Here is a 72,089-nt window from a genome sequence, read left to right on the forward strand (position 1 = left end):
AAGTGGTGAGGCAAGGAGGGACATGTTCACTGTGCCCAACTCCTAGCACTGATGTCATTCAATTCTTTGATGGTCTTCCATTTCCACACCTTCCCTACTCCGCCTCGAGGTACAAGACTTGGATTGTACTACCATCATAGTACCACCTTGCTCCCCCTTGCCTCAGGTGCTCTCCTGGTACCTCAACCTGCTCCTCACCATCCTGGTCCTGCAAGTCCCTCACTGTGGGCCTCAACTTCATTGAGAGAAACAGGCAGCAGTCGCCATCTTGAGGAGGAATGGACAAAATGGAAGCCCTTCCTGGTGCTGTGGTGGCACAAGTGTCCTCTGCTCCTTTCATCCACCCACTTTGGGGTCTGACAGTGCTGCCTTGCCAGCCCATGGCTTATCACGGTTCCTTCCACAGTGCCACGCAGAACCCTGTTTTGTGTGCGGTTAAATGGCAGTGCCTGCTGTTCCTGAGGGCCATGTCCTGCTCTGCCCAGCCCACAAGGCAGCTGCAGCAGCTGACACGTTCTGGTTTGGTGATGAAAGGGAGACGAGTGGTTTGGGAGATATGTGCCTTCACCTCACCCATCCTCGGTTATTTGCGGATTTGTGGGGGTTTTCTGGGGTGAAAAAGAACTCGCAGCTTGGTCAGGAGGCAGAGAGAGCATGTATTGAGAGAACCATGATAAACAACCAAAACAAAACATAAGGTCAAGCAAATATGACAGAGGGAGCTCTCCAAGAAGATGATGCCTATTGCTCAACATGGTTTATAGTCCAAGCAACACGTAAATTCAGCAAAATAGGGCTCTCCTGGAGCTGGGAGTAGGGAGGCACACAAAGAGCAGAGCACAGAACAGGCAGCGTGTCTGGGGCAACAACAAGCATGCGGTGAGCTGGAAATACTCAGCTATGTGGCGGGTCTCATCCAGAGCAGCAGCAGAAGCTTTCAGAGATTTCTTGGTTAAAAGAAATAAATCAGATGATAGCCTTTAGTGTGAGATAGCAAATCAGTTACTGTTCCTCACACAAGCTGTATTGCAGCTGAAAATGACTGTGGGAAAATTTCCTAATTTATCCCGTTGCGTTTCTTTGTTTTTTTAAGACGTGAAAAGTAGTTGAACTTGGAATATCCTGTGGAAAAGAAGCTTACACAATCAGTGTTTGTTCCACACCTAATAATTTTTGTAACTCTCTGTCTGGCAGAACAGTTTTTGACCAAAGTTAAAGGAGAGAGAGTGTTAGACATAATTGTTTTTTCTTCCAACTTTTCATAAAACTTGGCAGCAGGACAAGGGAAAGGGAGCTGAGTTCCTGCCTGGACAAGGAAAAGGCAAGCGGATCCCAGCTGCCCGGCCAGCACCCACGTGCTGACAACAAGCAAATGTTTTTGTAGCTCCAGACTGTCCCAGTCTAACGTCTGGTGGTGGTGACAGTGCCACAGGAGGCACGAGGGGAGCTGGAATTCCTGTGGCGGAGGGGAGGGAGATGTGGGACAAAGGATGTGAATCCATAGGAAACCAGGCTTCCTTAGTTCTGCTGCTCAGGAAAAACATGTTTGTCTAAGAACTGTTTTCTGCCCCAGCACATGCATCAGAAACAGATTAGATTCCTATTTTCTTTTTACCTTGCTCAGAAATGCCTCTGGCATAAAACTTTTCTGTTTCTTTCTTCCTGAAGGCATGGCTCTCTCCTGGAGGCGAACTTGGAGAGGTCACGTCTTATTTCCTAATGGATTTATTTCTTTGTTTATTTAAAGTCAGATGAACTGGGCTTAGTAACAATAGTGAATGTTTGCTGCCTTTTTTAATCCTCTTGGCTCTTCAGAGGCAGCATAATGGAGGGAAAGCAAGTGAGCTGGATGTGATTCCACGTTGTGTATGCGCACTGAGAGCAGAACCTGAAGACAGTGCCGTTGTGCAATGTAAACAAGGCATACATCTGTCCTACAGAACCCTTGCAACCGGTGATCTGAGAGGGAAGGAATCTGATGGATTTCTGAAGCAGAGGATGAGCTACAGCACTGGCAGGAAGAACAAGATCTTTTTGTTTTCTCCTAAACTAAACATATTTTATATACACTTCTTGAAATAATAAGCATGGAAAGAAACAAACAAACAAAAGAAAACTTGTACAGTTGCTGTTCAAAGCAATGCTATCTGAGGGAGGTTTTAATCCCCAGGGAGAGAGAATAGGAGCAGTGTTCTGTTTTTGGTCTTATGGTCTATATTATGCTCATTACAATGATATCACTTAACATAGCAGTATCCAGATTCCACCAGGACATGTGTCACAGAAATGCACATGCTGATAATTAAAACAGATTTTTTCGAATGCTGCTTCAGGTGCAGACAAGAAGCTTTTTAGGCAGCTGCATAATGAAGAAAAAACAACAAAGGAAGCTGAAACCAAACTTGCAGGACAGCCTTAGTACACAGTCACTGATACAGCGCAGGGTGCAGCATTCTGCTCGTGCTCCATCTGTGCTGAGGATGCCAGCCAGCCTTTCCAAAACTGAACTTCTATGGAAATCTGCCCACTGCTTTATTATTTCCTGCCACTAGGCTACCCCACGTCCAGCCATTAGCACTGTGCCTTTCATGGGCAACCACTTGATGCTTCATGCAATGAAAGGCACAGAAAGCCCAACCAGTAGCTCTGTGCTTGGCAGGGCTAGGAAACATTACTGCCTGGCCCCTTCTAGACAGCAGATTTGTGACAAGGAATACAGAGCAATTACCCTAAGTGCAGTTTCATCAAATGCAATTAACTATCAGTTTTCCAACTTTTGGCCAAATCCCATCTTGGTGTTATTTGCCTTGAGCTCCTCCCATAGCAGCTAGTGCATGAGTTGAGGAAACACCCCAAAAAACCTCACATCTTTCCTGTCCCAGGGCTGCTGTGACTCGAGGACATCCAACCTCCTCTTTTGAAGCTGACCTAATTCCTTCCATTCTTGTAACTTCAGAACAAAGTTTTTCAGGCTCTTTGTCAACAGAATGTGTTAGTATTCCAAGGTGTCTTGGAAGGGAAAAAGAAAAAAAAAAAAAGAGTAATGAAAAATAACCTCTTGTTCATGGTACATAGTGTGTGTTTGGTGGAGGAAGAGAGGAACAGAGCCTAATTTTAAGGCTTTCTGACATAGTTCACCTTGTTTTTACGTGTTTTGAGACTACAGTAAAGCTTGTGTTGCACGTGCGCAGTGACTAATGAATTAGCTGCAGCCTTCAGCTCAACTGATAGGGCCAAACCACACACACTGTCATGCTTACAGCCTAGCAGTTCAGACCTGCTTTTCAAAACAAGCACTTCAAATGTGTCATCAGAGGGCTAAAATACACGTGATCGGCTGTGAGAGCCCCAGGCTGAGCCACAAAGGTCCTGCAGGAACCACTTCTCCCCGTGGGGCAGAGGGGATGGATGGGGTTTTGACTCAGTGCCATTTCTGCAGTAACTTGCTGTAGTCTGTCAGTGTTTGTTCAGTCGCACCTTGTCAAACTGGTTTACGTTGCTTCCTGCCTCACTGTTTGTAAGCAAACTTTTTTTTCTTTTCTTTCCTTATACTCTCCAGTGCTCAAAGGTGTGCTACCATTGCTTTTTTGAAAGCATCAAGTTGGAAAAAGTGATGCACTTCAGAGGCTTTGTCTGGAGCTCACGATGCTGGAAATCACTTGCTTTGGTTCATTTCAACTGCTAGAACATATGACTGAGCATAGCACCGTGCACTGGGGTCCTTGCACGCCTGCCCCATGCAGCTCGAGTGACTGCACTTCTCTGCCCTGGCACGCACCCAGCAAGCGGCCTGGAAGTGCTTCTGCAATGAGAGTCTCCAAGTGGACCCTGCTGAAACCTTTCCCCTTGCTCATGAGGACAGGAAGGCCAGCTTGGAGCGACTTTTAACCCGGAAATGCAAACTCCGGGAGACAAAGCCTCTCAAATAGCTATGACAGCAGCCCTAATTTAGGATAAAACACTCTTGGATGAAGCAAATGAGCACAGCAGAGGGAGAAAGAGGTCTGGTAGGAGGCTGCTGGAGCTGTGGATGAGTAACCAAGGTTATTGTGCTAATGAGATTATGTTTTGCTTTGAGATCTGCTCCTGTAGGGAGAGACTGAGTCACTTTGTCTTGGCTTCAAGTCATGGGGAGGAGGTGGCTTGGATTTATTTTTAATGCCTAAAATAGCTGTACAACCAGCAGCGAGCTGTGGTTCCCTGCCTTCCCCCCGTGCCCCCCCACCCCCACCCCCCCCATCAGCTTGATGCAGAAGTTACAGGAACTTTTCGCTTCATCTTTCCCCTTGCCACCCAGCAAGCCTCTTCAGACCTCCTTCACACCCAAGTAGCACCCAGACATTCCCCCAGATTTTTTGTTTTCTCCAGAGCTGCTTGGAAGCATCACTTTTTACTTAGGGGCCAGCCTGAGGAAGCAGCTGATAGAAATAAATACAGTATTGCCTATCTGTAAAAATGTGAATATATATCCTGTCATTCTGATATTACATACAGTGGAAACAGGCTGCTCTAAGTTCCGTTTATACTGATTTATCAGCCTTCCTAATAGGCAATTTGTGACTTTTTAACTGCATTGATGCAGCTAAAGCAAATACGTTGCTGTCCGTGTAAAAGCAAGATGACAAAGATCCCCTACCTATGAGAGATTTTTGTATCCAAAGTTGTATTCAGCCATACAATAGCTTTGAGCAGTAGGCAGAAGTGTCACTAGAGTTTTGGTGGTTATTTATCCTGGATATAAGCACTCATGGATTATAGTTGAGATGGCAGAGCTACAGCAAAAGAATGCCAAGCTCTGGGGCTCAGAATATGCAACATTTCTTTGTTTAGATTGGCATTAACAGAGTGACACACAACACCACGGTTCAGAGGATGAAGTCCTATATTAGAAAGTGCTAGGCAGAAATTCAGATGGACTATGGAATTGCTGGACTGAGCAAAAAAAGCTGTTAGCTCAGTCAATTCATCTCATCCACTTTTTTCTTTTCTGAGTACTGTGCAACCACAATTTCTTTCCCACACACTGACCTTAAAAATATTTTAATATTTGTTCCAGTGCACTCCAGGCAGTTGATGTACTCCTTCCTATATTTGTGATTTGTTGGCTTTCATCTGCTTCTGTTTATTTCTTCATTGCACTTCTTATTCTCATAGTGGGAATTAAAACTTTTTTTTTTTAATTTTATCAAATTATTTTGTAATTGGTGGTGGGCTATTTTTCTGTCTTTTCAGACTGCTGAATTAGGAATTAACTCCAGTTTCCCCGCTAGTTTCATCAAGTTTACCTAAAAGGAGCAGGGCAGAGGGGAAAGATAAGAGTGCCCACATTTCATTATTTGCAGTAAGCTTTTTGGGCAGAATGGAAAGGAGTGTCAAACAGACTTCACAAGGACTAATGTCTGCATCACTGATAAAGCAGAAGGAAACAAGTAGCACAATAAGAAGTAAAAGGAGAGGGTGTGGCTATGAAGAAGGAAGAAAATTAAAATTTGAAATCGTGGTAAGAAAAGGAGTGAGAGGGAGGATTTGAACAGGTAAGAAAATGGTAAATATGTTGACTTTTAATTTGTGTTAGAGTGGGAAGGGGAAAAGATGGATGTAAGGGAAATGAAAAGGGAAGGAATGAGCAAAAGGGCTGAGACTTCGAAAGAGAAGGCTGCAAAATTTGCACATGGTCCAGATGCATTGATAGGACTAAGCTTTGATCAGCACAGGCAACAAGACAACACAAAAGAAAAGACAATGCTTACAGAGTACTGGGACTGGAATAGCACTTCAGGAGGAAAATGTGAAGTTCTTTAGGAGCCATGGGAAAGATGAATGCATAAAAACTCTCCACAAAGACACTGGCTAAAATGTAAGACTGGACGAATGAAGTGGCTAAGATTAATGTACACATCATTGATGGAGAAAGCTGCCAGCATAACGGGGTATTGATCCACAGGAAAAGACAGAAAGAGTGAAAGGCTAGTTAGATTTCCATGGTGAATGAGAATGGAAAAAGAAGCTTCAGCTGTCAAAAGGCAGAAGTGAGGATGTAGTTGTGAAAGACAAGGAGAGAGCATTGAGAGGAGAGATGAATTTGGAAGAGAGATGGCAACAGTAAGAGATGGAGAGCAGGGAAGATATAAATAGAAACAACATCATTCCAGGAATCAGAAGTCACAAGAGTGATTTCTGTAGCACAAAGAAGTAGCTACCCAGAACATCAGACATGCAAAACAGAGTAGAACCGAGGCTTGGAAGTACCCGTATGTTAGTTGGCGTAAGAGTTTTGGAGAAAGATGAGCCAAGAAGATTAATAAATGTGCATATTAAGAACAAAGTGCACTTTAGAGGAACGTTATTGGAAGATCTAAAGGACAGAGGAAATGTGAAAAACTTAAAGAACCATTCAGGGTGAGAGGAGGAAAGGTGGTGCGAGTCTTAATGTCTCTCACAATTAGTTTATAGGGCCTCACACTGCACTGCAGATATGGTGTTGCTATAGGAGGAAAGCATGCCAAAAGAGATAGGGTAGAAGTCTTCAGAGACTTTTCTTTCCAGTTTTTGAAACTCAAAGAATGCACATCAAAACTGGTAGCAAACAAGATAGAAGGGAAAAATTAACTAAAAGGAGAGAGTTAAAGGAAGGGAGAGGGAGTTCTATATTATTCTACCAAAATCGCTCTCATTAGTGTAATTAGCATCATCGGTCCTTTCCTATGCTCCTGAAAGTCTGTATAATGAAAAGGAGGATTTGGGTCACTTGACATACAGGCAGATGTACCTGCTGACTTCTAAGCTTGTGCCTGTGTCTCTTATGTCACTGATCTCTTATGTCACTGATTTCTTCTTCCACTACAGTATTCATTAATAATCTGGGTGCTGGAGGGGAGAAGCTGTGTTCAATGGAAGATGCTTTTTTTTTTTTTAAATGAACTGTTGTCTAGTGAAATTTAAAGAAAAGCTCTTAGTTGGTAATTCTCACTTTCTTTCTAAATAGTGAAGCAGGTATCTAAGTTATCTATTACAATTTACAGGTGCTATCTGCCAGGTCTTTTCACAGAATCACAGCATTGTAGGGCTTGGAAGGGACTTCCAGAGATCATGGAGTCCAACCCCCTGCCAAAGCAGCTCCCCAGCCCAGGTTGCACAGGTAGGCGTCCAGGTGGGTCTGGAACGTCTCCAGAGAAGGAGACTTCACCACCTCTCTGTGCAGCTGTGCCACTGCTCCGTCACTGCACTGGGAAGAAGTTGGACTGGTTGTACCTTTATGGTTCTTCAATATTAGTCAATAGCAGCTACTTATAAGCTAAAGATTTCTGAATTGAAACAATGCAATTGTGCTGAAAATATCTCCAGAAGTAGCTTAGCCAACTTACAGTACCCATGGGTTATTACACAAAAGAGAAAACCTTAACCTTCAGATTGCAGAGTTTGCACTATTCCACAGAAAGAAAACTGATTGTTTAGTCAAGACAAGAGGTTACATTTAATAATATCCTGAAAGAATCCAATAACCAGCAAACACAGAGCCTTAGTCCAGAGCCAGCCTCTAGTCTAGATGTCCTAAAGCATCTACAGCTGGTAGAGGATGCAAGTAGGCAGGTCAGAGCTATGTTAAGGTAAGCAATTTCCTAAACGGTAACTACTATCAAATAGATTGGTTGTTGCCAGGAGGACAAAGAAAGGAAATATGATTACGTTCTTTCATGTCCGCTTTTGTAAACAAGATTGTACTTGAGTTTTTCTTCTGATTCGTGTTGGAGTTCCCTCCTCTCACCACAGCCTTACAAATCCATAAACACTGATTATCATTGCCAGAGAAAAACTGTGTTATCCACACTGTCAGATTTCTCTACAATGCAGATTCTGTTGGCAGCCATCTGGGGCTTCTGCATCTTTGTCTTGAAGTATACATATTATTTTCAGTCTGCAGCTTCTTCAGTCTTGGGGGTGTGTGGATAAGAAACAAACAGGAGTTCACATTAAGACTGTTAAACCAACAACATGAGAACAAATCCAACCAGACAGACTGCAAAGTTCTGATAGAAGAACACATTGAAGGCATTGGAAGCCCATTCTGACAGTAAACAGAGCCAGGGTTGTTTTCACAAGAAATCCATGCTAGGAGGCAAATAAATGATGCCAGTAACATTTTCATTACTGTATGCATGCCACATTTATGCCCTGCTCCCCAAAGCTGAGTTTCTGACTGAGATTGAGATGTAAATGTTGTGCAGAACAATGAAATCAGCACACACCGAAAAATCTTTCTTCCTGTCTCACAAAGAAAACACAGGTGTCAAAGCCTAGAGCTTTGTCAGTTATTAGGATATAAAAAAAGGAGCATCTGTGATCCTTATTCATACTCTGAGTTCAAACAGAAGCTGGAGACCTGCAGGGATGGAGGTCAGAAGACCTGGCAGTTCCAGCCCATATCCTCTGCGGGACTGAGCCATGCAGGTACTCAGCATGGCCATCTGAGGCAGGCTGAGGCACTCATGTGCCACGGGGAAACCAAGCTCTCTTCTCAAAGCCTGTCTTGTCCAGCTCAGCTGCTTCCTCCTTAGCAGGAAGGCAACTTGATTAAAAAAAAAAAAAAAAAAAAGAAAGAAAGACACAGGACTGAAATGGATGTGGGAACTTTTAAGAAAACCTAGTGGCCTGATAAACATATTGGAAATCACATATGCAGGTGCAATTTTCAGCATGTGTGAAATGCTTCTGTGAACATCTAGATAATATTGTTTTCAATCTCACATTTTTGGGGTACTAAAAAGCAGAAATGTTTAGTGACGATTGGCAGTTTGCCCCAACATAGCTCTCCAAAATGATAAAAAAAGTTTAAACTGTAGACTAATGCAATTGCAGTTGCACCTCCTACTTTTATCTCTGGAAATTTATCATATAGAAATGTTTACACACATATATAATTTTTATCTTCATTATTCCATCATTCATCTGCATAATGAGCATAGGTCCTCATAAAGGCAATGCTAATCTCGGCAGCCCTGATTTCAATGCAAGGACCTTGTTAGATCCCTTCTTATCTATGTGATAACATGGATCAACTGGGTGCAGTTAATACTGATTGCATGTACGAGGTTTGACTCTGACATGCTGCACTGTAATGATGATAGAAAGCCATACATACAAGTGAAAGTCAAGAACTGGAGATAAATTCTCCAATGCTGAGCAGAAATAAACTGGAATGGCATCCAACCACATTAACCTGCTCCTGCTTCAGAAGATCCCCTCTGCCCTTAAACTTGTTTTTTATGTCACATTTTTCTATTTCATATTTCTGATCTAAGCATTTTATCAACATTGTATAATGTTTTAAGAAATTGCTGTTCCTAATTTCACAAATACTTTTGCAAGAAACATATGAATAGTTATTACCATGTTTAAGTTGTTGCTGCATCTTAACTTTGCACTTCATTACTGACCAAAAACAATTCCAGTAGCCCAAACACTCTAATTTCAGAACATATTGTACTGTATTAATGTTATTCTCTTCCACTAATAAATAAGAACATGAAAATCTAGTTGGATAAGACAACAACTTCTACTTTTGAATTTACAGCTCCACTCATTTGTGTGAAACAAATGTTTTAGACTTGCATATTCTGTTCTTGCACTGAAGCATTAGCCATGGGGGAGGCTACATATTTGCTGGGGGTGTGAGGGAATAAGAGCAGTAAGAAGGAGATTTTGCAAGCCATCTCAAAAATCCAACAAGTGTCCAGACTAGTAACAGATAACACTTAAAAGACATCTAGCTCAGCATTGATTCTGGATTGAATCCTGTAGTCAAACCATTGTATATCAGAACAAGATGGAAGTGTTTTCTTGGCACACGGTTTGAGAAATTAGCTGGCTAAATTGGTTGTTATTTCAAGGATGTTACAGATTCTTTTCCCTCTTGTTCTGTTGTTGTTTTGGTTTTTAGCATGAAAAACACCAAAACAAACAAAAAAATTGTACAAGTTATCGTGTCCACTATATAGAAAAGTATATTTTGTTACTGCAGGAGTGAAGACTTGGAAACCTGTTCTTCGCCACCATGTGGTCTGTATTGCAATTCTATCTGTTTAAATTAGGGCAGCTGGCTCTTGAGTCAGTGCTCAAATTTGACACTACCAAAAAGTGTCATGTCCAAAAGGCTGGTTGTTTTTTCTCCAACTATAGCAGTAGAGAGAGGTGACAAAGCACACATTTCTTTGCTGATGTCAGACACTTATTTTGTAGAGATGGAAAGAAGCGTTTAGATGAGGTGCTAAGGGATTTGATTTAGTAGTTGGGTAGGGATAGTGATAGGAGGATGGTTGGACTAGATGATCTTGTAGGTCCTTTCAAACCTAATGAACCTATGAACCTATGAACATACTAAGCAGAGGAAAATCAAGCTGCCAGGCTTTTAGGTATAAAGTATGGCAAGATGTTCCTCCCTAAATAATCCTGATGCCACGAGGAGCCTGAAGTATGCCTGCACAGGTTAGACTTCTCCAAAGACCGTGGTTTCCTCCTACAACCCTCTTGACAGAGCCTCAAAGTCATCTCTGAACTTCCTTCACCTTCTCTGTGTGTGTCCACACTGAAGGAATGCAGAACTCCTCTACTTCTGCAATAGTTTCATCACCACGATTTGTGCGAGCCTAGTCCAGAGAAATGAAGAAGATCACAGAGAAAGTGACTGAGAACTGGCACAGGGCTTCAATTTTAATAATTTTGTTAGGATTTTTTTTTCTGTGCATGAAGCTGCCTCAGACATGCCCCTTATCACAAAGGAAGGCTCTGCATAATTAATCCTCTACAGAATAGTCCCACTCCATAATTAATTTATTCATTCACTTGCTGTGTAACTGTTTCTCTACTTAACTGATTCACTTTTCTAATAGTTCTCTGCATAATTGATTCATATTGCTGTTGATTCTCACCATTATTTAATACCAGAAATTATTTGCTTCATTGCTTAACTCATTATCTGCACAACTGCTTGATATTATAATTGATTCACTGTCTGACTGTCTCGCACGATAACGAACAGCACGTAATCCACTTTTCACCTCCATTTCTGTTCCCTGCAATAGCCCAAAGCTGCCCTGATAATTATTTTACCCCTGCTACTATCCCCAGTCTTACTCCAGAGCACCAGAAGAGACTGTCCAGAGAAGCTGTGGAGTCTCCTCTGGAGTTATTCAAAACTCACCTAGATGCTTTCCTGTGTGACCTGCTGTAGGGGACCTGCTTTAGCAGCAAGGTTGGCCTCAGTGATCCTCATAGGTCCCTTTCTATGCCCACAGTTCTGTGATTCTGTTATCACCACCCCTTATTCTTATGCCTCCAGCCCCCTTCAGTGTCCCTCCCCTTCCTCCCCCAGCACTCACTCCAATTTTAAACCTTCACACTCATCCTTCTGTCCCCCTTTTACCGGTCCAATTCTCCCTTTTTGAGTTCCTTGGAATTTATATGTGTTCCAAATCATCCATCACTAGAAGCCAGACCTCCCAGAAGCAATGGAAGAGCCATGAGGACAGTCTTGCCTGACACATCCTCCTGCAAAACTCCTGTAAGAAGTGAGATCAGGGTTGTGGGGAAATGAAGTTCTTATTTACAACTTCTGTCACTCCCTGCGTGTACAGAGAAAGGGAAAATCAGCAACTCTTACGGAGAACCTCCTCCCAGACTTCTGCCTTCCTGTGCATGCAGCCCCTTTCTGTGCCATGTGAGCACCTGCTCCTGCCTTGACTCACTGAGAGGTGGTGAGTTGTCATGGTTTTGTGGTTTTTGTTGTGTTGTTGATATTCCACATCATGACATCATGTGGTGTGTTGGGAGTTGAAGAGCCACGAAACCATGACATGAGTGCACCAATATGTGGTACATGAAGTCGTCTGTAGGTTAGGAGGAAGGGATACTGGTCCTGACTAATCTCTGACATAAGGCACTAGGTTCCAGTAGCTTTCAACACACATTGCATTTATCGGCTCATCCTACAAGTAAAAGCACACCTGATGAGAACACAGCAAGATTCAATATTCTAACGTAATTGCCATTTCTTACTGCTACCAACTATAGTATTTGAACAAATATTATACCAGTTTCATTCAAGAGATGAGAAATCATGGTGGGGCTATTTCTGACAATTGGCAGAACTTCCATGAAGTGACACCACAGAGCTTCCGCAAGGTGCTGAGAGCATGACGCCGACCTGAGAACCCCAGAATGGCAATTTAGCAACGTGTGAGTTCAGGTCAATTGTTTCTAGCACTGGCCGGGTCCTAAAAGCTTGGATTGCGGTGCCCTGGCAGTCAGCACTATTAGCAGTTACTGCCATCTATGGGTAAGACCGATTTAACATCACTCCCGTCGGGAAGAGTTACTGATTCTTTGTAATAAATAATATACCTGTCCACATATCTAAACAAATGTAACATGAGAAATCACACTGTCATCACCGATATCTTCACTAAAAAAAAAAAAAAAGCAAAATAACGATCAAGGACTTCACTTGTGCACACACCTGAAAAGGGAAAAGCCCACCTTCTGGGCCGCCTCTAGATGCACTCCAGCAGGTCCACCTTTCAGAGACAGTTATCCAAACGCTTCTGGAACTCCGTCAGCTTGGGGCCGTGACTGCTGCTCTGAGCAGCCTGTCCCACTGCCCGACCACCCAGAAATTACTCCAAATGCACCTTATCATTTGCATATTAATTTGAATACCACTGCAGCCTTTTTTTTTTTTTTTCCAATTGATTCTGTTGCTACCGGTTGGCCAGAGACGGTGCAACAGAAGGCTCAATAGCCCTCCGTTCTGGACATCCCTAGCCCAGGGACAAAAGGACCAGACACACGGTGTCAAGCATCGAATGCCAATTTATTGCTGCGCAACAACGCCTTTTATACCCATACACGCCTGCTCCGCCCGCGGTCCCGTGACACCCGATCGAGCCCAAGTCCCTCCCTCCCACAAAGCCTTCACGAAGCTACCACGAGCCCCAGAGACACGCAGCTCTGCCTCACGACCCTACAGATTCAAAATGGCAAAGCATTTTTATGTCAGTGATTCTCTCTCTTTTTCAGGTTGGGATTTTTTGCTTGTCCCATTTAGAATTAAGAGCTGTTTGGGGCATTCATCACCCCTGACAGCTGCTAATGCCCCTCAACTCTGCACAGTCACTGTGCTAAAATATTTGGAGAAAGTAACGGGACTATTTGTTTCTATTTTGGACTGCACCTGTCCACCTTTCAGTTTATTAGTCTTCCTGTGACAATGGCTAGTTCCAGATGCTTATGGGGAAAGTGAAAATCCTCCACAGTGGAAAATTAATACAAGGGAATGGGAGCCAGCCCCTTTCTGTTACAGGTAAGCACGTTGTAAAATTCCTTCCATAAGCCAACCACATCCATGTGAAAATCGACTTTGGTTTTTGTTCTCTCATGATTCCTGCTAGGAATCCTGTCACGAAGACTGTGCTGTTGAGTAAAACCGAATTGTATTTAAAAAGAGGGGAAAGTAACTAATTGTTTTCAAAAGCTTTCCAGCTGTAATTGGAGTTGCTACTCTTATACTGTGGTCCTCCAAACTGCACAGTGGTTGATATGATGATGTACAGCAGAAAGTAGAGCGGGGCAACTTTCCAGCTGGCTGGTAGTCCTGGGCCTGATGCAACCCAGGCAACGGTTGTCCTTCCTGCCTTCCTGAACAGGAGCTAATCCTTCTGTGAAGCCACGTAGACATTACAGCCAGGCACGAAGCAGCCTGCACCACGGAGCAGCACAAAGCTCATTTCACGATGATGTTGGTCATGCCTCCTGGTGCCACAGAAACTGGCCCAGGCACCCTTTGAGCAGAGCAGCCCTGAAAGATGTCCAAAGCAGCCTGCAGAGCTTGGAGAAGCCAGTCAGTGGTGGTTGTATTGGAAGTCAAAGTGGCTAGGAGGTCCAAACAGCTAAGATTACAGTAAAAAATGGGGCAAACTTGTCAGCCAAGAGTCAGAGTCAGCCAAGCTGACTCCTCACATGGAGAAAAATAACGAACACACTTCCAGTCTCCATAGGCAGAGGCAGTGTTTCCTCATGCTAGAGAAGATGGATGTGTCAGCGTGCTTAGCCTGGATATCCCGGTTGACTATCACTGAAGTAGAAGTATCAAGGAAAATACACTGCGTGGGTTTCTGAACGGTTCTGAAAAACATCGACCCGCTCTAGTAAAGCATTCGGAAAGGTCTCAGCGCTCCACCTCACAGCAGCAGAGCAGCCACAACTCCAAACACCGCCAGCATCCGCGCAGCCCCACTGCGGAACACCGTTCCGGAAGCGGAAGCGGAAGCGGACTGACGGCCGCGGCGGAAGGGCGGTGCGTGCTCAGCCATAGACTTCCGGTAGCGCCGGCGGTTTGTGTTCTTCGCCCGCCGTGCCGCCGGGTGCGGGCGGCCTGGCCGTGAGGCGAGCGCTGCTCGTGCTGCGGTCCCGCGGCGCCCTCCCGCCCGCTTCCGCCTCCCCCACGCGGCGCGGCCTCAGCGCCTGTCCGCGCGAGGGGGCCGCCGTCAGCGTTGGCTCGGTGTGGGCCCGGCGCGTGGGCCGGGCCCGGCGCTGCGGGGAGAGCGGTGAGAGCGGGCGGGCGTGGGGAGCGGGGAGCTCCTGTGTGGCTCGAGCAGTACGTCAGTGTTCTGCTTGTCTTTCTCAGGTGTCAGCGACTCTGCGTCTTCGTTTTTACAGAGCAAGGGCAGTGTTTCCTTGCTGGGAAGTAGGAAGTTTTTTTTTGACACTCACGCTCTGGTGCGTCTCCTGGAAGAAAATGGTAATTTGCTACGTACGTTCCTTGGGGGGGTCGTGAGGGGTTTCTTAGCTTGCAGAGCTCGGTTAATTAATCCGCAGCAGTGTGCAACTGTTGGAATGCGGTTGAACGTGGGCTGCTGCAAAAAAAATGCAGCTCTTGGGGTGGAGTGTGTATGCTGTATAAAATATACCTTCTCTTACCCTAAAACGTAAGGGAAGAGATCATTTTGGGTTCATGATGAAGTACCTTTGCTACCTCAGTAGCATGAGGAAGAAGGACCGCATGGCTGAATTGCATTGTGATAGCTCACCGCGCTGGAAAGGAGGGATCCCAATCACTGGCTCCTCCTGTATAGTTTCATCCTTCGTGTGTGCCAGCCTAACTCTCAGGGAACTTTACGTGTGTTGATAGTGATAGGACCTGGGGGAGTGGTTGAGAGGTTGTGGGTACCCCATCCATGAAGGCATTCAAGGCAAGGCTGGATGTGGCTCTGGGCAGCCTGGTCTGGTGGTTGGCAACCCTGTCGACGGCATGGCGGTTGAAACTAGATGATCCTTGAAGTTCTTTGCAACCCAGGCCATTCTGTAATTCAAACTACAGTTCTTTTTGATTGACGTTATTCTGAGACATGAATGAGCTCATAGTGCAGCTGTGTGAGCACTGGGACACATACATAGCAGCAGGAGTAAGGGTACGCGCTTTTGGTGACGGCAAATGATTAAAGCAGCTCTGCTGTTGAAAGTTACTCACTCTCAGACCCCAGATTTGCTTTCTAACATTAACCTGCCACATATTTGAAACTATGTTTTGTGCTAGTTCACCATGCACAGAGTTCAAAGTGTATTTTAAGATGGACTCAGAACTTGGCAGGCCTAAAATCAGAGCTCTTTGTTGGGAATTGCTGAGATTTGCATATTTTCCATGGTACCACTTAAGAGTGTACTGAAGGTAGGTATCTGCTTTTGAATGCCAGGTTTCTTATAATTACACAAGAGATGGCATTCTGTAATACTTCCAACATTAATCTTGCTGATATTGTAATAGTGCTGTACTGCAGAAACAGCTATGTCACAGGCGTTATTTTGGAGTGGAGGAACTTGGTTGTATTGCCCGGTTGTGCTCTGCTAGTGCTAGATGGAGAGGAATGTACTTTATTACCTTTCATAACTGACTGCTTTTTTAAAAAACTTTGTAATGTATATTAGAAGTCGATAATCTTCATCAGCTGTCCAGCTGAATGTTGTTCTATTTTGTTTTACTTAGGACTCACTACTCAACAGTCGGAAGTGATTGTATCTGCATTAGTGAAAATCGTGAGCACCAACCTGGATACGATTTACAAGGACATGGTGACCAAAGTACAGCAGGTTAGCTCAAAGAGGGTGGAAGGGTTAAAGTCAGTTGAAATCCGGTATGTCTGCTAATGAAATGCACATTGCTGTATTATTTACTGGTAGACCGTGTTTAAAAACTTGAAAGTGAACAGCTATCCCTGAATATCCACCGGCTGTTGAGTTTTGTCTTGAATCTATCAAGCAGCTATCAAAGTGTTGTGATGGACCTTGACACTTAGGAACTACCATCTGGTACAATGTTCATGAGTTTTTTGTTTCTTTGTTTGTTTCTTTGTTTCCTCCTAGCTTTATTTTAACCTGAAAAGGCTTTTACTCAGTCATAGGAGATACTCTAAACATGGATTTAACTATTTACAGCTCCTACATTATTTTCTCTAGTTATACAGCAGCGAAGGAAAAGATTTCCTCCTGTAATTTACCATTCTGTTATGTGGCCTGTTTCTAAATATATCTTTCTGTCATAGTGACATTTATATTGTACTAGAATTGAGCTAAACTTCTTTGCAATGATTTTAGTGTGTGGTTAGTGTAGTTGTATGTACTGATAACGCTCAGGAAGAGTATGTTTTGGATGCTGATTTTGTAAGTTTTCTGTTTCCTTTGCTGCATGTTATTCATGGTATACTCTAAATCCATGCAGCATATATATATAAACTGGTGAGAGGAACTGAAGAAAACTTGCTTGGAAATAGACTGGTAATTCTGAATATCTAGAGATCCATCTTGGCTACCAGAAAATTGCATTGACTTGAAGTGAATTTGTGGGGGGATTGGCTGTTTTATTTTTGGGAGGGAATCCTTAGACAAAGTGTACGCAGGTAGATCTGTGTAAGCATGTGGACGTGAAAGTGTTGAATATTGCTATGTTATGCTTTTAGGCACTTCAGCCTCCAGAAATAAAACCAAATTCAGCGTAAGACACATTTAGCTGTATCGTGGAACTTAAGCATCTTTTGAATGTGATTAGCAGTATCTAGTATGCTGGAATTCCCACACATAAGTGAGTCAAATAGGCAATGCTAGTGGGAAGAAGTAACTGAAGTTCTTAGCTCTGTGAGGCTGTCACTTTACAAACAAAGGATTTAACTAATTTTATGGTAACTGAGTTGCTATCTTCATGTGAGAAAACTGTTTGGTGAAGAGGAGAGAGAATGAAAGTAAGCTGGACACATCAGGCAATAAGAAAGGAGATATCCATGGCAGTAGTCTTCCTGCAGATCTTTTGTGATACGTCCAATACACTGACCCACTGCATTTTTTTAATTCTTTTTAAAGTGCTGTAGTCAGGTAGCCTTTTCTAAACAGTGCTGTAAATTAGACTGTCCTTACTTGTCAAAAACGAAGTTATAGTGTCAGATTTTTAATGGTATTAGTCCAGAATCAAAAGCAAGGACCTGCTTATTAGTGGTAAAGTTCAGCAATGAGAGGGGAATCCCTGTTCGCATGTGGATAGTGTAACATCTAGAGCAGAATCTACAGACCTTTCCATCCTCCAAAATGAAGAAGGATGCTTGTTTGCCATCTGTCAGCTCACTTCTGTCAGTGAGAAGAGTGTTTAAAAGTGTAAGTATAGTGCATGATTCTGCTCAGCTGAATAGGAAAGTGGAGTGAGCTCTCTTCCATGGGAAGGTGGAAAAGGAGGAAGTTACAAGAGTAGGGTGGCACTGGGGAGTCTTGGTGTGGAAGCTGGCTTTCCTCTTTTAGCACAGTGGCACCTTTTCTCCCTTCTCCCTAAAGCCTTTGCTAGGTTAAGAATTTGAAGACTTAGAAGAGAGTTTATCCTAGGCTATTAGTTGAACTGTTCTGATCTGTTAGAATTTCTGATTACAAATGATTTACCACAACTTGCTTGTTTCGTCACTTTCACTTGGTCTGTCTTGCTTTCTTTGAAACTGAAATAATCAGTCTCAAATTACCAGATTAAAAATTTCAGAGTACCTGAATAGCCTGTTGTATTTGTACGCGCAGATGAGAAAAACATTATGGCTCCATGTCCTGAGGCTTGTCTTCTGTCTTTTAAAGGAGATTGCTCTTCAACAAGTTATGTCCCATATTGATGGAGTGAAAAAGGATATGATTATATTGGGAAAAAGCGAGCTTTCAGCTCTTCGTTCAGAAAATGAGGTAAAAATCAGTATCTTCGACTTGTACCACTTGTTTTTCATTAAGGATGTAAAAAAGTGGTTTGTACCCAGGGTACAAACTTGGGTGCTGATATGGTTTAACACCGAATTATTAATAACCTCGTGAAGGGGCAGGATGCACCCTCAGCAAGTTTGTGAGTGATCCAAAGTTGGGAGGAGTTGCTGACCAACAGACTATTGATGCCTCTCCATCCTGATGGAAGCTGGAAAAATGGGCTGTTGGGAGTCTCGTGGAGTTTGACAAAAGACTTAAATCTTCCTGGTTATGTGTGAAATAGAGAAGAAAACAATGAGGGAGGAAGAAGCTACTGAGCTGTATATCCTAAATTGTTGATGCAGCTGTTGCTCTTTTTTGTTAGAATAATTTTCATACATTAATAGAAGATGCTACAACTATTCCTATTTCATATTTCTTCTGAAAGAAATAGTGATAGATTAAGTTACCTTAGAAGTGTAGAACTTACCTAGAGACCATTCAGGGAATTGCTGGCTGCATTTTGATGCTTAGCAATTTCTTTTTAAGGCTAAACAAACCTATTGCTTACTGTCTTGCTTACTCTTTTTGCTCTCCACTCCTATGCTACTTGCTGCAGTCTCCCATCATCTTGGTGGCTCTCTCCTGAGCTTGTTCCAGCATGTCAACATTTGTCTTATACCAGAGAGCCTAAAGCTGGACACAGCTTTTTTGGTGCAAGCTCACAAGTGCTAAACATGGGAGAATAATCACTTACCTTTGGCTGTGTTTACCCTTGCTAATGCCATCCTGTGCGTTTGGCCACCTGTAGTGCTGTGGGACAGTACTAGCTTCTGTCCTGATGCTTGGAAATGTGCACTACTGAGTGAGTACGTATGTGCATACACTTGGGTCTGTCTACACACATACTGAGGATATAGATGGATTTAAACCACATTCATTCTGCCTTCTGTTGTGGTTTAACCTGGCAAGTGGCTGAGCATCACACCATCATGTGCTCATTCCTCCCCCTTCCCAGTGGGATGTGGGAGATAATTAAAAACTAATAAAGTAAAACTCATAGGCTGAGATAAAACTATCTGCTAAAATAGGGGAAAGGAAAATAGTATGTCTGTATAATAGATATAACAAGTGATGCACAAGTAATTGCTCACCATACCAACTGCTGCCCAGCTAGCATCCTGAGCAGTGGGAGAGAGAGGGAGATGAACTCCAACTCCCTTCAAAACTCCTTCTGCTTGATATCATTTGGTATGGAATAGCCCTGTGGCCAGTTTAAGTAAACTGTCTTAATTCTGTTCCCTCCCAGCTCCTTGGGCCCTTCACTGCACGTAGTCTTGGCTCTGTATATGCTGCTGAGCAGGCAACTACAAATACCAGTGTGTTGTCAACATTATTTTTCTCCTAGAACCTAAACATAGCATCGAACCAGACACTGAAAAAAAAAACATCCATTCCAGCTGAAACTAAGACACCTTCCTTTCACAGTGTGGATTATAGTAATTGCTACTAATCATTGAAATTGCCTATATTTATAGACTGTCGGTTTCTGTGTACAATACTAAAATGTACATTTCTTTTCTGCTCTCCCAGAGAATAAAACTTGAACTCCAGCAGATAAAGAAGCAAGTCATGGTAAGATACTGTACCAATATAATCAAGAATTATCACGTCTCTTATTCACTTAAAAAATGTTGCTGTTACGATTTTATTGTAAACGTTGTGTTTGATTGTTGTATATATGGGATAATGAAACTGAAATTGAGGGGACAGATTGGGCTGCAATGAAGTCAGTTTCACATGTATTTAATTTATTGCGAGAGAATTGTAAACTGTACAAGTAACTGAATTTAAATTTAACTGTCCAGAATTTGAAATAGCTTTTAAATGTCTTAGCCTCTAAGTTTGGGACCAGTATGCTTGGTCCCACTTGCCTGTGAGTGAATGACCTTAGCAAGAAAATGTGTTTTTTGGAGGAAACTCACTTGTTAATTATGTACAGGTTTAAAGATCAGTGCTGTGTTTCTGCTCTTTATAGTTTGCTTCTCCTGATTTACAGTCGAAATAGCTTTCTCTCATCAAGACTGCTTCAAAACCTATTACTTAGATGAACATGTAGCTTTTACACAGACAGAAATTCTTGCAAAAATGATTAAGGTTGGAAACTGTTTCATGTTAGGAAGGGCTTAATGCATACTAGCTTTCAGAATAAAGTTTTTAAAATACATTCAGCATCTGATTTTTGTCTTGAACTTCATTGTTTTGCTTGCATATAAGTATATGAGTTAGCATATTCAGTGGTAGAACGTGAAAGATCTGAGTCATCTTTGTTTTGGTTTTTTTTTTTAACTTAAATGTCTTTAAATTTCACTTTTTACTGTAAATATAAAATAATTTTAATGATTACATTTGCTCATACTTCTAAAGGACAGATTGACACAGTGTTGTAAAGGCTTCAAAATAACACAATCTTTTCATTAAATTGCAACATCCTGCTGTAAGGCCATCTAATTACAACAGGTTCAAAAATCCTAGCATAGAAATTGAGTGTCATTATTATTCATACTACTTAATGAAGTCTTGTCTAGCTGACATCAGTCTGTTTGAGAGATGTTTACTTGTTTTTAACTGCAGAATATCCCAGAACATCATCAATCTCTTGAATCTCCCACACATTCATCCCATCAGTAGCTTGCCTTATGACAAAGTGTCATCTGGCTAGAATTCCTGCAGGGAATTTAATTTAAAATGTCAGCTGTCACTGAAGATGAAGTAGGAACTGCTTAGAGTTATCCACGAAACAAAATACTTAGTGATAGTTTTAAAAGTTATGTGTTTAAAAATAATAAACATTTTCCGTCTAAGTTGTCAGTGTTTGTTTTTTTTCTGAGAGCCTAGATGCAGTCTTTAGAAACATTTCCTTTTAAATTTTAAACTTGTAAACTGTTTTAGTTTATAATAGTATAGCTTAGTTTATAATAGTAGAGCTTAGTTGTTTATAATAGTAGAGCTTAGTTTATAATAGTAGAGCTTAGTTTATAATAGTAGAGCTTAGTTTATAATAGTAGAGCTTAGTTGTTTATAATAGTAGAGCTTAGTTGTTTATAATAGTAGAGCTTAGTTGTTTATAATAGTAGAGCTTAGTTGTTTATAATAGTAGAGCTTAGTTGTTTATAATAGTAGAGCTTAGTTGTTTATAATAGTAGAGCTTAGTTGTTTATAATAGTAGAGCTTAGTTGTTTATAATAGTAGAGCTTAGTTGTTTATAATAGTAGAGCTTAGTTGTTTATAATAGTAGAGCTTAGTTGTTTATAATAGTAGAGCTTAGTTGTTTATAATAGTAGAGCTTAGTTGTTTATAATAGTAGAGCTTAGTTGTTTATAATAGTAGAGCTTAGTTGTTTATAATAGTAGAGCTTAGTTGTTTATAATAGTAGAGCTTAGTTGTTTATAATAGTAGAGCTTAGTTGTTTATAATAGTAGAGCTTAGTTGTTTATAATAGTAGAGCTTAGTTGTTTATAATAGTAGAGCTTAGTTGTTTATAATAGTAGAGCTTAGTTGTTTATAATAGTAGAGCTTAGTTGTTTATAATAGTAGAGCTTAGTTGTTTATAATAGTAGAGCTTAGTTGTTTATAATAGTAGAGCTTAGTTTTGTTGTGGTTTTGTGTTTTTGATGCCGGTATTCCACATCAGAGCATCATGCAGCAGTTAAGGAGTTAATGCTGGGGGAGCAGCAGAGGGGAGGGGCGGAGCTCCGCACCGGATGCAGGCGGCGGGATGCAGGCGGCGATCGGTCTGGGCGCGTTGCTCTGGGCTGCCGTGGAGGTTCAGCACGTGTGCTTCCCCTGCAGGTCCTCCTTAACGTAAGCTCACAGCTTTTGGTTTGGAAATTGTTATCTCTCTTTCAATTGTTCAATTTTATTAGATTTAGTAAAGTTACCGTTCCTTCTCAGATCGTGCCATTGTTTTCTTGTAGACCCATCTCTTCCCGCCGTTTCCCCCTCCCCCTCCCGGAGCGCGGCTCTGCTCGGGCGGCCGCGCGGCCACTGACGCAGTTTCTTTTTCTCTCCCCTCTCCCTTCTCGGTTTTCCCTTGGGTCACTGTCACGGACAACACCGTGACAATTATTGGTGGAGAATGCGGGCAGTGCAGTATTGGCACTCCATTGTAAATCTGGTGCAGAGTGGACTAAGGTTTTTCATGTACCTCATAGCATGCTGGCGTCTTTTTAAGCTCCTCGCGTTCAGCACCGGAGTAATGTGGATATACAGCTACTTTAGTGTGCTGAGGGGGTTACATGCCTCCTACCTAAACGCCCTGGCTAACGTGACAGATTATGCGGCATTTGGAACGGTTTCCAATTACTCTTTTCAGGTCTTTACCTATATTCAAGATGTCAGCCCGGCAACTGTGTTATCTGTTTTTCTGCATGCACTCTCTGCAATAGTAATTTACATCATGTGGAGGAAGCTTTCCTCAAAACCAGAGAGTGTTGAATGGCAGGGAAGGTGGAAAAAATTAGGAAAGAAATTAGAAGCGTGGGGACCCCCGGTGTTATGCAATTTTGATCTTGAGCACCTGTGGGATCCTGAGAAATTCAGTGAGTGTTTAGGTAAGGAGTCATGTGACTCAGGACGATCTGAGAAGGAATGTATTGTTTGGGGTCTGGCTTGTGCTTATCGAGCCATAATTGATGTTCTTGAGAGAAATGGTTTCCAAACCAAGGTCCAAAGCAAAAATGAAAACCTCGAAGTTAGACCTGACCAATCACAGGAAGCACCGGTATCAGTGTCGGTTGCCCCTGTGGAAGGCCAGAAATGGACACGGCCGTCCTCGCGCCTAGAACGGAAAGAAGAAGAAGCAGAGAAAAAAAAGGAAGATCCAGGCGAGGGGCCCTCCTCAGCACCACCACCACCACCACCACCACCACCACCACCACCTAAAAAGGCCACTAAGAAAAGTGAGAGACATGGAGAAGACAGCGATGATGATGGAGTCACTGTTACCACTACTCGTCGGCCCCTAAAGATGACTGAAATACAAGGTTCAAGAAAGGAGTTTGTACGGCGCTCGGGTGAATCTATTGTCACCTGGTTGCTGCGGTGTTGGGACAGCGGTGCCAGCAGCGTGTCCCTAGATGGCAGCGAAGCCCGCCAACTGGCAAGCATTGCCCGAGACCCAGCTATCGACAGAGGAATTGGCAGATGTCTGAATGGAGTCGCTACCCTCTGGGAACGAGTACTAGTGGCTGTAAAGGATAGATACCCTTACAAAGATGATCTGGAGCCTAAGGTGGAAAGATGGAACACCGTGGAGAAAGGCATCCAATTTTTGAGAGAAACAGCCGTAGTAGAGATGCTGTATGATCCCAATTTCGTCCCTAACAACCCACACCAGGACCGTGATCCTGATAGAGTAAGGTGCACACCTGATGTATATCGCAAGCTCTCAAAAACAGCACCAGAGAGGTACGCAAGTACACTGGTAGCAATGTTCCATAGATTCGAGGGTCAAGACAGAAGACTTCCAGTTTATGAATTAACTATTACACTCCAAAACTTTGAACAGCAGTTTCCACCATCACGTGCTTCCATTGCAGCTATAGTAGCAGAAGAAGTAGGTGAGATTAAGGAGACACAGAAAACTATACTGGACGAACTGTCATTACTGATGAATAGGGATGAACCTGTGTCAGTATTGGAAACACCTGATGAAGACGAGCATGACGCAAAGAATCTGATGAAGCAATTTATCAAACTGTTGAAAGTCTCGGCCACCAAAGGCAACCGCCCCTCTGCACGAGCAAATGACGGCAGTAACATCATGTCACGTGTGGCCATGTGGAGCTTCTTACGAGAAAACGGAGAGGACATGAGGAAGTGGCATAAAAAACCCACTCCTGTACTGCGAGCACGGGTGAGAGAACTACAGCAGAGATCAGCCACCAATGAAATTGCTCCCGTCACTGCAGGTAACCAATAGAGGGGCCCTGCCCTCAGCCAGGGGAGGGAAAGGGATAACAGAGTGTATTGGACTGTGTGGATTAGATGGCCTGGCACATTAGAGCCACAAAGATATAAGGCACTGGTGGACACTGGTGCACAGTGCACTCTGATGCCCTCGAGTTATAAAGGGACAGAGTTGATTCATATTTCTGGAGTGACTGGGGGTTCTCAGGAACTGTCTGTGTTGGAGGCAGAAATAAGCCTCACCGGTAAAACCTGGCAGAAGCATCCCATAGTGACTGGACAGGGGGCTCCATGCATACTCGGTATTGACTATCTCAGAAGGGGACATTTCAAGGATCCCAAGGGGTACCGATGGGCTTTTGGAATAGCTGCTGTAGATGCAGACAACATTCAGCAGCTGTCTGTTTTACCTGGCCTGTCAGAAGATCCGTCTGTTGTGGGGGTACTGAAAGTGAAAGAGCAGCAGGTACCTATCGCTACAAAAACAGTGCACAGACGGCAGTACCGCACCAACAGGGATTCCTTGCTCCCCATTCATAACTTGATCCGTCAGCTAGAGAGCCAGGGAGTGATCAGCAAGACTCACTCACCTTTTAACAGCCCCATATGGCCGGTGCGTAAAGCCAGTGGAGAATGGAGGCTGACGGTAGATTACCGTGGCCTGAATGAAGTCACACCCCCACTGAGTGCTGCTGTGCCAGATATGTTGGAGCTGCAGTATGAACTGGAGTCAAAAGCAGCCAAGTGGTATGCCACTATTGACATTGCCAATGCATTCTTTTCTATTCCTTTGGCCACAGAGTGCAGACCACAGTTTGCTTTCACCTGGAGGGGCGTTCAGTACACCTGGAACCGTTTGCCCCAGGGGTGGAAACACAGCCCAACCATCTGCCATGGGCTGATTCAAACCACACTGGAACAGGGTGGGGCACCTGAGCACCTCCAGTATATTGATGACATTGTTGTGTGGGGTGATACAGCAGAGGAAGTTTTTAAAAAAGGAGAGCAAATAATCCAAATTCTTCTGGGTGCTGGTTTTGCTATTAAACGGAACAAAGTGAAGGGACCTGCCCAAGAAATTCAATTCCTTGGAGTAAAATGGCAAGATGGACGTCGTCACATTCCAGGAGATGTGATTGACAAAATCACCAGTATGTCACCACCCACTATCAAGAAAGAGACACAGTCTTTTCTGGGTGTAGTAGGTTTTTGGAGGATGCACATCCCAAACTACAGCCTCATAGTAAGCCCCCTCTATCAAGTGACTCGGAAAAAGAATAATTTTGCATGGGGTCCTGAACAGCAGCAGGCCTTTGAGCAAATTAAGCAGGAGATAGCCCGTGCTGTGGCCCTGGGGCCGGTACGGTTGGGACAGGATGTGAAAAACATCCTCTACACTGCTGCTGGAGAGAAAGGTCCCACTTGGAGTCTGTGGCAAAGAGCCTCTGGGGAGACCCGAGGCCGACCCCTTGGATTTTGGAGCAGAGCGTACAGGGGTTCAGAGGAGTGCTACACTCCAACTGAGAAGGAGATTTTGGCCGCATACGAGGGGGTTCGGGCTGCCTCTGAAGTAATTGGTACTGAGACACAGCTCCTCCTGGCACCTCGACTGCCAGTGCTGAATTGGATGTTCAAAGGAAAGGTTCCCCCCACCCATCATGCTACCGATGCCACCTGGAGTAAGTGGATTGCACTGATTACGCAGCGAGCTCGGATGGGGAACCTCAACCGTCCAGGAATCCTGGAGGTGATCATGGACTGGCCTGAAGGCAAGAAATTTGGAACATCCCCATCAGAGGAGATACCACGTGCTAAAGAGGCCCCACCATATAACGAACTACTAGAGAATGAAAAGACGTATGCCCTCTTCACTGATGGATCGTGTCGTATTGTTGGGAAGCATCGCAGATGGAAGGCTGCTGTGTGGAGCCCCACACGACGAGTTGCAGAGGCCACCGAAGGAGAAGGAGAGTCAAGCCAGTTTGCGGAGGTAAAGGCCGTCCAGCTGGCCTTAGATGTGGCTGAACGGGAGAGGTGGCCCATGCTATATCTTTATACTGACTCTTGGATGGTGGCAAATGCTTTATGGGGGTGGTTGCAGCAGTGGGAACAGGACAACTGGCAACGGAAGGGTAAACCTATTTGGGCTGCTGAACTGTGGAAAGACATTGCTGCCCGAACAAAAAGGTTGGGTGTAAAGGTGCGCCATGTAGATGCTCATGTGCCCAAGAATCGAGCTACTGAAGAGCAAAGAAATAACCATCAGGTAGATCGAGCTGCCAGAATTGAGGTGTCTCAGATCGATTTGGACTGGCAGAACAAAGGAGAGCTATTTTTAGCTCGGTGGGCCCATGAGACCTCAGGCCATCAAGGAAGGGATGCGACCTATAAGTGGGCTAGAGACCGAGGGGTGGACTTAACTATGGATGCTGTTGCACAGGTTATCCATGACTGTGACACATGTGCCATAATCAAACAGGCCAAGAGGATGAAACCCCTCTGGCAGGAAGGGCGATGGGAAAAGTATAAATATGGGGAGGCGTGGCAGGTTGATTACATCACCTTGCCACGAACTCGCGATGGTAAGCGTTACGTGCTCACCATGGTGGAGGCGACCACTGGGTGGCTTGAGACATACGCAGTACCCCATGCTACCGCCCGAAACACCATCTTAGGGCTCGAGAGACAAGTCCTATGGAGACATGGCACTCCAGAGAGAATTGAGTCCGATAATGGGACTCATTTCAAAAATTCTCTTGTGGATATCTGGGCCAAAGAACACGGCATTGAATGGATCTACCATATCCCCTACCATGCACCAGCTGCTGGTAAGATCGAGCGCTACAACGGGTTGTTAAAAACCACGTTGAGAGCAATGGGTGGTGGGACATTCAAGCACTGGGAGAAGCATCTGGCAGAAGCCACCTGGCTGGTCAACACTAGGGGATCAGTCAACCGAGAGGGTCCTACACAGTCCAGCTCCCTACAGACCATAGAGGGAGATAAGGTCCCTGTGGTACATGTGAGGAGCATGTTGGGAAAAGCGGTGTGGGTCCTTCCAGCCTCTGGAAAGGGCAAACCCCTCCGTGGAACCGTTTTTGCGCAGGGACCTGGGTGCACCTGGTGGGTAATGGATAAAAATGGGGACGTCCAGTGTGTCCCACAAGGGAATTTGATATTGGGGGAATGCAGTCTGTAATTAAGTGTGTATGTATGTATATATATATATGTTTCTATGTAACTATGTTTCTATGTAACTTATGTTATTACTGTTTGGTTACGTATAGATGTGTGTTAAGCATGATGTGATGATGTGGAATAAGGGGTGGAATGTTGTGGTTTTGTGTTTTTGATGCCGGTATTCCACATCAGAGCATCATGCAGCAGTTAAGGAGTTAATGCTGTGGGAGCAGCAGAGGGGAGGGGCGGAGCTCCGCACCGGATGCAGGCGGCGCTCGGTCTGGGCGCGTTGCTCTGGGCTGCCGTGGAGGTTCAGCACGTGTGCTTCCCCTGCAGGTCCTCCTTAACGTAAGCTCACAGCTTTTGGTTTGGAAATTCTTATCTCTCTTTCAATTGTTCAATTTTATTAGATTTAGTAAAGTTACCGTTCCTTCTCAGATCGTGCCGTTGTTTTCTTGTAGACCCATCTCTTCCCGCCGTTTCCCCCTCCCCCTCCCGGAGCGCGACTCTGCTCGGGCGGCCGCGCGGCCACTGACGCAGTTTCTTTTTCTCTCCCCTCTCCCTTCTCGGTTTTCTCTTGGGTCACTGTCACGGACAACACCGTGACAAGTTTATAATAGTATAGCTTAGTTTATAATAGTATAGCTTAGTTTATAATAGTAGAGCTTAGTTTATAATAGTAGAGCTTAGTTTATAATAGTATAGCTTAGTTTATAATAGTATAGCTTAGTTTATAATAGTATAGCTTAGTTTATAATAGTATAGCTTAGTTTATAATAGTATAGCTTAGTTTATAATAGTATAGCTTAGTTTATAATAGTATAGCTTAGTTTATAATAGTATAGCTTAGTTTATAATAGTATAGCTTAGTTTATAATAGTATAGCTTAGTTTATAATAGTATAGCTTAGTTTATAATAGTATAGCTTAGTTTATAATAGTATAGCTTAGTTTATAATAGTATAGCTTAGTTATCTTGAGTATCAGGATTCCTTCATGGAAGTCCAATTTCAAAGTGTACCTAGGCAAAGATTTCTAAAATTAGTGAGTTGTAGGTTTATGAAACATGCCCAGAATTTGTAGAAAGTTGTGTTCTTTATCAACTCTTGTTTTCAGTGTTCTGGTATAAAAGTAGTCAGTTTTTTATTTGTTCCAATGAGAATGAATTCATCCTACAGACCACAAGTGGAAGGGCAAGAACACTTGTACTTAGGAAATCTAAGCACATTGGGTGTCTCGAGAATCCAGTTCCTCTCTAATTAGAAAGAGGCACAATATTTTTGTCTAACTTGTTTTTGCTTACAATTAAATAGAAATTCTTGTTCACTGCTTTATCCTTTGTATTCCCATAAGGATGAAATTACCAGAGTTCATGCTGACAACAAACTAAATCTAAACCTAGAGAAGAGCAGAGTAAAAGAATTGGTAAGTTCTGTTCACTTTCTTCTTAGAAACATCTAAAAATTGAATAATCTCTGAATTTGGATAAGAACGTCTGTTCAATATTAATCTGTAGTATTATTCCTTTTTAAGATGCTATTAATCCAAATTAGTCATCCTTAAATGCTGTAATATGGGGTACAGTGGTGGGGAGTTTCTTTGTATGTCTGTCTCTTTTGATATTGTTTCAGTATTGACATTAATGTACTACGGTTAAATATTTCAGTTTTTTGCATTTAAACATTCCAACTAGCTGCCTGGAGATTTTCTAGAGCTGTGCTAGTAATATATCGTCACACTGAGTTAAGTATAAGCATTTCATTATCTTGCCATTACTGAAGATATTTCCTTTCCCTGTAACGGGAGAATTCAGTGTGGCTAGTCTGTCAGGCAGTATGTGTTGTGAAAGTAGTTGTGACTAATTTTCATTGTAACTGATACTGATTCTGATTGTTTTTGACTTTGAAATATGTGTAGAATTTAATTGACAAGCGTTTTAATTAGATTAACAGAAATGAAAAATTAGAAGATACATAATTTTGCATTAGATGGAGCACTCTGAGTAGAAATTTGGTTTTAGATCTTTTTTGAATAGCTTTTATGAACCTGAATTTCATCATTGAAATGGACACATCTTTTAGTGACATTTTTCTGCAAATTTTAATTCAGTCCTTTTATCACCGGTGGGTAATGAAGAAGTAATATTTACTTGCAATCTCAACAGTAAGAAATGTTGGGGTGTAAGTCACTTTCTGTGTATGCCCCCTTGAAGTTGTCGCCTGCTTGAGATTAATGCTGAAAGAGATTATCTTAATTTGCCAGCACTCATGTCAGCCATTTCTTATGTTTCAAACTCTAAATGCTTTATCTTTTAATAAGTTCACTCTCCAGCAAATGTGAAGTGGAAGTCTTCATTACCTAATGCACATCTGCTTATGCCCTGATTTATATCTGCAACGATACAGATTGAATTGAAAATCCTGAAGTATGGAACAAACTTTCACTTACATTCGTGTGCTCTTGCATCACTGTGTCGCTCAAGTTTGCTGTTTAGAAATATCAAGATGCATCTGACAGAACTGCATTTTCTCTGAACTGCAAAAAAAAAAAAAAAAGGACTTAAGGGGAAATCTCCCTGTTTAACTTCAGAGTGGGGTTAACCTTGCCTTTCTTCTTATGTACTTGTATTATTACAGACATGTTTTGGTGTTTTATAACAAAAGGATGCATTTTGGTTTCTTGAAGCTCAGTTTAAAAACCTTGGGGCTGACCTAGCTTCTAGCCACAAGGCAAACTTGAACAAATGCGGACATCAACAGAGTGGCTTGCAGAATATAAATTATTCAGAAAACATCTATTTTGATAACAGCACCTATACATAGTTAAGCAGAAACTATTTCAATCTATGTGTTACACTGTTTATTTTAAATGTAAATCTACCTTTGGTGGTGATAACCAGATTGTTAATATGTGGTTCTGTCCATGCAGAATCATAGAATGACTTGCATTGGAAGGGACTTTAAAGACCATCGTGCTGTGGGCAGAGTTGCCACCTACCAGATCAGGCTGCCCAGGACCCCAGTCAACCTGGCCTCAAGCACCTCCAGGGATGGGGCACTGTTATGTTAAACTTCATACATGACTTTTAAAAATTGCATTGTTTTATAAATGTTTTGCCATGTTAACAGGTTGAGGAATTTCACTTTGAGACAATATATGCTACTGATTTCTTTTTTTTGTCCTTGTCATCAATTTGCAGAATTTAGTAACATATGTTTTATTAATTATAGACACATTATTATTTGTCTCTTTTTTCTATGTTTGTAGCCTTATGCTATTTCTTAATTGGATCTTTAGATCTGTTAGAAGTTCAAATAGTGTTCTGGATCTTTAAAGAGAGTTTTTCAGCGCTGAGGCGTTTATGTAGGTTAGTCTGAGTTTGATGACAAAGTGAGATATACCTCTAGACTGGAAGGAAAAAGAAGTCACTTTTCACATGGGAACATCAGGAGATGAAGTTATTGCTGTGTAACTGAGGATTCTGAGATGGGAGCCTGATGACTTAATACTCTGCACTGATGGCTTAGCAGCTGTCCTAGGAGTAACTGAATTGCTTTAGTAGCAGGTAGGAACCATTACAGATGTCAAATAATGCCTGTTCATGTATCAGAAACCTGCCTTAAAGGTATGCTTCTTGAATGTGTTTACCTTTCCTTCAATCCAGATAACCAGAGTTTCTAAGTAAACCAGGACTTCTGATTTATAGTACCTATCTTTCAAGTGTTTCTGAACCAGTGACTTGACATGAGATGCAAATGTTTTATGTTTACCAAATATAGCATTTTCAGTGGTGTTCCCCAGGTGTTGTTCGGACCATTTCAAAATTTTGAATAGAGAATTGCCGTAATGCTGGTGAAACATCTTTGGTAGCTGAGTTTGCTATGACAGTTTAAAAACCACTCCCCTTACTGAAGAAGGCAGATGGTTCAGTCTTCTTGGCATTCGTATGCTCTGTGAGTTAGTTAACTGCCCTATTTCCTCTTCAGAATCACAGGTCAAAATGCAGGTCTGCCAACTTTTCTGCCAGCTGCTTTTTAATGTATTTCGTTGTTCCAGCTTGTGTTGAACACCTGTCTAAATTCAGCTTTCCAAGTGACAGCAGTCACCTTGCAATACTCTCTTTCAAGTGTTGTCGGACAACATGGTCGTTCAGATTCAGTTTTGTAGAAAACTGGAAAGCAAAGAACAGAAAAGGAAGCATGCTTTTAAGCATTTGGGAAAAGGCTTAAGGATGATATCATATTTATCTGTCTTTTTTTTTTGTTTTTCCCTTCCAGCATTCACTTAATGAAAGAAAACTACTCGAAATGAGGACAGAAATAGTGGAATTGGTAACAACTTGGTAGCTTGTTATTATATAACAAAGCTTTTTTTACTTGTCTTAGAGAGCTGGTACTATTTTTGAAGCTGCTCATGCACTTAGACACACTTCAATGTACAAAACGTCATTGAGATTTGTTATTTTTCTATGTATTTCCATAGTGGTACAGATAACTCTAGCATCTACAGAATAGGAAGGCTTATATATGTTAGTACATCATAACCTGTTCAGTGGGCTTTTGTTTGTTGGTTTGTTTTGAAATTTCAAGTATGTAGCATTTTCTGTAGGCAGAACACTTAAGGTTGCTTTTCGTTTCTTTAAATCAGTGACGTTTTCCGTGTTCAGTGGAACTGAAACACTTATCTTGATTGATTTGGCTTCATTTTAGCAGAAACCTTTACTAAAGTATTCCTCTTCGTTTTGTTTCATTACTGTAGAGAATTATTCACAGGAAGACCTCTAGTCATAAATCATTAACTGATGACAACGTTTCAGTAGTGATGATTTGAAAATACCAGCACCAGAGCAGCAGCTGTTCTGACTTTACAAGCTTGATCTTTCAGTCCTTTCTGAGTAATAATTCCATCTCATTTTTTTCTATGAAGTCCTGTCTTCTGTCATAATCAGATTCTGACTTCGTCATTCTGTAGACGTTTCTGCAGTAGAATTCACTGCAAGAAGGAGACATGGTTTTTACATCAAAAGACCTATTCTGATATTTCTAAGGATCTGTCATGGTTTTATGATTTTTGGTACTGGTATTCCACATCATAACATCATGTAGTGCATTTAGAGTTAAAGAGTTAATGCTCCAGCTCCGTGGATCATCGATAGTTCCAGGTATACCTGTCTCAGAAGAGAAGAAGAACTACATTCCCCAGAGGACTTTGCGATGCTTTGCGTTCTTACGTGTTTACGCTCAGAGGGAAAGATAAAAACTGTCTGCGGTCACGGGACACTCTCTCTTTCCTTTGGGATCGACTCAGCAGTGGGTGCTCGCTGCCGTCCGCCTTCAGCGTTAGCGTAAGGCCTTCGGTTTATCGGACACTCTCTCTTGCTCATTTTATTTGATTTATTAGCTTTAATTCCAATTATATTGTATTATATTGTGTTATTTTGCTTTCCGATATCTTATTTAGTAAATTAGCTTTCCTCCTCAGATCGTTGCCGCTGTTTTGTTCCTAGGCCCATCTCCCTTTTCCCTTTTCCCTTTCCCCCTTCCCCTTTCCTGGGGTGTGGGTCCGTGGGTCCCCCGCACCAATCGTCACGGAACCGGGCCGAACCTGCCCGTAAACCGTTGACAGGATCCATACGTTTTCATGCTTCTCCAGTATGTTTCTATCACAAGAGTCTCTTAGACTTCTCAATAGCTATTGTAATTGAGATGTGACTTGAATGTCTGTGGGCCAGATGACAGATTAAAGTGAGTGATTATGCTGCTAGATTGAGATAAGAAGGCACCCAATTCTGCCATGTTCTAGATTACATGTTACTGAACGTGCGATGAAAGTGTACTGAGTTCAATTCCTTAGATATGGCAAGCTAGGAAAAAACTCATTTGCTTTGAATGCAAATTACTTCATTAACGTACATTTAAGGAGGAGTTGGAAGTACAGTTGAGAGGAATGGGTTACATTTCTAAATAAACATGGAACTGTTCAAATTATGTTTGTTTTATTTTCTAGCATGCACAACAAGATCGAGCTCTGACGCAAACAGACAGAAGAATAGACACAGAAGTTGCTGATCTGAAGACAATGCTGGAATCGCTCAAACTTTATAATATTAAGTATTTAGCAGGTAAGATATCTTGTGGTGAACCTGTTAAATTGGACACTGTTTTTGCAAGCTGTCCATTGACTGTATTCATAAAGGCCTGGTTCAAAGAAAATATGAATACTTTTAAGTAGTCTTGGTCAAAATCAGCAGCATTATTACCAGAGAAAGTGTTCTGTAATTCACAGCTGTATTTTGCATGGACTACGCCTGTATGTTCTTTCATTCTTTGTACTGCAGTAGCGTGTGTGAGAAATCTAAAAGATAGAAAATGCTTCATCTGTGCTCAACTAAAATTATAAAAGCAGCCTGCACTTATCTGTCTGATGGAGCTCTACCTACAAAATGGAATGCTTCTGTCTTTCAGAGCATTCATTATCAAATTCTTCAATTACTTAGTTTTCAGGCACATGCGTTAGGAAAAAAAATAGCTTATTGCTCTTGTAGAAAAATGACAAAATATTAATCTTTCCTAAGTATGCAGCGTTGTTAAATGAACAGGATTACAGAAGTTATTCTTCTTATTTAAACTTCTTTATTATTCTTTCACAGTAGGTTTTGTCACTGTTACAATCATGTCTATAATACTGTACTATAGGGATAAGCTTTACAGAGAACCATTACTGAAAAATAAAAGGCAACTTATTTAAACGAGAGGAAGTGCTTTTCCCCACCATCCATACTCATAAACTACTCATGGAAGTAAAAAAATATAAGCAGAATATGTTTACTTAAATGGCTTCCATTGTAAATGGTGGCAAAAATTCTTCTGTGTTTAAATCTAGAAACTAAAAGTTGATGACTAGAAATAATAAAAAAAAAATACAATACAAAACAAATTCATAAGCTTTCATGAAGTAGTTTGCATTTATTTGCTTGAATACTTGACTGTGTTTTAGTAATCCTATTAATCCTCATTTCACAACTGTAACTTTTTGATCTTTTTTCGAATGGTAAGCAGCTAAGTTTTTTTTTTTCCAACCTTTTGGTAGTTTTCCAGTCTAATTCCCACATTCATTTTCCTTCCTCCTCCTCTGTCATTTTTGTGTCCCTCTGCCTTGAAATTGTGTTTTGTAAATTAAAAAGCTTACTTTCTTATATGAGAAAGGAGTGGTGATTTTATCTTTAGCATTGTAGCTAGGTTTGTGCTTAGGTTTGTGAAGATACGTTCCAAGAGCTAATGATTCAATATCTCTCTTCTCCACTTCTGTTTTCTTTCAGGTTCAGTATTTACATGCCTTACCGTAACACTGGGATTTTATCGTTTATGGACTTAATAAAGCATCACTTTTAAGGGACTTCTACTGTCTTGTTTTCTGAAAAACAGAAAAAACTGTCTTTGCTTGAACTTCAACCAAGTCTTGAATGTTTTATTTATTTTTTTGTGAAGAAGACTGTGTTGAGAATGTAACCAAAGATGTGCCTAGAAACAAACTGTACATATGTCATGCCTATTTGGAATTCACTTACCTCTGAATAAAGCATTTGTGCTATTTTCCTCATTCTGAACTACAGTTTGCCTTGCTTTGCAGAGTGCCACATAAGAGCAAAGACTGACATTCATTCCGATTGCGTGGGGCTGCATGCACTAGGAATTGCATTCTGTTGTCTGTTCAGACATGCTTACCAGAGTCGGTTGCATCTATTGGACTGGAATTGTGATTGTTAGTATAAAACTGAAACTAAATGTTTTGTGGCTTGGAGGCGCTCTTGTTTAAGTAGGATTAGGGTTAACTGAATCGTGCTTACTTCTTGTCACGGTGTTGTCCGTGACAGTGACCCAAGGGAAAACCGAGAAGGGAGAGGGGAGAGAAAAAGAAACTGCGTCAGTGGCCGCGCGGCCGCCCGAGCAGAGTCGCGCTCCGGGAGGGGGAGGGGGAAACAGCGGGAAGGGATGGGTCGACAAGAAAACAACGGCACGATTTGAGCAGGAACGGTAACTTTACTAAATCCAATAAAATTGAACAATTGAAAGAGAGAGAAAAAATTTTCAAACCAGAAGCTATACGCTAAGGAGGACCTGCAGGGGAAGCACACGTGCTGAACCTCCACGGCAGCCCAGAGCAACGCGCCCAGACCGAGCGCCGCCTGCATCCGGTGCGGAGCTCCGCCCCTCCCCTCTGCTGCTCCCCCAGCATTAACTCCTTCACTGCTGCGTGATGCTCTGATGTGGAATACCGGCATCAAAACCACAACATTCCACCCCTTATTCCACGTCATCACATCATGCTTAACACACATCTATACATAACCAAACAGTAATAACATGAGTTACATAGAAACATATATATATATATATATATATACATACATACACACGTAATTACAGACTGCATTCCCCCAGCATCAAATTCCCTTGTGGGACACACTGGACATCCCCATTTTTATCCATTACCCACCAGGTGCACCCAGGTCCCTGCGCAAAAACGGTTCCACGGAGGGGTTTGCCCTTTCCAGAGGCTGGAAGGACCCACACCGCTTTTCCCAACATGCTCCTCACATGTACCACAGGGACCTTATCTCCCTCTATGGTCTGTAGGGAGCCGGACTGTGTAGGACCCTCTCGGTTGACTGATCCCCTAGTGTTGACCAGCCAGGTGGCTTCTGCCAGATGCTTCTCCCAGTGCTTGAATGTCCCACCACCCATTGCTCTCAACGTGGATTTTAACAACCCGTTGTAGCGCTCGATCTTACCAGCAGCTGGTGCATGGTAGGGGATATGGTAGATCCATTCAATGCCGTGTTCTTTGGCCCAGATATCCACAAGAGAATTTTTGAAATGAGTCCCATTATCGGACTCAATTCTCTCTGGAGTGCCATGTCGCCATAGGACTTGTCTCTCGAGCCCTAAGATGGTGTTTCGGGCGGTAGCGTGGGGTACTGCGTATGTCTCAAGCCACCCAGTGGTCGCCTCCACCATGGTGAGCACGTAACGCTTACCATCGCGAGTTCGTGGCAAGGTGATATAATCAACCTGCCACGCCTCCCCATATTTATACTTTTCCCATCGCCCTTCCTGCCAGAGGGGTTTCATCCTCTTGGCCTGTTTAATTATGGCACATGTGTCACAGTCATGGATAACCTGTGCAACGGCATCCATAGTTAAGTCCACCCCTCGGTCTCTAGCCCACTTATAGGTCGCATCCCTTCCTTGATGGCCAGAGGTCTCATGGGCCCACCGAGCTAAAAATAGCTCTCCTTTGATCTGCCAGTCCAAATCGATCTGAGACACCTCAATTCTGGCAGCTCGATCTACCTGATGGTTATTTTTCTGCTCTTCAGTAGCTCGATTCTTGGGCACATGAGCATCTACATGGCGCACCTTTACACCCAACCTTTTTGTTCGGGCAGCAATGTCTTTCCACAGTTCAGCAGCCCAAATAGGTTTACCCTTCCGTTGCCAGTTGTCCTGTTCCCACTGCTGCAACCACCCCCATAAAGCATTTGCCACCATCCAAGAGTCAGTATAAAGATATAGCATGGGCCACCTCTCCCGTTCAGCCACATCTAAGGCCAGCTGGACGGCCTTTACCTCCGCAAACTGGCTTGACTCTCCTTCTCCTTCGGTGGCCTCTGCAACTCGTCGTGTGGGGCTCCACACAGCAGCCTTCCATCTGCGATGCTTCCCAACAATACGACACCATCCATCAGTGAAGAGGGCATACGTCTTTTCATTCTCTAGTAGTTCGTTATATGGTGGGGCCTCTTTAGCACGTGGTATCTCCTCTGATGGGGATGTTCCAAACTTCTTGCCTTCAGGCCAGTCCATGATCACCTCCAGGATTCCTGGACGGTTGAGGTTCCCCATCCGAGCTCGCTGTGTAATCAGTGCAATCCACTTACTCCAGGTGGCATCGGTAGCATGATGGGTGGGGGGAACCTTTCCTTTGAACATCCAATTCAGCACTGGCAGTCGAGGTGCCAGGAGGAGCTGTGTCTCAGTACCAATTACTTCAGAGGCAGCCCGAACCCCCTCGTATGCGGCCAAAATCTCCTTCTCAGTTGGAGTGTAGCACTCCTCTGAACCCCTGTACGCTCTGCTCCAAAATCCAAGGGGTCGGCCTCGGGTCTCCCCAGAGGCTCTTTGCCACAGACTCCAAGTGGGACCTTTCTCTCCAGCAGCAGTGTAGAGCATGTTTTTCACATCCTGTCCCAACCGAACTGGCCCCAGGGCCACAGCACGGGCTATCTCCTGCTTGATTTGCTCAAAGGCCTGCTGCTGTTCAGGACCCCATGCAAAATTATTCTTTTTCCGAGTCACTTGATAGAGGGGGCTTACTATGAGGCTGTAGTTTGGGATGTGCATCCTCCAAAAACCTACTACACCCAGAAAAGACTGTGTCTCTTTCTTGCTAGTGGGTGGTGACATACTGGTGATTTTGTCAATCACATCTCCTGGAATGTGACGACGTCCATCTTGCCATTTTACTCCTAGGAATTGAATTTCTTGGGCAGGTCCCTTCACTTTGTTCCGTTTAATAGCAATATACTTTTCCCCACCATCCATACTCATAAACTACTCATGGAAGTAAAAAAATATAAGCAGAATATGTTTACTTAAATGGCTTCCATTGTAAATGGTGGCAAAAATTCTTCTGTGTTTAAATCTAGAAACTAAAAGTTGATGACTAGAAATAATAAAAAAAAATACAATACAAAACAAATTCATAAGCTTTCATGAAGTAGTTTGCATTTATTTGCTTGAATACTTGACTGTGTTTTAGTAATCCTATTAATCCTCATTTCACAACTGTAACTTTTTGATCTTTTTTCGAATGGTAAGCAGCTAAGTTTTTTTTTTCCAACCTTTTGGTAGTTTTCCAGTCTAATTCCCACATTCATTTTCCTTCCTCCTCCTTTGTCATTTTTGTGTCCCTCTGCCTTGAAATTGTGTTTTGTAAATTAAAAAGCTTACTTTCTTATATGAGAAAGGAGTGGTGATTTTATCTTTAGCATTGTAGATAGGTTTGTGCTTAGGTTTGTGAAGATACGTTCCAAGAGCTAATGATTCAATATCTCTCTTCTCCACTTCTGTTTTCTTTCAGGTTCAGTATTTACATGCCTTACCGTAGCACTGGGATTTTATCATTTATGGATTTAATAAAGCATCACTTTTAAGGGACTTCTACTGTCTTGTTTTCTGAAAAACAGAAAAAACTGTCTTTGCTTGAACTTCAACCAAGTCTTGAATGTTTTATTTATTTTTTTGTGAAGAAGACTGTGTTGAGAATGTAACCAAAGATGTGCCTAGAAACAAACTGTACATATGTCATGCCTATTTGGAATTCACTTACCTCTGAATAAAGCATTTGTGCTATTTTCCTCATTCTGAACTACAGTTTGCCTTGCTTTGCAGAGTGCCACATAAGAGCAAAGACTGACATTCATTCCGATTGCGTGGGGCTGCATGCACTAGGAATTGCATTCTGTTGTCTGTTCAGACATGCTTACCAGAGTCGGTTGCATCTATTGGACTGGAATTGTGATTGTTAGTATAAAACTGAAACTAAATGTTTTGTGGCTTGGAGGCGCTCTTGTTTAAGTAGGATTAGGGTTAACTGAATCGTGCTTACTTCTTGTCACGGTGTTGTCCGTGACAGTGACCCAAGGGAAAACCGAGAAGGGAGAGGGGAGAGAAAAAGAAACTGCGTCAGTGGCCGCGCTGCGCGGCCGCCCGAGCAGAGCCGCGCTCCGGGAGGGGGAGGGGGAAACAGCGGGAAGGGATGGGTCGACAAGAAAACAACGGCACGATTTGAGAAGGAACGGTAACTTCACTAAATCTAATAAAATTGAACAATTGAAAGAGAGAGAAAAAATTTTCCAACCAGAAGCTATACGCTAAGGAGGACCTGCAGGGGAAGCACACGTGCTGAACCTCCACGGCAGCCCAGAGCAACGCGCCCAGACCGAGCGCCGCCTCCATCCGGTGCGGAGCTCCGCCCCTCCCCTCTGCTGCTCCCCCAGCATTAACTCCTTCACTGCTGCGTGATGCTCTGATGTGGAATACCGGCATCAAAACCACAACATTCCACCCCTTATTCCACGTCATCACATCATGCTTAACACACATCTATACATAACCAAACAGTAATAACATGAGTTACATAGAAACATATATATATATATATATATATACATACATACACACGTAATTACAGACTGCATTCCCCCAGCATCAAATTCCCTTGTGGGACACACTGGACATCCCCATTTTTATCCATTACCCACCAGGTGCACCCAGGTCCCTGCGCAAAAACGGTTCCACGGAGGGGTTTGCCCTTTCCAGAGGCTGGAAGGACCCACACCGCTTTTCCCAACATGCTCCTCACATGTACCACAGGGACCTTATCTCCCTCTATGGTCTGTAGGGAGCCGGACTGTGTAGGACCCTCTCGGTTGACTGATCCCCTAGTGTTGACCAGCCAGGTGGCTTCTGCCAGATGCTTCTCCCAGTGCTTGAATGTCCCACCACCCATTGCTCTCAACGTGGATTTTAACAACCCGTTGTAGCGCTCGATCTTACCAGCAGCTGGTGCATGGTAGGGGATATGGTAGATCCATTCAATGCCGTGTTCTTTGGCCCAGATATCCACAAGAGAATTTTTGAAATGAGTCCCATTATCGGACTCAATTCTCTCTGGAGTGCCATGTCGCCATAGGACTTGTCTCTCGAGCCCTAAGATGGTGTTTCGGGCGGTAGCGTGGGGTACTGCGTATGTCTCAAGCCACCCAGTGGTCGCCTCCACCATGGTGAGCACGTAACGCTTACCATCGCGAGTTCGTGGCAAGGTGATATAATCAACCTGCCACGCCTCCCCATATTTATACTTTTCCCATCGCCCTTCCTGCCAGAGGGGTTTCATCCTCTTGGCCTGTTTAATTATGGCACATGTGTCACAGTCATGGATAACCTGTGCAACGGCATCCATAGTTAAGTCCACCCCTCGGTCTCTAGCCCACTTATAGGTCGCATCCCTTCCTTGATGGCCAGAGGTCTCATGGGCCCACCGAGCTAAAAATAGCTCTCCTTTGATCTGCCAGTCCAAATCGATCTGAGACACCTCAATTCTGGCAGCTCGATCTACCTGATGGTTATTTTTCTGCTCTTCAGTAGCTCGATTCTTGGGCACATGAGCATCTACATGGCGCACCTTTACACCCAACCTTTTTGTTCGGGCAGCAATGTCTTTCCACAGTTCAGCAGCCCAAATAGGTTTACCCTTCCGTTGCCAGTTGTCCTGTTCCCACTGCTGCAACCACCCCCATAAAGCATTTGCCACCATCCAAGAGTCAGTATAAAGATATAGCATGGGCCACCTCTCCCGTTCAGCCACATCTAAGGCCAGCTGGACGGCCTTTACCTCCGCAAACTGGCTTGACTCTCCTTCTCCTTCGGTGGCCTCTGCAACTCGTCGTGTGGGGCTCCACACAGCAGCCTTCCATCTGCGATGCTTCCCAACAATACGACACCATCCATCAGTGAAGAGGGCATACGTCTTTTCATTCTCTAGTAGTTCGTTATATGGTGGGGCCTCTTTAGCACGTGGTATCTCCTCTGATGGGGATGTTCCAAACTTCTTGCCTTCAGGCCAGTCCATGATCACCTCCAGGATTCCTGGACGGTTGAGGTTCCCCATCCGAGCTCGCTGTGTAATCAGTGCAATCCACTTACTCCAGGTGGCATCGGTAGCATGATGGGTGGGGGGAACCTTTCCTTTGAACATCCAATTCAGCACTGGCAGTCGAGGTGCCAGGAGGAGCTGTGTCTCAGTACCAATTACTTCAGAGGCAGCCCGAACCCCCTCGTATGCGGCCAAAATCTCCTTCTCAGTTGGAGTGTAGCACTCCTCTGAACCCCTGTACGCTCTGCTCCAAAATCCAAGGGGTCGGCCTCGGGTCTCCCCAGAGGCTCTTTGCCACAGACTCCAAGTGGGACCTTTCTCTCCAGCAGCAGTGTAGAGCATGTTTTTCACATCCTGTCCCAACCGAACTGGCCCCAGGGCCACAGCACGGGCTATCTCCTGCTTGATTTGCTCAAAGGCCTGCTGCTGTTCAGGACCCCATGCAAAATTATTCTTTTTCCGAGTCACTTGATAGAGGGGGCTTACTATGAGGCTGTAGTTTGGGATGTGCATCCTCCAAAAACCTACTACACCCAGAAAAGACTGTGTCTCTTTCTTGCTAGTGGGTGGTGACATACTGGTGATTTTGTCAATCACATCTCCTGGAATGTGACGACGTCCATCTTGCCATTTTACTCCTAGGAATTGAATTTCTTGGGCAGGTCCCTTCACTTTGTTCCGTTTAATAGCAATATACTTTTCCCCACCATCCATACTCATAAACTACTCATGGAAGTAAAAAAATATAAGCAGAATATGTTTACTTAAATGGCTTCCATTGTAAATGGTGGCAAAAATTCTTCTGTGTTTAAATCTAGAAACTAAAAGTTGATGACTAGAAATAATAAAAAAAAATACAATACAAAACAAATTCATAAGCTTTCATGAAGTAGTTTGCATTTATTTGCTTGAATACTTGACTGTGTTTTAGTAATCCTATTAATCCTCATTTCACAACTGTAACTTTTTGATCTTTTTTCGAATGGTAAGCAGCTAAGTTTTTTTTTTCCAACCTTTTGGTAGTTTTCCAGTCTAATTCCCACATTCATTTTCCTTCCTCCTCCTTTGTCATTTTTGTGTCCCTCTGCCTTGAAATTGTGTTTTGTAAATTAAAAAGCTTACTTTCTTATATGAGAAAGGAGTGGTGATTTTATCTTTAGCATTGTAGATAGGTTTGTGCTTAGGTTTGTGAAGATACGTTCCAAGAGCTAATGATTCAATATCTCTCTTCTCCACTTCTGTTTTCTTTCAGGTTCAGTATTTACATGCCTTACCGTAGCACTGGGATTTTATCATTTATGGATTTAATAAAGCATCACTTTTAAGGGACTTCTACTGTCTTGTTTTCTGAAAAACAGAAAAAACTGTCTTTGCTTGAACTTCAACCAAGTCTTGAATGTTTTATTTATTTTTTTGTGAAGAAGACTGTGTTGAGAATGTAACCAAAGATGTGCCTAGAAACAAACTGTACATATGTCATGCCTATTTGGAATTCACTTACCTCTGAATAAAGCATTTGTGCTATTTTCCTCATTCTGAACTACAGTTTGCCTTGCTTTGCAGAGTGCCACATAAGAGCAAAGACTGACATTCATTCCGATTGCGTGGGGCTGCATGCACTAGGAATTGCATTCTGTTGTCTGTTCAGACATGCTTACCAGAGTCGGTTGCATCTATTGGACTGGAATTGTGATTGTTAGTATAAAACTGAAACTAAATGTTTTGTGGCTTGGAGGCGCTCTTGTTTAAGTAGGATTAGGGTTAACTGAATCGTGCTTACTTCTTGTCACGGTGTTGTCCGTGACAGTGACCCAAGGGAAAACCGAGAAGGGAGAGGGGAGAGAAAAAGAAACTGCGTCAGTGGCCGCGCTGCGCGGCCGCCCGAGCAGAGCCGCGCTCCGGGAGGGGGAGGGGGAAACAGCGGGAAGGGATGGGTCGACAAGAAAACAACGGCACGATTTGAGAAGGAACGGTAACTTCACTAAATCTAATAAAATTGAACAATTGAAAGAGAGAGAAAAAATTTTCCAACCAGAAGCTATACGCTAAGGAGGACCTGCAGGGGAAGCACACGTGCTGAACCTCCACGGCAGCCCAGAGCAACGCGCCCAGACCGAGCGCCGCCTCCATCCGGTGCGGAGCTCCGCCCCTCCCCTCTGCTGCTCCCCCAGCATTAACTCCTTCACTGCTGCGTGATGCTCTGATGTGGAATACCGGCATCAAAACCACAAAACCACAACACTTCTTTTAACACATGATTGTGCGGGTACTATGATAAAATGTGTCTTGCCATGTTTATAACAGTGCAACAGCTTCTTTTTCAGATGACCATCCAATCAGTCATCTTTCATAAGTACTGTGTAATGGTAGCAGTGTTTGCTGCTAATTTTGCTTGTAATATATCTAGGTTTTTTACTAACTCACCTTTTTATACGAAAGTTTCTGATACTCATTCCATATGCTAACTTTTAACTTATCCACTGTAACTGGGAGCTCGAAATGCTGTAAAATATGGCAGTTATACAAACTGTCTCTCTGGCTCTGCTTCCTTGTTGGAAAGGAACTGGTGCTTCCAGAAAGGAAAGATATTTTTTTAGCAGGTGGTTATGAAGCAGCACCATACATGAGGGAATTGCAATACTGTCTGTCTTCTGTTTTCTTGTCCTATTTAATTTTAAAAAATCCTACTGCTACTTCAGATGTGGAACTTGGAGAGTGATTATGATGATGAAAGCAGTAATGGAGTTCTGTAAGGATATTTAATCTCATTCTGTGCAAGCCCTTGTGTACAAGCGAATGCAACTGAAAGCTACAAATGAAAGCATCCTGTGTATCCAGGTACATCCATCCATCATTCTTCCATTCAGGAGCTAAAGCTTTAGTAACAGCAGTCAAGTCACCCTTGTTCCTTCATTTAAGGGAAATTTTGTCTTCTTGCTTCTTAGGAAAAGATGCACCTATGCACTGGTAATAAATGCTGTTAGCAGACAATTTCAGCTTTGCCTAAAGAAAGTAAAGCTGTTTAGCTACCTTGTGTCCGTATCATAAAAACTGTTAACTTTTTGGGTGGTTGCAAATGCAAACGGACTGCATGAGGACAAAGATGTATGACTGTGGATGCTAACTTGAAATAAAGAATTTTGTATATTTCACAGAGTTGTGATGTTCTCATTATAAATACAACTTTTTGCATTAATTTGAATGTAATTACTTTAAGGTAAGTTATTGTTTGTAAGACTGTACTGAAAACTAAGAATTGGCACAGTCAACAGCCACTAGAACATTCCTAATCTGCAGTAGTTTCCCTGTGCTAACTTTAATTCAATTTAGAGGAGCTGTTAATATGTATTCAAGTTCTTCACTTTTTTCTTAAAAAAAAAAACAAAAAACCCTTTTTTATTACTTCTTTTTTTTTTACTATAGGTCTTGATAACTTCTCTATTTGAGAAAGTATCATTTAATGTTTGGAATTCTCAGTGTTGATTGCTACCTTTCCAGAGTAGAGAGTCTTATATAGGCCTGAGTAATCAGTACTTTTTACCTGTATGCTCAAGCATCTGATAATAATTGCTGAATTAATTCTTTAATTTAAAATGTAATGTGTGTTCAGCTGAAAACAGATGTCTATGCAAAAATGCTTCTTTTTGGGGACAAGTAGAGTGAGGAGGTGAAAGATTACAGAATAGCATTGTCCTGGAACTAGTAAAGTAAGAGAAAGCAGTTTTTGGTGAGTGTTCTGAACAGAGAATAACATTAATATGTAATTGAGGAGAAAGACTGCATAAATAGAAAATAATTAAGTGTGACGTAAAAAGGCTGCCACTGTTGCATGGGCATAGATGTTCTCTGATTGATTCCTCTGATTTTAAAGATGAATTTAGCAATCTCATACATGTATCACATTTATTCCTAATAGGTAGAATTTGCACTTGGAAATAAATGGAGAGATTTACTTTCAAAGAAATATTTAAACTCAAAAAAGCACAAGGAAATTACTTTCAGTACTGATGAGAAGCAAATACGTCAGGGAACTGCTTAATACCTTGGAAAGCAGAAGTTGAGTGTCGCTGGATTCATAACTAGGAGACCTAAATTCCTCCCAGATTTTTTTTTTCCTGTAGGACTTTCTGCACTCTGCTGTGTAATGTTTAGTAGCAGAAGCAATTCAGGATGTACAGAAACACTTCCCAGTTCTCTTGACTTCAGATTTTGGCTATGAATTTGTAATGCAATTTGTGGGGCTTTTTCAGAAGCTGCAAGTGAAAAATAGGCTGTTTTACAATAAAAACACATGCTGTGAAAACTTGAAGGAGCTTCCCTTTGGCTAAGAAACATCCGTTTATTTCCCACCTGGCGGGGAGGGGGGAAGTATAAGTGATAAAAATTAATCAAGAGTGTAAGATCTCTCTTTAACTGAACTTTGTAGAACAGAGGATGCAGCTGGAGCTGAGCTCTACCTCTGATTTGCTTTCAGGAGTTCATCTCTGCTGAGAGCAAAGACGGGGTTCTTCCAAGGATACCGAGAATCATCTCATCCACTGGAAACTTTAAAGTTATCCTAAAGCTTTAGTTTTCCCTTTTCCGTCTCCCCTTTTTTTTTCCTTCTGTCTCCCCCCTTTACATAGAGATCCTGTGTCCTTACAAAAAACTATATTTGTAAGATGTTTATGAGAATATATGAAATACAGCCGCTTGTCTATCTTGTTTTCTCCCTTGCTTGCAGGGTAATCTGTTAGTGAGCCGTCCTTCTCACTGGCATTACCTCAAGTGTTTACTCTTACTATTATTAACAGCTGTTACTGTGAAATCACATGCTTTTGAGCCCTTTCTCTCTCGGTGAAGTTGACTGGATCCTTTGTTTCCCAGAATATTGAAGTTATTTTTAGAAACACACAAGTTGATAAATGGGAGCTTATTTTTAACGTAGGTGTGAAGGCTGCTTCATTTTTTTTTTCTCTGCACGCAAATGTTTTGCATACTTACTATGGGTTTTCTTAAAGCCCTATTCTACTAGTGAATATCCACTTAAGTAGGATCTTCATAAGTGCTGATATCCTATCTGTGTGGTCACGAGCAGCACCTATTGACTTTGGTGAAAGTATTCTTTTATCTTCTAGGTATTTTGAATCATACCCTTCCACGGAAAAAGACTTTTCTTTATTCTTTCTCTCACTGCCATCTATAAACCTGACACAGGGAAACTGCCTTTTTTTTTTCCTTCTGTATCTGCAGTTAGATAAATTCCTGTGACTAGTTCCTTTGAACTGCTAGTTGCAAGGCATGAGCAAAACTTGCTTTTGCATCTCCCACTGAGTTTCCAGGAATCAAGTGGAATATCTTAAACTGATCGTGATGCTAATTCTGGAAAGACAATTCTATGAATGCATAGGTTTTTTAGTTTGGTTTTTGTTAGCTTAAGAATAAAACTGTATGAGCAATTACTTTGCTTCAGCCCATAAACAGAAAGTTTGTTTGCAGTCAACTGTGCCTGGACTATTGGGGTTTGTTTTAAGCATAAACAAGTGTATATGCTCTTGGAGAATGGAGGCTCAGCTGTTTTTGTTAGGACAGCTTCCTTTGGCTTAAAACGTGGTTTATTATTATTACTATGTAAGCCTTGTTACCACATTTTTTTAGATCAGTGATGTTGCTGCTTTATTTTATACTTGAATCCTAGGTCAGAACAACTTGCTGTAGTCTGTAACAAGAAAATCTGTAACTAGGTAAAGATCAAGGATGGAAGATGGAATGGATGGAAGGTTTGTATAGCATTCCCTTGAATTCTCCCCATTCAAAGAATGAGAAAATTCCAGTTTTCTTGGAAGGATGCCTAGTTGGTATCAAAATCCTGGAAATGGGTTATGGAGTATCAAGGCAAATACCAGTCTTGGGCCGATGTTTATCCCTGTAGTTACACACATTAATGTGTTTTAATATCTCAAATGCCGTGCCTCCTTGCACTGTTCCAGTATGCACTCTGTCAAACTCTTAGAAGTTCATTAGGTGCTCCATTGCGCTCTGAATTATATCAGCTTGGTTCAAGCCTTCTTCTGAATAGTTTCTTCTCACTGCCTTAGTAAGAACTATAGCGAGATGAAAGAAGGGTGTATTTCTGCTGCACGCGTTCTTTAAGAACTTTAAAGAGAATTGCATGGTACATGAATATAATAACGGCTTACAGCAGGCAATTGAATTAGGTCAAATCAAGCTTGTGTGTGGGGCTCCAGACTCAGTCTCAGAAGCAATAAACTGAGCAACAGTTACCTTGAAGCTGCTGGGAAAGGAGGCAAAGCAAGTTGCTCAGTGTGGAAGGTAGAATTCATTGTTTATGTTTTCATCTACAGCATGCTCTGGTCATTCTGAAATGCAGTCCTCTTAGATAGTAGTGTTGGCAATGCATGTTACTCTATGAACAGGAAACTCCTCAATATGCCACTTTTTACTGTGATTTTGTCCAGAGTAATTTGCATCACTGCCCTTGATGTGTCATTACCCAAGATCTATTTTCCTGTGGCAGAAGTGAACTAATGAGTTCACAGAGTTTTCTCAGTGATGCAGAAAGTAAATAAGTACAAACGCTGCTGCAGAAGATCCTCTTAAAGAGTACCTACCACAACCAGATCCAGAGAGTGGCTGACAATTTTGATAATATTTTACATTATGGCTGCCAGAAATGACAGTTCTAATGCCTCGTGACATGCAGAGGTCCTTTGATTTCCACAGCTGCTAACTAGGCTCGGGCAGTGACCAGCTATTTGAGCTGCTGAACTTTACAGTGAGCTTTCCAGACCAAGACCAAGTAAACTACAGGACACAGCTTATGCGAAAAAATTAATCACTGATAATGCACAGGTAAAACTAAACACATATAGTGTGGATAGTGTTTGTGGGTTTATGTTTTCATCCAGCATTTTTATTTGATGCAGTTACTTTGTACCATGTGTTTTATTCCAGTACCATTCGGAAGTACTGGGATACAGGAATCTTTTAGGACAATGAATTTCTATGAAGGTCGGGGGAAAATACCCATTAACTTTCACATTCCCAAAAGTTCACAGAAAATTTCCTGCAGGGATCTTAATATTTTAACTATTTCCTCTGAAAAAAAAGAGTCCATGAAAAATTAAGCTTTTCTAGAACTTAGCTTTTTTTTTTTTCTAGCAACATTCCAGGCAACGATTTGTCATATGTATCCCTATGTAGCTTGTTTCATTTTTAATAATCAAATCAGATTACCCATGGCTACTGCTCTCAAAATAGTTATGATTGGATATTTCTCTTTTTGCTATTCAATAAAAATGCATCCAGAGCATTAGAAAAGCTTAACAGTATATTGTTCACTGAGCTATTCAGTAGTTGACTATTCAGTAGTTGACTCATCTTGTTTTAAACAGGATCCTATCTTACCCAAGGTATCAGACCATGCCTGACAGGTTATAAACATGGTGCTTCATACAGCATGGTTAACTGGAGTTGTGAATGTCTGAGGAAGCTAATCCTGTTTGATAGAGAGAACTGTGATAGTCATCACCTAACAATGTAAAAATATGCTCACTGTGGAAGGTAAGTGTTTAACAGAAACCTCATCTCCCATCTCCATAAATGCCACTGTTTTAAGAGGTATTTTCTTCTTCCACTGTTACCTTTCAAGTTAAGAGCATAGTTCTATACGTTCAATAGTTCTATATGTTCTATAGTTCTATACTTGGGCACTCCTAGCTTATTTTACTTGGCTGTCCCAAAGTACAAATATTCAGTATGTCATCTAACTAATATATTTTAGATTCTTTTATTTCCATTTGTAATTTCAACATCATTATCAAGCTTTTCTTTTCTCCTGTTTTTGTAGAGGGATTTGGAGGAGGGAAGGTTTGTTTTCAGTTCGTTCTTAATAAGAGATTTACTGTTTCTTAATGAAATTGTTTAATGCATTAAAGTATGACTAAAGGCTCTCTTGCAAGCTCCTACTTGTTCACTGTAGTCAAAGGCCTATTTATATTAAGGGTTCATGATCCTGGAGACCCTGACTGATGCTTGTTTTTAGTTTTGTACAAACTGTCTTTCAAATATTTCTGTGAACTGTTAGTACGTTGCCACATGCAGAAAAACCATAAGACCCTGAGGTACTCAAATATCTGTGAATAAAACAACCCACAGGATCATGTATAAACAGCTACAAATATAGGAAAAAAAAACCAACACAAGGTGGTAGAAGTCTGTGTATTGTATAAATATCTAAGATACCAAGTAGATAAGACTGTAGCAACAGTGAGAGGGAAACATAAGCAAAGCTGGTTCTTTCAATCCATAAATGAGAGTTATGGCCTGTCTTTCCTCTTTGCTCTTGGACTAAACCCAGTAATAGAGACAGCTGTTTAACGCCTTTGCAGTGTATGCGGCTGCCTGTTCCTTGAATGGCTGGTAGGGGTGTGCTGATCCAGAAAATGAGGTTTACAGTATGTGCTTTTTTGTTTCCATGAAGTAAACTGTTTTACTGCAGAATTGTGAAGTTCATGCCAGTGAGAGAGAATCACAACTTAAATGTGTATAGGAGTGGGTTTATTGTTTTTAAATCTATGCATGTTGTTCTAATGTGCTGTGTTTGGCTCCTGTTACAAACTACTAAAGGATCATTGCTCCTTGGTAATAGTCCACCTGTTGCTTCAGTAAGGACTAGGTGATGTGGTAATACATCCATGTCAGAATGCATCACAGGGATGTCCATGAGAAGGAATTACTGTAGAGAGAGAGTTTAAAAACACACACACAGAGAAAAAAAAAAAAAAAAACCAGACTAAAAAAAAAGAAAAAAGAGTTGCTTCTGGAAGCATTGCAGCCAAGGGGAGAAATACTTGGAATGTATGTGCATATTGAGATGAAAAGTCCCAAGAAATGGTAATGTTAAAGAAGACCCTGTGAGTGATAGGAGGAAGTAAGTCAGTTGCTGAGTTATGAGGCAATTTTGGATAGCAGCTCTATAGGCAAAGATGGTTTAATGGGCTCGCTCTGAAGTTCCCATGTTTGACTACATGAAAGCAATGGTGCCAATGTAAAACCATCACATGCATAGCTCATCAGTTGTGCTGCTGGGGAACGCATGTGCTCCTGGGGAAAGGAACTGCCTTGCTTTCTGCCCCCTGCAAGGCACAAAGCCCTGACTCTGCCTCATGGTTGGATGAGTCCCCCAGATTCCAGCTCTGTCTGGGATAATCATACCGGGAATTCCAGCTTTCAAGAGCAGAGTAGTTACTCCTTATTTTTCACTATGCTTCTTAGCAGGGTTGCAAGCACTTAAAATTTTCTCCTCTCAGATGATATCCAAGCCTGCCTGAGGTTAGGAAACAACAAGCCCTCACATAATCTCTCCTGAAGTGTGGATGAAATAGGACTGATGAATGATTAAAAAAAAAAAAAATTAATCTTTTGCCTGGGATCCTGAGAGTTGAAGGGCTTTTCTCCCTAGATGGATTTTGGTCTTTCCAAACACAAACAGCACTAAACTCAGTAACGAGTCCCTAGCTAACCAGCATAATAGATACAGCCAATCTAAACCTTGTCCCAGGGGACCCATCTGTGGGTTGCTTTTGATACCATAGAGCTCATATCAGTGAAACTGCTCAACAGATACGTTACTAGTGTTTGTGGCAGAGACTGATAACTTATGGCTACGTACAGCTAGGTATTACACAGACTGTTTTTAGTGCTGATGCTGTGGGCTGATGCAGGCTAATGTCATAGAATCATAGGGGTTGGAAGGGACCTCAAGAGATCATCGAGTCCAACCCCCCTGCCAAAGCAGGTTCCCTACACCAGGTCACACAGGTAGGCGTCCAGGCGGGTCTTGAGTATCTCCAGAGAAGGAGACTCCACAACCCCCCTGTGCAGTCTGTGCCAGTGCTCCGTCACCCTCACCGTAAAGAAGTTCTTGTGCACATTCGTGCGGAACCTCCTGTGCTGCAGTTTCTGCAGTTTCTGTCCGCTCCCCCTTGTCCTGTCTCCAGGACTGTCAGAAGTTCAATTTTATTGTTTTTGATACACTATTGATATGGACATAAGTAGTTATGTTCTGACCCATATGATCATCTGAGCCCTCTTCCTCACTCATCCATCCATGTATTGCTACCTCCAACAGAATGGGAGATATTTCAAATAATAGAAAGGAAAGAACGTTTGGAGATGAGAGAGGAAGACTGGATGGAGTAAATTTTTTACCAAGAGTACGTTGTGCCAGACTAATTTGCCACTTTTATTTGGTAATAACTGTGTTAACAAACTTCGTAGGCAAAAGAAATGCAATAGATGTAATGAACTGTGACTTCAGGTTCCACATAAGTTCATAAGTTCATAAGTTCATAAGGTTGGAAAGGACCTATAAGATCATCTAGTCCAACCATCCTCCTATCACTATCTCTATCCAACTACTAAATTAAGTCCTTTAGCACCTCATCTAAACGCTTCTTGAACAGCGCTAGGAATGGTGCCTCAACCACCTCCCTAGGCAGGCCATTCCAGTGCCTGACCACTCTTTCAGAAAAGAAATGCTTCCTCAGGTCTAATCTAAATCTTCCCCGGCGCAACTTGTGGCCATTCCCTCTCGTCCTGTCATTACTTATCAGGGAGAAGAGGCCTACCCCCTCCTCACCACAACCCCCCTTCAGGAAGTGGTAGAGTGCAATAAGGTCTCCTCTGAGCCTCCTCTTCTCCAGACTGAACAATCCCAGCTCCCTCAGCCGCTCCTCATAAGACTTGTGCTCCAGGCCCCTCACCAGTTTTGTTGCCCTTCTCTGAACACGCTCCAGGGCCTCAATGTCCTTCTTGTAGTGAGGGGCCCAAAACTGAACACAGTACTCGAGGTGCGGCCGTACCAGAGCTGAGTACAGGGGGATGATCACCTCCCTGCTCCTGCTGGCTACACTATTTCTAATACAGGCCAGGATGCTGTTGGCCTTCTTGGCCACCTGGGCACACTGCCGGCTCATGTTGAGCCGAGCATCAACCAACACCCCCAGGTCCTTTTCCTCTCTACATTCTTCAAGCCATTCTGCCCCAAGCCTATAGCATTGCATGGGGTTATTGTGGCCAAAGTGCAGGACCCGGCACTTGGTCTTATTGAACCTCATCCCATTTTGCTCAGCCCAGCTGTTCAGCCTATCCAAATCCCACTGAAGGGCCTCCCTACCCTCAGGCAGTTTGACACATCCTCCCAGCTTTGTGTCATCTGCAAACTTACTGAGCATACACTCAATTCCCTCGTCTAGGTCATCAATAAAGATATTAAACAAGATGGGCCCCAAAACTGACCCTTGGGGGACACCACTCGTTACAGGACGCCAGCTGGACTTAACTCCATTAACCACTACCCTCTGGGCACGGCCCTCCAGCCAGTTCTCCACCCAGAGAAGAGTGAACCTGTCCACACCACGGGCTGCCAGTTTCCTTAGGAGAATACTGTGGGAGACCGTGTCAAAGGCCTTGCTGAAGTCCAGGTAGACTACATCAACAGCCTTTCCCTCATCTACCTGTCTGGTCACCCAGTCATAGAAGGAGATGAGGTTGGACAAGCACGACCTGCCCCTGGTGAACCCGTGCTGGCTGGGTCTGATCCCTTTATTGCCATGCACATGTCGTGTGATCTCCCTCAATATCATCTGTTCCATAACTTTCCCTGATACCGAGGTCAGGCTGACAGGCCTGTAGTTCCCCGGGTCTTCCTTACGGCCTTTCTTGAAGATGGGAGTCACATCGGCAAGCCTCCAATCTTGTGGGACCTCTCCAGATAACCAGGAATGCTGATAGATGGCAGAAAGTGGCTCGGCAATCACCTCTGCTAGCTCCCTCAGCACCCTTGGGTGGATCCCATCTGGCCCCATGGACTTGTGGGAGTTCAGATGGAGGAGAAGATCTCTGACCGTCTCTGCTTGAATCACAGGGGGTGCATTATGCACCCCGTCCCGGACTTCCAGGTCAGGGCAAGTACCATGTGGATAACTGTCCTGTCTATTAAAGACAGATGTGAAGAAGGCATTGAGAACCTCAGCCTTTTCCTTATCGTCTGTGGTTATATTGCCTGCCTCGTTGAGTAAAGGAGGGAAATTTTCCTTAGTTTTTCTCCTGCTGTTAATATATTTGTAAAAGGGTTTCCTGTTCTCCTTTACAGCAGTAGCCAGCCTAATTTCAAGCTGGGCTTTAGCATTTCTAATTTTCTGCCTGCAGATCTTGGCCAGTTCTCTGTAGTCACCCCAAGTGCAGCACCTGGGCGACCAGGCAGCAGCTCGGGAACCGGGCCGGGAAGGCCGGGAGTCAGCCCGAGCACAGGACCTGCACGACCAGGCAATGGCTTGAGTACAGCTGTAAAGCCCAAGTGTACTGTTGTATCAGAAACTATTTCTTCCAAAAACCTAGTGACGAGGCCTAGCAATGGACAGATAAATGGAATGAGATCTCTTCAAGGGCACAGACCTGTATTTCGATCACATAACCTAACTTGAAAATACAAAAATAATGCTATTAAGAAGCAATCTCATGATCATAGAATCATAGAATTGCTCAGGTTGGAAAAGACCCTCGAGATCATAAAATCCAATTAAACCAAACCATACCACCCTAACTCTAACAACCTATCACTAAATCACGTCCCTGAGCAGCACATCCAGATGGTTTTTAAACTCATTCAAGGATGGTGACTCAACCTACCTCCCTTGGGAGCCTATTCCAGTGCTTAACAACCCTTTCTGTAAAGTTTTTCCCCATAACCAACTTAAACCTCCCCTGCAGCAACCGGAGGGCATTTCTCCTTGTCTTGTTACCATTGATAAGAGATCAACCCCCCTCTCACTGCAATCACCTTTCAGGTGTTTGAAGAAAGCAATAAGGTCTCCCCTCAGCCTCCTCTTCCCCAGACTAAACAGCCCCAGTTCCTTCAGTTGCTCCTCATAGGGCACATTCTCCAGGCCCTTCACAAGCCTTGTTGCCCTTCTTTGCACCGCCTTCAGTACCCCAGCATCCTTTCTGTACTGAGGTGCCCAAAACTGAACTGAAAAATTTGAGGTGAGGCCTCACCAGTGCTGAGTACATGGGCAGGATTGCTTCCCTAGTCCTGTTCATCATCCAATTTCTGATAGAAGCCAGGATGCCTTTGGCATTCTTGGCCACCTGGGCACACTGCTGGCTCATATTCAGCTGACTGTCCATCAGCACATCAAGGTCCCTTTCCAGCAGGCAACTTTCCAGCCACTCCTCCCCAAGCCTGTAGGATTGCCTGGGGTTGTTGTGATCAAAATGCAGGTCCTGACACTTGGCCCTATTGAAACTCATACAGTTTGCCTTGGCCCATCAATCCAGTCTAACCAGGTCCCACTGTAGTGCCTTTCTACCTTCCATCAGATGAATGCTCCCTCCCAACTTGGTATCATCTATGAACTTACTGAAGGTGCATTCAATCCCCTCATCAACAGCATTGATAAAGGTGTTGAATAGGAGTGGCCCCAGTACAGAGTCCTGGGGAACATCGCTCATGACTGGCTGCCAACTGGATTTAACTCCACTGACCACAACTCTTTGGGCCTGGCCATGCAGCCAGTGTTTCACATAGCAGAGTGTATGCCCACCCAAGGCATAGGCAGCCAGCTTCTCCATGAGGATGTTGTGGGGGACAGTGTCAAAGGCTTTACTGAAGTCCAGGTAGACCACATCGACAGCCTTACCTTCATCCACTAAGTGGGTCACTTTGTCATAGAAACAAAACCAGGTTTGTCAAGCACGATCTACTGTTCATGAACCTATGCTGACTGGGCCTGATCCCCTGGTTGACCTTTAATTGATCTGTGATGGATTATCTGTTCCATAACCTTCCCTGGCACTGATGTGAGACTGATAAGTCTGTAGATACCGGGATCATCTTTCCATCCCTTTTTGAAGATAGGCATCGCATTTGCCAGTCTCCCGTCCACTAGGACATCCCCGGTTAGCCAGGACTGTTGAAGGATGATGGACAGTGGCTTGACAACCACATCTGCCAATTCCCTCAGCACTCTAGGGTGCAATCCATCTGGCCCCATGAAGTTGTGAGTATCCAGCTTTTGAAGCAGATTCAAAACCATCTCATCGTGGTGTATGCAGGGCCTATTCTACTCCCCATCCCTATCTTATAGCACAAGGGGCAGCGTGCCCAGGGAACTACTAGTCTTAGTATTGAAGAGGCAAAGAAGACTGCGGTACTTAATGCCTTATCCTGATCCTTGGTCACTGTGTTCCCCTCTGTGTCCAACAAGGGATGGAGATTCTCCCTAGTCCTCTTCCTACTGCTAATGGATTTATAGAAATATTAATTGTCCGTCACCTCAGTGGCCAAGTTCAGTTCTAGCTGGGCTTTGACCTTTCCAATTTTCTCCTTGCACAGCTTCACTACGTGTCTGTAATCCTCATAAGTTGCTTGCTCCCTCTACCAAAGACCATAAACTTTCCTTTTATTCCTGAGTTCCAGCCAAAGATCTCTGTTGAGCCAGACTGGTCTTCTTCCCCGTTAGCTTGTCTTCTGTGACTTGCGGATAGTCAGCTCCTGCAGCTTTAAAATTACTTCCTTGAAGTTTTCCTATCCTTCCTGGGCTCCCATGCCCTCCAGAACTACCTCTTAAGGGACTCTCTCAACCATCGTCCAAAAGACACCGAAGTCTGCCCTCCGGAAGTCCTGGGTGGCGGTTCTGCTGACTCCCCTCCTTCCTTCAACAAGGATTGAAAAAAATCTATCACTTTGTGGTCACTTTGCCCTAGACAGCCTCCAACCTTTACATCCCCAAGACTTTCCCTGTTAACAAGCAGCAGGTCCAGGAGCATGCTTCCCCTTGTTGGCTCCCTCACCGTCTATGTCAGAAGTTATCTCCCACCCACTCTAGGAACTTCTGGGACTGCTCCCTTCCTGGTGTATTATATTTCCAGCAGACATCTGGGAATTTAAAGTCCACCACAAGAGCATGGGGTAGAGACCCTGAGACCTAACCCATCTGTCTATAAAGTATCTTATCCACTTCTTCATCCTGGTTGGGTGGCCTGTAGCTGGTTCCCATAATAATATCTGTCTTATTGGCCTTCCCCTTGATTCCAGACCGTTAGCTCTCAACCCTACCATCATCATCATTAATTTCCAAACATTCACATTTTTTCTTAAATGGGAAAGAAAATAGTTCTGTTCATAGGGATTCAGAAAAGACCAATTCAAACTGGATGCGTTCAGATAAAGACTATTAGGGTCTTCAGAAACTTGATTTGTTTAGCCTAACAAATAAACACTGATGCTAAATTGGCCCTTAAGTGCTCTCAAGGGTACTATGTTAGAAGCAAACACACAAAAAATGGAAATAATTGCATAAGGTGAAAGACATAGACTTCCCATTATTATGTTTAGGATGGAAATTATAAAGAATTTCCTGACCACTGGAGCTCTCCAGTAAAAGCATCAGGAAGAAATCTGTTTGGAAGACCTGCACCAGCAGATGCGATCATGTTATATTGCGTCATATCTACGTTAGATAGCAAAGTAAAGATAAGACTCTATAGATAACCTATCTCCATTCCAGGTTTACATAAAAACTGGAGAGAATTTTTTTTTGCTGTTTTATTTATTTGGTTGTTGGTTTCATTTGTTTCTTTATTTGTTTTAGCTATCTGGAATATTTTACCAGAGTTGTACATACAACGTTGTGTCAGGACTATGTCAGTGATTTTTTTTTTTAACAGAAATTTCTGTAGACCAAAAACATGTGTCATGCCCTAGTGTTCAGTGCGTCTGAAAAATGTGATTTTAAAGTTTGTTTTTGTTTGTTTTTGTTTTTTTCAATGTTCTGATCTTCTGCCAATCTGAGATAATTTACTGTAAAAGTCAAGACAGCACTAATGGGTTACTACCCTCAATACAGCACAAATATGAAAGGGATGAAAGAATGTCTACATTCTAAAGTGCACTAAGCCTCATGTTCACACTGAAATCATCTCTTAAGTTTCTGTTTTTTTTAGTGTATGTCTGCATCTAATTATAGATAATTTGAACTTCAGTTATCTTCCCTTCCTGCTAGGTCCTCAGCAGATGAACAATCTGAGGAAACATCTTTACCCTAGCTGCTTTTTACCTCACTGCACTGCGACTGATCTTCTGATCTGCTACCAGAAGTCCTGAGGTGAAAAAGTGTGTGATTGCATATATACATGCACATAAGTGGTGAGGCAAGGAGGGACATGTTCACTGTGCCCAACTCCTAGCACTGATGTCATTCAATTCTTTGATGGTCTTCCATTTCCACACCTTCCCTACTCTGCCTCGAGGTACAAGACTTGGATTGTACTACCATCATAGTACCACCTTGCTCCCCCTTGCCTCAGGTGCTCTCCTGGTACCTCAACCTGCTCCTCACCATCCTGGTCCTGCAAGTCCCTCACTGTGGGCCTCAACTTCATTGAGAGAAACAGGCAGCAGTCGCCATCTTGAGGAGGAATGGACAAAATGGAAGCCCTTCCTGGTGCTGTGGTGGCACAAGTGTCCTCTGCTCCTTTCATCCACCCACTTTGGGGTCTGACAGTGCTGCCTTGCCAGCCCATGGCTTATCACGGTTCCTTCCACAGTGCCACGCAGAACCCTGTTTTGTGTGCGGTTCAATGGCAGTGCCTGCTGTTCCTGAGGGCCATGTCCTGCTCTGCCCAGCCCACAAGGCAGCTGCAGCAGCTGACACGTTCTGGTTTGGTGATGAAAGGGAGACGAGTGGTTTGGGAGATATGTGCCTTCACCTCACCCATCCTCGGTTATTTGCGGATTTGTGGGGGTTTTCTGGGGTGAAAAAGAACTCGCAGCTTGGTCAGGAGGCAGAGAGAGCATGTATTGAGGGAACCATGATAAACAACCAAAACAAAACATAAGGTCAAGCAAATATGACAGAGGGAGCTCTCCAAGCAGATGATGCCTATTGCTCAACATGGTTTATAGTCCAAGCAACACGTAAATTCAGCAAAATAGGGCTCTCCTGGAGCTGGGAGTAGGGAGGCACACAAAGAGCAGAGCACAGAACAGGCAGCGTGTCTGGGGCAACAACAAGCATGCGGTGAGCTGGAAATACTCAGCTATGTGGCGGGTCTCATCCAGAGCAGCAGCAGAAGCTTTCAGAGATTTCTTGGTTAAAAGAAATAAATCAGATGATAGCCTTTAGTGTGAGATAGCAAATCAGTTACTGTTCCTCACACAAGCTGTATTGCAGCTGAAAATGACTGTGGGAAAATTTCCTAATTTATCCCGTTGCGTTTCTTTGTTTTTTTAAGACGTGAAAAGTAGTTGAACTTGGAATATCCTGTGGAAAAGAAGCTTACACAATCAGTGTTTGTTCCACACCTAATAATTTTTGTAACTCTCTGTCTGGCAGAACAGTTTTTGACCAAAGTTAAAGGAGAGAGAGTGTTAGACATAATTGTTTTTTCTTCCAACTTTTCATAAAACTTGGCAGCAGGACAAGGGAAAGGGAGCTGAGTTCCTGCCTGGACAAGGAAAAGGCAAGCGGATCCCAGCTGCCCGGCCAGCACCCACGTGCTGACAACAAGCAAATGTTTTTGTAGCTCCAGACTGTCCCAGTCTAACGTCTGGTGGTGGTGACAGTGCCACAGGAGGCACGAGGGGAGCTGGAATTCCTGTGGCGGAGGGGAGGGAGATGTGGGACAAAGGATGTGAATCCATAGGAAACCAGGCTTCCTTAGTTCTGCTGCTCAGGAAAAACATGTTTGTCTAAGAACTGTTTTCTGCCCCAGCACATGCATCAGAAACAGATTAGATTCCTATTTTCTTTTTACCTTGCTCAGAAATGCCTCTGGCATAAAACTTTTCTGTTTCTTTCTTCCTGAAGGCATGGCTCTCTCCTGGAGGCGAACTTGGAGAGGTCGCGTCTTATTTCCTAATGGATTTATTTCTTTGTTTATTTAAAGTCAGATGAACTGGGCTTAGTAACAATAGTGAATGTTTGCTGCCTTTTTTAATCCTCTTGGCTCTTCAGAGGCAGCATAATGGAGGGAAAGCAAGTGAGCTGGATGTGATTCCACGTTGTGTATGCGCACTGAGAGCAGAACCTGAAGACAGTGCCGTTGTGCAATGTAAACAAGGCATACATCTGTCCTACAGAACCCTTGCAACCGGTGATCTGAGAGGGAAGGAATCTGATGGATTTCTGAAGCAGAGGATGAGCTACAGCACTGGCAGGAAGAACAAGATCTTTTTGTTTTCTCCTAAACTAAACATATTTTATATACACTTCTTGAAATAATAAGCATGGAAAGAAACAAACAAACAAAAGAAAACTTGTACAGTTGCTGTTCAAAGCAATGCTATCTGAGGGAGGTTTTAATCCCCAGGGAGAGAGAATAGGAGCAGTGTTCTGTTTTTGGTCTTATGGTCTATATTATGCTCATTACAATGATATCACTTAACATAGCAGTATCCAGATTCCACCAGGACATGTGTCACAGAAATGCACATGCTGATAATTAAAACAGATTTTTTCGAATGCTGCTTCAGGTGCAGACAAGAAGCTTTTTAGGCAGCTGCATAATGAAGAAAAAACAACAAAGGAAGCTGAAACCAAACTTGCAGGACAGCCTTAGTACACAGTCACTGATACAGCGCAGGGTGCAGCATTCTGCTCGTGCTCCATCTGTGCTGAGGATGCCAGCCAGCCTTTCCAAAACTGAACTTCTATGGAAATCTGCCCACTGCTTTATTATTTCCTGCCACTAGGCTACCCCACGTCCAGCCATTAGCACTGTGCCTTTCATGGGCAACCACTTGATGCTTCATGCAATGAAAGGCACAGAAAGCCCAACCAGTAGCTCTGTGCTTGGCAGGGCTAGGAAACATTACTGCCTGGCCCCTTCTAGACAGCAGATTTGTGACAAGGAATACAGAGCAATTACCCTAAGTGCAGTTTCATCAAATGCAATTAACTATCAGTTTTCCAACTTTTGGCCAAATCCCATCTTGGTGTTATTTGCCTTGAGCTCCTCCCATAGCAGCTAGTGCATGAGTTGAGAAAACACCCCAAAAAACCTCACATCTTTCCTGTCCCAGGGCTGCTGTGACTCGAGGACATCCAACCTCCTCTTTTGAAGCTGACCTAATTCCTTCCATTCTTGTAACTTCAGAACAAAGTTTTTCAGGCTCTTTGTCAACAGAATGTGTTAGTATTCCAAGGTGTCTTGGAGGGAAAAAAAAAAAAAAAAAAAGAGTAATGAAAAATAACCTCTTGTTCATGGTACATAGTGTGTGTTTGGTGGAGGAAGAGAGGAACAGAGCCTAATTTTAAGGCTTTCTGACATAGTTCACCTTGTTTTTACGTGTTTTGAGACTATAGTAAAGCTTGTGTTGCACGTGTGCAGTGACTAATGAATTAGCTGCAGCCTTCAGCTCAACTGATAGGGCCAAACCACACACACTGTCATGCTTACAGCCTAGCAGTTCAGACCTGCTTTTCAAAACAAGCACTTCAAATGTGTCATCAGAGGGCTAAAATACACGCGATCGGCTGTGAGAGCCCCAGGCTGAGCCACAAAGGTCCTGCAGGAACCACTTCTCCCCGTGGGGCAGAGGGGATGGATGGGGTTTTGACTCAGTGCCATTTCTGCAGTAACTTGCTGTAGTCTGTCAGTGTTTGTTCAGTCGCACCTTGTCAAACTGGTTTACGTTGCTTCCTGCCTCACTGTTTGTAAGCAAACTTTTTTTTCTTTTCTTTCCTTATACTCTCCAGTGCTCAAAGGTGTGCTACCATTGCTTTTTTGAAAGCATCAAGTTGGAAAAAGTGATGCACTTCAGAGGCTTTGTCTGGAGCTCACGATGCTGGAAATCACTTGCTTTGGTTCATTTCAACTGCTAGAACATATGACTGAGCATAGCACCGTGCACTGGGGTCCTTGCACGCCTGTCCCATGCAGCTCGAGTGACTGCACTTCTCTGCCCTGGCACGCACCCAGAAAGCGGCCTGGAAGTGCTTCTGCAATGAGAGTCTCCAAGTGGACCCTGCTGAAACCTTTCCCCTTGCTCATGAGGACAGGAAGGCCAGCTTGGAGCGACTTTTAACCCGGAAATGCAAACTCCGGGAGACAAAGCCTCTCAAATAGCTATGACAGCAGCCCTAATTTAGGATAAAACACTCTTGGATGAAGCAAATGAGCACAGCAGAGGGAGAAAGAGGTCTGGTAGGAGGCTGCTGGAGCTGTGGATGAGTAACCTAGGTTATTGTGCTAATGAGATTATGTTTTGCTTTGAGATCTGCTCCTGTAGGGAGAGACTGAGTCACTTTGTCTTGGCTTCAAGTCATGGGGAGGAGGTGGCTTGGATTTATTTTTAATGCCTAAAATAGCTGTACAACCAGCAGCGAGCTGTGGTTCCCTGCCTTCCCCCCGTGCCCCCCCACCCCCACCCCCCCCATCAGCTTGATGCAGAAGTTACAGGAACTTTTCACTTCATCTTTCCCCTTGCCACCCAGCAAGCCTCTTCAGACCTCCTTCACACCCAAGTAGCACCCAGACATTCCCCCAGATTTTTTGTTTTCTCCAGAGCTGCTTGGAAGCATCACTTTTTACTTAGGGGCCAGCCTGAGGAAGCAGCTGATAGAAATAAATACAGTATTGCCTATCTGTAAAAATGTGAATATATATCCTGTCATTCTGATATTACATACAGTGGAAACAGGCTGCTCTAAGTTCCGTTTATACTGATTTATCAGCCTTCCTAATAGGCAATTTGTGACTTTTTAACTGCATTGATGCAGCTAAAGCAAATACGTTGCTGTCCGTGTAAAAGCAAGATGACAAAGATCCCCTACCTATGAGAGATTTTTGTATCCAAAGTTGTATTCAGCCATACAATAGCTTTGAGCAGTAGGCAGAAGTGTCACTAGAGTTTTGGTGGTTATTTATCCTGGATATAAGCACTCATGGATTATAGTTGAGATGGCAGAGCTACAGCAAAAGAATGCCAAGCTCTGGGGCTCAGAATATGCAACATTTCTTTGTTTAGATTGGCATTAACAGAGTGACACACAACACCACGGTTCAGAGGATGAAGTCCTATATTAGAAAGTGCTAGGCAGAAATTCAGATGGACTATGGAATTGCTGGACTGAGCAAAAAAAGCTGTTAGCTCAGTCAATTCATCTCATCCACTTTTTTCTTTTCTGAGTACTGTGCAACCACAATTTCTTTCCCACACACTGACCTTAAAAATATTTTAATATTTGTTCCAGTGCACTCCAGGCAGTTGATGTACTCCTTCCTATATTTGTGATTTGTTGGCTTTCATCTGCTTCTGTTTATTTCTTCATTGCACTTCTTATTCTCATAGTGGGAAATAAAACTTTTTTTTTTTTAATTTTATCAAATTATTTTGTAATTGGTGGTGGGCTATTTTTCTGTCTTTTCAGACTGCTGAATTAGGAATTAACTCCAGTTTCCCCGCTAGTTTCATCAAGTTTACCTAAAAGGAGCAGGGCAGAGGGGAAAGATAAGAGTGCCCACATTTCATTATTTGCAGTAAGCTTTTTGGGCAGAATGGAAAGGAGTGTCAAACAGACTTCACAAGGACTAATGTCTGCATCACTGATAAAGCAGAAGGAAACAAGTAGCACAATAAGAAGTAAAAGGAGAGGGTGTGGCTATGAAGAAGGAAGAAAATTAAAATTTGAAATCGTGGTAAGAAAAGGAGTGAGAGGGAGGATTTGAACAGGTAAGAAAATGGTAAATATGTTGACTTTTAATTTGTGTTAGAGTGGGAAGGGGAAAAGATGGATGTAAGGGAAATGAAAAGGGAAGGAATGAGCAAAAGGGCTGAGACTTCGAAAGAGAAGGCTGCAAAATTTGCACATGGTCCAGATGCATTGATAGGACTAAGCTTTGACCAGCACAGGCAACAAGACAACACAAAAGAAAAGACAATGCTTACAGAGTACTGGGACTGGAATAGCACTTCAGGAGGAAAATGTGAAGTTCTTTAGGAGCCATGGGAAAGATGAATGCATAAAAACTCTCCACAAAGACACTGGCTAAAATGTAAGACTGGACGAATGAAGTGGCTAAGATTAATGTACACATCATTGATGGAGAAAGCTGCCAGCATAACGGGGTATTGATCCACAGGAAAAGACAGAAAGAGTGAAAGGCTAGTTAGATTTCCATGGTGAATGAGAATGGAAAAAGAAGCTTCAGCTGTCAAAAGGCAGAAGTGAGGATGTAGTTGTGAAAGACAAGGAGAGAGCATTGAGAGGAGAGATGAATTTGGAAGAGAGATGGCAACAGTAAGAGATGGAGAGCAGGGAAGATATAAATAGAAACAACATCATTCCAGGAATCAGAAGTCACAAGAGTGATTTCTGTAGCACAAAGAAGTAGCTACCCAGAACATCAGACATGCAAAACAGAGTAGAACCGAGGCTTGGAAGTACCTGCATGTTAGTTGGCGTAATAGTTTTGGAGAAAGATGAGCCAAGAAGATTAATAAATGTGCATATTAAGAACAAAGTGCACTTTAGAGGAACGTTATTGGAAGATCTAAAGGACAGAGGAAATGTGAAAAACTTAAAGAACCATTCAGGGTGAGAGGAGGAAAGGTGGTGCGAGTCTTAATGTCTCTCACAATTAGTTTATAGGGCCTCACACTGCACTGCAGATATGGTGTTGCTATAGGAGGAAAGCATGCCAAAAGAGATAGGGTAGAAGTCTTCAGAGACTTTTCTTTCCAGTTTTTGAAACTCAAAGAATGCACATCAAAACTGGTAGCAAACAAGATAGAAGGGAAAAATTAACTAAAAGGAGAGAGTTAAAGGAAGGGAGAGGGAGTTCTATATTATTCTACCAAAATCGCTCTCATTAGTGTAATTAGCATCATCGGTCCTTTCCTATGCTCCTGAAAGTCTGTATAATGAAAAGGAGGATTTGGGTCACTTGACATACAGGCAGATGTACCTGCTGACTTCTAAGCTTGTGCCTGTGTCTCTTATGTCACTGATTTCTTCTTCCACTACAGTATTCATTAATAATCTGGGTGCTGGAGGGGAGAAGCTGTGTTCAATGGAAGATGCTTTTTTTTTTTTTTTAAATGAACTGTTGTCTAGTGAAATTTAAAGAAAAGCTCTTAGTTGGTAATTCTCACTTTCTTTCTAAATAGTGAAGCAGGTATCTAAGTTATCTATTACAATTTACAGGTGCTATCTGCCAGGTCTTTTCACAGAATCACAGCATTGTAGGGCTTGGAAGGGACTTCCAGAGATCATGGAGTCCAACCCCCTGCCAAAGCAGCTCCCCAGCCCAGGTTGCACAGGTAGGCGTCCAGGCGGGTCTGGAACGTCTCCAGAGAAGGAGACTTCACCACCTCTCTGTGCAGCTGTGCCACTGCTCCGTCACTGCACTGGGAAGAAGTTGGACTGGTTGTACCTTTATGGTTCTTCAATATTAGTCAATAGCAGCTACTTATAAGCTAAAGATTTCTGAATTGAAACAGTGCAATTGTGCTGAAAATATCTCCAGAAGTAGCTTAGCCAACTTACAGTACCCATGGGTTATTACACAAAAGAGAAAACCTTAACCTTCAGATTGCAGAGTTTGCACTATTCCACAGAAAGAAAACTGATTGTTTAGTCAAGACAAGAGGTTACATTTAATAATATCCTGAAAGAATCCAATAACCAGCAAACACAGAGCCTTAGTCCAGAGCCAGCCTCTAGTCTAGATGTCCTAAAGCATCTACAGCTGGTAGAGGATGCAAGTAGGCAGGTCAGAGCTATGTTAAGGTAAGCAATTTCCTAAACGGTAACTACTATCAAATAGATTGGTTGTTGCCAGGAGGACAAAGAAAGGAAATATGATTACGTTCTTTCATGTCCACTTTTGTAAACAAGATTGTACTTGAGTTTTTCTTCTGATTCGTGTTGGAGTTCCCTCCTCTCACCACAGCCTTACAAATCCATAAACACTGATTATCATTGCCAGAGAAAAACTGTGTTATCCACACTGTCAGATTTCTCTACAATGCAGATTCTGTTGGCAGCCATCTGGGGCTTCTGCATCTTTGTCTTGAAGTATACATATTATTTTCAGTCTGCAGCTTCTTCAGTCTTGGGGGTGTGTGGATAAGAAACAAACAGGAGTTCACATTAAGACTGTTAAACCAACAACATGAGAACAAATCCAACCAGACAGACTGCAAAGTTCTGATAGAAGAACACATTGAAGGCATTGGAAGCCCATTCTGACAGTAAACAGAGCCAGGGTTGTTTTCACAAGAAATCCATGCTAGGAGGCAAATAAATGATGCCAGTAACATTTTCATTACTGTATGCATGCCACATTTATGCCCTGCTCCCCAAAGCTGAGTTTCTGACTGAGATTGAGATGTAAATGTTGTGCAGAACAATGAAATCAGCACACACCGAAAAATCTTTCTTCCTGTCTCACAAAGAAAACACAGGTGTCAAAGCCTAGAGCTTTGTCAGTTATTAGGATATAAAAAAAGGAGCATCTGTGATCCTTATTCATACTCTGAGTTCAAACAGAAGCTGGAGACCTGCAGGGATGGAGGTCAGAAGACCTGGCAGTTCCAGCCCATATCCTCTGCGGGACTGAGCCATGCAGGTACTCAGCATGGCCATCTGAGGCAGGCTGAGGCACTCATGTGCCACGGGGAAACCAAGCTCTCTTCTCAAAGCCTGTCTTGTCCAGCTCAGCTGCTTCCTCCTTAGCAGGAAGGCAACTTGATTAAAAAAAAAAAAAAAAAAAGAAAGAAAGACACAGGACTGAAATGGATGTGGGAACTTTTAAGAAAACCTAGTGGCCTGATAAACATATTGGAAATCACATATGCAGGTGCAATTTTCAGCATGTGTGAAATGCTTCTGTGAACATCTAGATAATATTGTTTTCAATCTCACATTTTTGGGGTACTAAAAAGCAGAAATGTTTAGTGACGATTGGCAGTTTGCCCCAACATAGCTCTCCAAAATGATAAAAAAAGTTTAAACTGTAGACTAATGCAATTGCAGTTGCACCTCCTACTTTTATCTCTGGAAATTCATCATATAGAAATGTTTACACACATATATAATTTTTATCTTCATTATTCCATCATTCATCTGCATAATGAGCATAGGTCCTCATAAAGGCAATGCTAATCTCGGCAGCCCTGATTTCAATGCAAGGACCTTGTTAGATCCCTTCTTATCTATGTGATAACATGGATCAACTGGGTGCAGTTAATACTGATTGCATGTACGAGGTTTGACTCTGACATGCTGCACTGTAATGATGATAGAAAGCCATACATACAAGTGAAAGTCAAGAACTGGAAATAAATTCTCCAATGCTGAGCAGAAATAAACTGGAATGGCATCCAACCACATTAACCTGCTCCTGCTTCAGAAGATCCCCTCTGCCCTTAAACTTGTTTTTTATGTCACATTTTTCTATTTCATATTTCTGATCTAAGCATTTTATCAACATTGTATAATGTTTTAAGAAATTGCTGTTCCTAATTTCACAAATACTTTTGCAAAAAACATATGAATAGTTATTACCATGTTTAAGTTGTTGCTGCATCTTAACTTTGCACTTCATTACTGACCAAAAACAATTCCAGTAGCCCAAACACTCTAATTATTCAGAACATATTGTACTGTATTAATGTTATTCTCTTCCACTAATAAATAAGAACATGAAAATCTAGTTGGATAAGACAACAACTTCTACTTTTGAATTTACAGCTCCACTCATTTGTGTGAAACAAATGTTTTAGACTTGCATATTCTGTTCTTGCACTGAAGCATTAGCCATGGGGGAGGCTACATATTTGCTGGGGGTGTGAGGGAATAAGAGCAGTAAGAAGGAGATTTTGCAAGCCATCTCAAAAATCCAACAAGTGTCCAGACTAGTAACAGATAACATTTAAAAGACATCTAGCTCAGCATTGATTCTGGATTGAATCCTGTAGTCAAACCATTGTATATCAGAACAAGATGGAAGTGTTTTCTTGGCACATGGTTTGAGAAATTAGCTGGCTAAATTGGTTGTTATTTCAAGGATGTTACAGATTCTTTTCCCTCTTGTTCTGTTGTTGTTTTGGTTTTTAGCATGAAAAACACCAAAACAAACAAAAAAATTGTACAAGTTATTGTGTCCACTATATAGAAAAGTATATTTTGTTACTGCAGGAGTGAAGACTTGGAAACCTGTTCTTCGCCACCATGTGGTCTGTATTGCAATTCTATCTGTTTAAATTAGGGCAGCTGGCTCTTGAGTCAGTGCTCAAATTTGACACTACCAAAAAGTGTCATGTCCAAAAGGCTGGTTGTTTTTTCTCCAACTATAGCAGTAGAGAGAGGTGACAAAGCACACATTTCTTTGCTGATGTCAGACACTTATTTTGTAGAGATGGAAAGAAGCGTTTAGATGAGGTGCTAAGGGATTTGATTTAGTAGTTGGGTAGGGATAGTGATAGGAGGATGGTTGGACTAGATGATCTTGTAGGTCCTTTCAAACCTAATGAACCTATGAACATACTAAGCAGAGGAAAATCAAGCTGCCAGGCTTTTAGGTATAAAGTATGGCAAGATGTTCCTCCCTAAATAATCCTGATGCCACGAGGAGCCTGAAGTATGCCTGCACAGGTTAGACTTCTCCAAAGACCGTGGTTTCCTCCTACAACCCTCTTGACAGAGCCTCAAAGTCATCTCTGAACTTCCTTCACCTTCTCTGTGTGTGTCCACACTGAAGGAATGCAGAACTCCTCTACTTCTGCAGTAGTTTCATCACCACGATTTGTGCGAGCCTAGTCCAGAGAAATGAAGAAGATCACAGAGAAAGTGACTGAGAACTGGCACAGGGCTTCAATTTTAATAATTTTGTTAGGATTTTTTTTTCTGTGCATGAAGCTGCCTCAGACATGCCCCTTATCACAAAGGAAGGCTCTGCATAATTAATCCTCTACAGAATAGTCCCACTCCATAATTAATTTATTCATTCACTTGCTGTGTAACTGTTTCTCTACTTAACTGATTCACTTTTCTAATAGTTCTCTGCATAACTGATTCATATTGCTGTTGATTCTCACCATTATTTAATACCAGAAATTATTTGCTTCATTGCTTAACTCATTATCTGCACAACTGCTTGATATTATAATTGATTCACTGTCTGACTGTCTCGCATGATAACGAACAGCACGTAATCCACTTTTCACCTCCATTTCTGTTCCCTACAATAGCCCAAAGCTGCCCTGATAATTATTTTACCCCTGCTACTATCCCCAGTCTTACTCCAGAGCACCAGAAGAGACTGTCCAGAGAAGCTGTGGAGTCTCCTCTGGAGTTATTCAAAACTCACCTAGATGCTTTCCTGTGTGACCTGCTGTAGGGGACCTGCTTTAGCAGCAAGGTTGGCCTCAGTGATCCTCATAGGTCCCTTTCTATGCCCACAGTTCTGTGATTCTGTTATCACCACCCCTTATTCTTATGCCTCCAGCCCCCTTCAGTGTCCCTCCCCTTCCTCCCCCAGCACTCACTCCAATTTTAAACCTTCACACTCATCCTTCTGTCCCCCTTTTACCGGTCCAATTCTCCCTTTTTGAGTTCCTTGGAATTTATATGTGTTCCAAATCATCCATCACTAGAAGCCAGACCTCCCAGAAGCAATGGAAGAGCCATGAGGACAGTCTTGCCTGACACATCCTCCTGCAAAACTCCTGTAAGAAGTGAGATCAGGGTTGTGGGGAAATGAAGTTCTTATTTACAACTTCTGTCACTCCCTGCGTGTACAGAGAAAGGGAAAATCAGCAACTCTTACGGAGAACCTCCTCCCAGACTTCTGCCTTCCTGTGCATGCAGCCCCTTTCTGTGCCATGTGAGCACCTGCTCCTGCCTTGACTCACTGAGAGGTGGTGAGTTGTCATGGTTTTGTGGTTTTTGTTGTGTTGTTGATATTCCACATCATGACATCATGTGGTTGTATGGGAACTGCTGAATCACGGCCTGAACCACTGATTGGTCACCTGAGGTGAGCACCAAGTCAGCCATGGGGGCACAGGTGAAGGTGATATACCTGTGTGGGTGGAAGGGGTGGAGCCTAGTTCCTCCTCTCTCAAACCCCATTTAAGGGCTGACCACCACCAGGGAAGGATCTCTTCTTGGAGATCCCTCCCATGTGGAGTCCTCTGCGAGCCTTGTCATCTTAAAGGTGAGCCATCTTCTCTTTTGTATTACCTGTATAACTGTTTATATAGAACTACTTAAAATATACCATCTTCTATACTATTCCCTGGTGGAGTATCGTCATTAGGAGTTATTTACCCTACATTTGGCGAGCCAGGCAGCTCTAACTAAATCCATAATGTCCTTTATTTGGAGTATGTTTAAATGGGCCAAGGGGGAGAACGTTACCCCCCTAGAACAGACAATCCCTGGTCTAATTCCAGGATTCATGGGGTCACCCTACTATGGATTGGCATCCGTTATTGAGAAATGGGGACCCATGTGGGTTCCAGGGACTGCCGCTCCTTCTCCATCTTATTTGACTGACTACTTCGTAGGATTAGATAAAGACATACTTGTTACCAAGGAGCGGCGGTTAGCTGCCTCTGCAGTAGCCTGGCCATTAGTAATGGCCATACTCAAGTTAGATGTTGCAAATGTTAATATAGAGACTGAAAATCAGTTATTACGAGACCGTATTGAGAAACTGGAACAACAGCTGGGTACATTAACAACCAAAAAGCCTGGCCTAAATGTCCCCACAAGACAAATACGGAATATATTGGTAGAAGACACCCCAAAATCAGAGGAAGAAGACTCTGATATGACAGGGGAAAAGATCTCTAAGGCAGATCTCGAAACTCCATCTATGATGGACCCATTCGAGATTCGGCCTATTATAACTCAAAAAACAAAAAAGGTACAGGATAGACCAGCAGGGGTGCCTCCTGACCAATGGCCCCCTGCAGAAACCTGCCTCCATGTGACCGCTCGTCCGTATACAGCTAATGAGTTGATGGACCTAGTACAACGGTTCCATCAGAAACCAAGGGAAAGCATACCATCATGGCTCCTAAGGTTATGGGATGCAGGAGCTGAAAGTGTTTTAGTAAATGGAACAGAAATGTCAAAATTAGCATCTATAACGATAAACCCGGCCTTAAGACAAAGATTATATGCAGCTGTCCATTATAATGAGGAAAACCATTCTATTATAGATTGGTTGATGGCTGCATGCCGCTTAACATGGCCCAACAAAACCGATATCCCTCTTAATACTGGTTTGTGGTCCTCTATGGAGGACCTCCAGACCTATATCAGAGAACTGGGTATGAGGGAGGCTCTGTATGCGGACACTTTTGAAAGCCCCGATACGGAAAAATTTACAGCGGGCATGAGAGATCTAATACTACAGCAGGCCCCCTCCCACCTATATGGGATGTTGGTTTCCATATTAAATCCGTTGGTGGCATCAGAAGCCATCGTACAGCAGGCAGCCCAGTTAGTAGCAGACTTAGGGGAGACGGAGCGCGTAAGAACCAGGCGTAATGTTCGTATAGTGGAAGATGCTGAGGCCTTCCCTATTAGAACTAAAAAGCCTGCTCCACGGATGCCCCGATCAGGCCCCGTACGGGTATCCCGGAGGACTATGTTTAATGATCTCATACGGGCTGGGGTTGCATTTACCAAAATTGATGGGCAACCCAACCATGTTTTGTTACAGCTGTGGAAACAGCTTAGAAATGATCAGAAATTTCAGAGTGCTCCCAGAAAATCGGGAGTACGAATTATAGAAAAAACACCAACAACAACCTGGAATTTGGCTGACTTTATAATACCGAACAGAAGGAAAAAATATCCGCAGGTGTCACAGGCTACAGTGCCTGAGCCACCTGTGGCAAAAGATTTAGATCTGGCAAAATTCATGGATTAACGGAAAATTCTGGTCCCCATAGGGCCTCTAGCTGTGACCGGAGGCCCTATGTAGAACTAACAATATTCTGGTCCAGGACAAATGTGCAGAAGGTGATGGCTCTAGTGGATACTGGCGCAGAAACATCGATTATATATGGAGACCCAACGAAATTTAAGGGTAATAGAGTGATGATTGGTGGGTTTGGGGGACAGACTATTCCAGTCACCCAGACGTGGTTGAAATTGGGGGTTGGGCGTCTCCCGCCCCGGGAGTATAAGGTGTCGATTGCCCCAATTCCAGAATATATCTTGGGCATAGACATTCTATGGGGTCTGGCTCTCCAGACAACTGTGGGAGAGTTCAGACTACGGCAGAGGTACATTAGTATCCGGGCAATACGGACAATATTGAGGGGCCATGCGAAACATGAGCCCATTTGTTTGCCAAAACCACGCCGGATTACTAATGTAAGACAGTACAGACTCCCGGGTGGGCAAGAAGAAATATCAAAAACAGTGCAGGAATTAGAGAAAGTAGGTATTATAAGGCCTGCACACAGCCCATATAATTCCCCCATATGGCCAGTACGGAAGTCGGATGGAACATGGAGAATGACGGTGGATTATAGGGAACTGAATAAGGTCACGCCGCCCATCCATGCGGCCGTACCCAATATTGCCTCCTTAATGGACACTCTTAGTAGGGAAATTAAAACCTACCATTGCGTCCTGGATTTAGCGAATGCGTTTTTTAGCATACCTATTGCTAAAGAATCACAAGATCAATTTGCATTTACGTGGGGAGGCAGGCAGTGGACCTTTCAGGTCTTGCCACAGGGGTACGTGCACTCACCAACATACTGTCATAATTTGGTGGCACGTGACCTGGCTGATTGGAGGAAACCAAACAGTGTGAACCTATACCACTATATTGATGACCTCCTGTTAACATCCGACTCACTGGAAGCAGTAGGGGAGGCAGCAGATTCATTAACTGCCTACCTAAGTGAAAGAGGATGGGCTATCAATCCTCAAAAAG

General features: G+C 42.9%; 1 protein-coding gene across 1 annotated transcript; it reads left to right on the forward strand.

Annotated features, from left to right (window-relative positions):
* Positions 1–6,253: 6,253 nt before the first annotated feature.
* Positions 6,254–34,788, forward strand: LOC136058895 (mitochondrial calcium uniporter regulator 1-like). The gene is made up of 10 exons (XM_065752677.1): positions 6,254–6,399; positions 14,377–14,597; positions 14,678–14,791; positions 16,034–16,137; positions 18,148–18,249; positions 19,837–19,878; positions 28,746–28,817; positions 31,670–31,723; positions 33,399–33,513; positions 34,711–34,788. Exons 1-10 carry the CDS (start codon positions 6,254–6,256, stop codon positions 34,764–34,766), a joined length of 1,026 nt encoding a protein of 341 aa, XP_065608749.1. The 3' UTR covers positions 34,767–34,788.
* Positions 34,789–72,089: the final 37,301 nt, after the last annotated feature.

This window comes from Cyrtonyx montezumae, unplaced genomic scaffold, assembly GCF_038088225.1.
Source record: "Cyrtonyx montezumae isolate F1298 unplaced genomic scaffold, pur_monq_1.0 scaffold_8, whole genome shotgun sequence".
Lineage (NCBI taxonomy): Eukaryota > Metazoa > Chordata > Aves > Galliformes > Odontophoridae > Cyrtonyx > Cyrtonyx montezumae.

Bases quoted from the DNA above. Each gene is read 5' to 3' on its own strand.
- LOC136058895 (XM_065752677.1), top strand. From the start codon at position 6,254: ATGTTAGTTGGCGTAAGAGTTTTGGAGAAAGATGAGCCAAGAAGATTA. The intron at 14,598-14,677 runs GTGAGAGCGGGC...TGTCTTTCTCAG, and splicing joins CCGGCGCTGCGGGGAGAGCG to GTGTCAGCGACTCTGCGTCT. The intron at 14,792-16,033 runs GTAATTTGCTAC...TGTTTTACTTAG, and splicing joins GCGTCTCCTGGAAGAAAATG to GACTCACTACTCAACAGTCG.